The sequence below is a fragment of the Pongo abelii genome, chromosome 13 (assembly GCF_028885655.2).
Source record: "Pongo abelii isolate AG06213 chromosome 13, NHGRI_mPonAbe1-v2.0_pri, whole genome shotgun sequence".
Lineage (NCBI taxonomy): Eukaryota > Metazoa > Chordata > Mammalia > Primates > Hominidae > Pongo > Pongo abelii.
The window spans coordinates 98360381-98421432 of NC_071998.2; the positions used below are offsets into that span (position 1 = coordinate 98360381).

General features: G+C 39.3%; 1 protein-coding gene across 4 annotated transcripts; it reads left to right on the plus strand.

Annotated features, from left to right (window-relative positions):
- The first annotated feature begins 10823 nt into the window (after window positions 1-10823).
- RAD23B (RAD23 homolog B, nucleotide excision repair protein) lies at window positions 10824-60365 on the plus strand. 4 transcript variants are annotated; one of them, XM_024252109.3, is made up of 11 exons: window positions 10824-10966; window positions 11184-11352; window positions 27757-27838; window positions 29643-29722; window positions 33973-34241; window positions 39305-39360; window positions 46329-46456; window positions 49461-49596; window positions 51364-51491; window positions 52301-52471; window positions 58173-60365. In XM_024252109.3, exons 2-11 carry the CDS (start codon window positions 11287-11289, stop codon window positions 58284-58286), a joined length of 1230 nt encoding a protein of 409 aa, XP_024107877.1. In that variant the 5' UTR covers window positions 10824-10966; window positions 11184-11286; the 3' UTR covers window positions 58287-60365. The 4 variants fall into 4 exon arrangements, with proteins under 4 accessions (XP_024107877.1, XP_024107876.1, XP_063570415.1 ...); XM_024252108.3 differs by having other exon boundaries at window positions 10851-11352; XM_054520414.2 differs by lacking the exons at window positions 10824-10966; window positions 11184-11352 and adding an exon at window positions 12311-12574.
- Window positions 60366-61052: the final 687 nt, after the last annotated feature.

The window sequence follows — 61052 nt, forward strand, 5'->3', positions numbered from 1 at the left end:
CTCATTCTCTGCTTCACTTCTGTACTTCACTAAGTACACTTCCTGGTGCTTAAAGAATGTGACAAAGATCTCTGTCTTCTAACAGGGGAGGTGACACTACACAATAAATATAATAAATAAATGATATAGTGTGTTAGAAGATAAATTTAAAGGGAGGGAAAAGAAAAGCAGGCTAAGGGGCATTGGGGAAAGCTGCACTGGGAAGTGTTGGGCATTTTGTTGTATGAAATAAGGGCTCAGGGTAGGGTTCATTGAGAAGGTGGGATGTGAACAAAGATTAGGGCAAGTTAAGGAGAGGGCAGATAACTGCAGGGGGGTTTGCATGGTGCAAGTGGCATCCCCATGACAACTAGGGAAGTGAACTGCTCAGACTGCACTTCCGAAGAAACAAAAAAGCAAAACTTAGCTGTGAGAAACACAATTAACTGGCAGTTCTTTCAGGGCAGCCCCTAGCTACTGAGCATGGTGACAGCACCAGAATCTGGCAGTTTTGTCCACTGACTGCTGGGATGGGCAATGTTGACTCCAGAGCTGCCCATTAGGTTGGTTGAAACTGTCTGATCTACATCACAGTCTGACTCTCTCTCTCTGCCCAATTGTGCTTCCTTTCCACTTTCCTTTCACAGGAAATATTATCACCATTGTGGTCTAAAGGCTTTCCTTACCAAATCCTGCTTCCTCCCTTCTATTTTTCACAATTGATAACCATCAAAAAAAAAAAGACTAGTATTCCTAACTGTCTTGGTGTCTGCTTCCCAGGTACCTGACCTTACACAGTGACTGAACAACAAATAAGAGATTTACAAGGATGAGAAACTTGAGCTGTAAGCAGCAGGATGGAGGTTGAAGAAGCCCGAAGTCTAAGATAGAAGACAAAGATTATTATAATAATTATTATTATTTTGAGACAGGGTCTCATGCTGTCACCCAAGCTGGAGTGCAATGGTGCGATCACAGCTCACTGCAGCCTCAACCTCCCAGGCTCACGTGATATTTCCGCCTCAGCCTCCTGAGTAGCTGGGATCACAGGCATGTGCCACCACACCCAGCTAATTTTTTTTTTATTTTTTTGTAGAGGCGGAGTCTCCCTATGTTGCTCATGCTGGTCTCAAATTCCTGCTGGATCACTCAAGTGATCCTCCCACTTCAGCCTCCCAAAGTGTTGGGATTACAGGCATGAGACATGATGCACAGTCTGACAAAAGGTATTTTTAAAAGTTCAATTGTTGCAGGCTGAAACTGTTTTTAAGTGTTTAATTGTGGGATGCTGACGTGCTTTCAATAATGAACATTTTTGTTACAATAAGGCACTGTTGTTATACTTAACAAAATGTCACCATTCTACAAGCATCTGGAATTTGGAAAGAGGTTCTATGAGCATAAAATGTATGTCATAAATCACCGATCTACTTATTAACAATGGGAAAAGGAACAATAGCTCAATGACTAGGCATGTGCTGTGACTTCTATTGTTACGGTTTCTTTCTAATTTGGTCTGAAGCTCTCTCTCGACAATGGCCACAAGCCAAGATAGCCACTCTCTAGAAGAGCCCTGACTGGGGTGAAGTTAGCTTTGGTGTGTTGGTCAGGGGAGACACAATGAGAGAAGCCAAAATGCACAAAACAGAATAAATTTATTACTTACAGATCCCAGAGGTATTAGGGGTGCTGAGAAAGTCTGGAGGTGGCAGAGAGCTCAACCAGTGGGTGGAGAGAGAAAGAGACAGAGAGGGAAAACGGGAGAGCGGGAAAGGAGACAGAAGGAAGGAGAAGGAGTGGAGTGGGAGAAAGAAGAGAGGGGGAGAGGAAGGCAGGGAGAGAGAGGACCTGGGAGGCTATGCCTTTATTAAGGTCCATGATCATTATCCCTTAAGCTTTCGTGAAGAGGGCTGGGGATTGGCTAGTTTAAAGAAAACAAATGCAAAAGGGGAAACTACTTACTTGCCCCTGGTGTTGACCATTAGGTTTTACCATGGTCAGCATCTGTGGAATCTGCTGGGTTTGGGGTTAGCAAGATGGGGAGCAGAAAGGCTATATCTCAAACAACTACAAGGGGAAATTTTTGAGGTTTTGTTTTTGTTTGTTTGTTTTAGAGACAGGATCTCACTCTGTCACCCATGCTGGAGTGCAGTGACATGATCATAGATCACTGACATGATCATAGCCCTCCTGGGCTCAAGTAACCCTCCTGCCTCAGCCTCCTGAGTAGCTGCCACTACAGGCACACACCACCACACTTGGCTAATTTTTAAATTTTTTGTAGAGATGGGATCTTGCTCTGTTGTCCAAGACAGTCTCAAACTCGGGGCTTCAAGCAGTCTGCCCACCTCAGCCTCCCAAAGTGCTGGGATTACAGCCATGAGCCACAGCACCCGGCCAGGGGGGGAAGTTTTAATTAAGCCCAAGGTGATAGGGTACAACTGGGTTTCAAACAACTTATGTCAAGCCTAAAAATGGACGCCAAGACTGCAACTATATTAAATAAATGTATGCAGTGTGTGTTCTGCCTACAGAAGGGGTTAAGTGAAACACTTATTTTCCTTAATAGGATCCAGAATCAAACTTTGCCTATTATCATATTTCCGACACAATGCCTGGTACAGAATAGGTGCTCAGAGAATATTTGCTGGATAGATTGATGTCTGCAGAACACTGTGAGTCAGGGTAGACAGATGTGAGTGAGGAGGATCAGAAAATGCCTAGGAAGTTTCCTAACATGAACGTGCATTCCATGAGTCTCTTTCTCTCACATACCACATCAACTCCATCAGCAAAGCCTGTCAGCTCTAGTTTCAATAAATCCAGAACTCAACCGCTTCTTACCGCTTTTACGGCTTCCACCCTGATATGAGTCACCACTCTCTTCTGAATTATTGCAATAACCTCCTAACTGGCTTCTTTCCATCCATCCTTGCCTTCCTCCAGGGAATTCTCCATACAGTAATCAGAGCAATTCTTTCAAAACATAAGTCAGATCATGTCACTTCTCTGTCTTAAACCCTCCAATGACTTTCTATGTTACTCAGAACTAAAACCAAAGTCTTTACAATGGCTCTCAGCCCGCTGTCCCACCTCCTCTTGTCTCTCTCCTCCTTGCTTCCTTGGCTCCTTCACCTCACCTCCTTGCTATTCCTCCGATACGCCAAGGATGCTCCTATATCATGGCCTTGCATCTGCACGTAATAAGTGCTATATGAATATGAACATTTATGGCTATTATTGCTGTTCCCTTTATTCAGTTCTCTCTCTTTCCCTAGCATTGGCATGACTGGCTTCCTTGCTTCGCACTACTCCAGTATCACTCGATTGAGGAGATTTTTCTTCATTAACTGGTACATCAATCTGGGCCTTAGCAGAAAAACAGACATCACATTGCTATTTTTTGGGGGTGAATTGTATTCTCCCAAAGATATGGTGAGAAGCGGAACCCCAGCACCTCAGAATGTGACCTTATTTGGAAATGGGGTCATTACAGATACAACTAGTTAGACAAAGTCATACAGGAGTACAGGGGGACCCTTAATCCAATATGACTGGTGTCCTCATAAGAACAGACATAGGGATGTGGACACACAAGGGCAGATTATGATGGAAGCAGAAACCAAAGTGCTGAGACTGCAAGCCACAGAACGCCAAAGATTGTTGGAAAAGCACCAGAAGCTAGAAAGAGATGAGGAAGAATTCTCCCAAATCTCAGAGGGAATACAGTCCTATCAACACCTTGATTTTGAATTTCAAGCCACCAGAAATGTGAAAATGAGAAACAATATATATTTTTTTTTTTTTTTTTTTTGAGACGAAGTTTCGCTCTTGTTTCCCAGGCTGGAGTTCAATGGTGCGATCTTGGCTCACTGCTACCTCTACCTCCTGGGTTCAAGCGATTTATCTGCCTCAGCCTCCCGAGTAGCTGGGATTACAGGCATGTGCCACCACGCCTGGCTAATTTTGTATTTTTAGTAGAGATGGGGTTTCTCCATGTTAGTCAGGCTGGTCTCGAACTCCCGACCTCAGGTGATCTGCCTGCTTCAGCCTCCCAATGTGCTGGGATTACAGGTGTGAGCCACTGCACCTGGCCAAATTTTGATTATTTTAAGCCACCCAATTTGTGGTACTTTGTTATGGTAGCCCTAAGAAACTAATAATGGATATACTGAAAACATTCACGAAACAGACGCTTTGCAATGATGTGGGAGAGAGCACAGTGAAACTGCAGGGAGAGTACATTTCCCTGGAGTGAGAAATAAGGTCCCTCTAGGCTTGAGGGGGCAAAGTGAAGAGCAGTTACCAGAATCACCTGGGGAAAAGCCACCCTTCAGAGCAGTGACCTTGTATCGAGTGCACTGCCAACCTCAAAGAGGACTAAATTCCCTAACTTCACTCTCCTCCCTCAAACCTATCTCCTGCAGAGATGCCCCAGGAAGCCAATTGCGGTAGTCCTACAGATCAGCCTTCTTGGGGCTAATTTCTGGGTGAAGAAGGAGACAAAAATAATACTGGGGGTGGGGTGGGAATAAAACATAAATGGAACAATCTGTAAAGCAATATTCCTTTTCCAGAGCACTATTCATCCTCTTCATGCATTTTCTTAAAATGGTGCTTATCATGTGATGTATTTTTTTTTATTTTTAGTGTATTATCAGTTTATTATCGTACTAGAATATAAACTCCATGGGTGCAAGGACTTTGTTCTGTTTCCTACTGAATCCTTAAAAATTATTTGTTGGACAAATGAATTGTCTAGTCTGGCATTTTTACCCTGGATTTTTTAAGTCAGCAGCTGCTGTTATCTCTTCTTGCTCAGCCTCTTCCCTAAAACCATTTGATGGATTTCCAAAAATGCAAGCAATGCTTGTTATGAAGCATTTGGAATTTAATCTTGGCCCAATAGCTCTAGAAGGGAGGCTCAAGGCCTATCCTACAATGCCTTGCTGACAAGAGCTTCATCTTGGTGGTTTTTGTGTTTTGGAGTAGGGGTGGAGGTCTTATTATCTAGCAAGTCTAGTGTGCAGTTTTTCTAGAAATTCAAAACAAAATTTCATCTTAACATTGTACTTCAGAAAAATGATACTGTGCAAACATTTTAATTAATTGACATCTAAAATCTACTGTTACCACAACTACAGTCATGTGCCACATGACATTTTAGTCCATGCTGAACCATATTTATGCATGACATTTTGATGGAGCTGAAAAATTCCTATCACCTAGTGATATCTTGGGTGTCATAACGTCGAAGTGCTATGCATTACTCACATTTGTGGTGATGCTGGTGTAAACATACCTACTGCACTGCAAGTCACATAAAAGTCTAGCACATAAAATTATGTATTGTATGTAGTACCCGATGATAAATGATTGTTATTGGTTTATGCATTAACATACTATACTTTTAGAATTTTGAGACAAGGTCTCATTCTGTCTCCCAGGCTGGAGTGCAGTGGCACGATCACAGCTCACTGAAGCCTCGACCTCCTGGACTCTAGGGATCCTCCCACCTCAGCCTCCAGAGTAACTGGGACCACAGGCGTGCACCATCATGCCTGGCTAAAGAAAATTTTTTTTGTAGAGATGAAGTCTTCCTATGTTGCCCAGGCTGATCTTGAACTCCTGGGCTCAAGCTATCCTTCCATTTCAGCCTTCCAAAGTGTTGAAATTACAGTCGTGAGCCACAATGCCCAGCTTGTACTATACTTTTTTTTTGAGACAGGATCTTGCTCCATAGCCTAGGCTGGAGTGCAGTGGTGTAGTCTTGGCTCACTGCAACCTCTGCCTCCTGTCCTCAGGTGATCCTCCCGCCTCAGCCTCCCAAGTAGTAGAGACTATAGGTGCGTGCCACCACACTCAGCAATTTTTATTTTTTGTAGAGAAAGGGTCTTGCCATATTGCCCAGGCTGGTCTCAAACTCCTGGACTCGTAGTATATTTTTTATTGTTCTTTTAGAGTGTACTCCTTCCACCTATAATACTCCTTCCACCTGTAATACAGCCTCAGGTAGGTCCTTCAGGAGGTATTCCAGAAGAAGGCATTGTTATCATAGGACATGACAGCTCCATGGGTGTTACTGCCCTTGAGGCCCTTCAGTTTGACAAGATGTGGAAGTACAAGATGGTGATATTGACCACCCTAAAGGCTTAGGCTAATGTGTGTTTCTTAGTTCTTAACAACAACAAAAAGTTTAAAAAGTAAAAAAAACAAAAAAAAGAAAAAGAAAAAAAAATGGCCAGAGGCAATGGCTTGTGCTTGTAATCCTAGCATTTTGGGAGGCTAAAGTGGGAGGATCTCTTGAGGCCAGGAGTTCGAGACTGCAGTGAGCTATGATCATGCCACTGCCCTCCAGCCTACATGACAGAGCAAGATCCTGTCTCAAAAAAAAAAAAAAAAAAGCTTATAGAATAAGGATATAAAGAAAATATTTTTTATTTTTTATAGCTGTACAATGTTTGTATTATAAGCTGTTATTACCAGTCAAAAAGTTAAAAAAAATTAGAAGTTCATAAAGTTACAGCAAGCTAATTTATTATTGAAAAAAGAAACACTTTAAATTTAGTGTAGCCTAGGTGTGCAGTGTTTATAAAGTCTATAGTAGTGTACAGTAACACCCTAGACTTTCACATTCACACACCAGTCACTCACTGATTCACCCAGAGCATTTTCCAGTCCTGAAATCTCCATTCATGATAAGCACCCTATACAGGTGTGCCATTTTTAATCTTTTTATACCACTTTTTTAACCATACCTTTTCTATGTTTAGATACACAAGTACTTACCATTGTGTTACAATTATCTACAGTACTCAGTACAGTAACACGCTGTGCAGGTTTGTAGCCCAGGAGCAATACATTACACCATATATCCTAGGTGTGTAGTAGGCTATACCACCTAGGCTGTATATGTACATTCTCCGATGTTTGCACAACAACTGAATCGCCTAACGACACACTTCTCAGAACAAATTTCTTCATTAAGTGACGCATGACTGTATTTGCGGAAACATATTCTTTTTTTTTTTTTTTTTGAGACAGAGTCTCACTCTGTTGCCCAGTGCAGTGGCACTATCTCAGCTCACTGCAACCTCTGCCTCCCGGGTTCAAGCGATTCTTTGCCTCAGCCTCCCAAGTAGCTGGGACTACAGGCGCGCGCCACCACGCCCAGCTAACTTTTGTATTTGTACTAGAGATGGGGTTTCACCGTATTGCCCAGGCTGGTCTCGAACTCCTGAGCTCGTGATCCACCCATCTCGGCTTCCCAAAGTGCTCGGATTACAGGTGTGAGCCGCCACACCCAGCTGGGGAAATATATTCTTTTACATATCTAGAAAGTTTCTAAGAACTCAAAACAATGCTTACTTCTAGGGAGGTGGGAGGAGGACTTTTATTTTCAATCAGTCCCTCCCTTTCTACATGGGCTTTTTTTTTTCCTTTTGCCATGAGCAAAAAAAACTTTTTTTTTTTTTTTGGATGCACTAATATATGGAAAGGCATCTCTCTTCTTTTTTTTCTGCAAACAATAATAGTTGTAGAAGGAAGCTTTTAATATTACAACTGTACAGCATATTTTTAAATATTTTCACATTTTCTTACAACTGTGGTAAATTATAACTAAAATGACCTTACCATGTTTTCAAACAACATGTATAGAGTATCCACATTGTGCTAGCTCCTTCAGATAACAAGATGCACAGGACTGACTCAGCCCCTGTATCATGGAGTTTACAACTGAGTTAGGAGTCAGTCAGCATACACTATTGAGCACCTACTGTTTTCTAGGCACTGTTGTAGGTGAAAACAGTCATGAATACGAGAGTCAGTGTCTCTCCCTAAAAAGTAAGTGGCTTGCCTAGAAAAAAGGCTTAGGCCAGGCGCGGACGCTTACGCCTATAATCCCAGCACTTTGGGAGGCCAAGGCGGGCAGATCACAAGGTCAGTAGTTCCAGACCAGCCTGGCCAATATGGTGAAACCCCATCTCTACTGAAAATACAAAATTAGCCAGGCATGGTGGCGGGCGCCTGTAATCCCAGCTACTCGGGAGGCTGAGGCTGGAGAATCGCTTGAAACCAGGAGGCAGAGGTTGCAGTGAGCCGAGATTGCACCACTGCACTCCAACCTGGGTGACAGCAGAGCGATACTCCATCACAAAAAAAAAAAAGAAAAAAGGCTTAACACATGTTTAATATATATTATTAAATTTGTTGGAGAAGTCCTCTCTAAAAAAGTAAAATTTGAATTGGAACCTGAAGATGAAAAGGAGTTAGTCATTCAAAGATCTGGGAAGATAAGAGTTTCGAGCTGAAGGAACCTCAAGTGCAAAGGCCCTGAGGCTAGAACCAGCTTAACCTGTTTGAGGGCTGAAAGGGAAATGGATGACAGTGAATGAGTGGGTGAGAGAAGGAAAGAGATGAGGTCAGAGAAACTGGCAGGAGTCAGATCATGTGGGCTCTCCAAGGCCACATAAAGTTTGACTTTTATTCTAAAATGTAATTAGATACTAAGCATAGATACAACATGCTCTGATTTATGGGTTTAAAAGGCCACTCTGGCTGCTGGGGAGGCTGTTGGGGGTAAAGGGTGGAAGCGGAGCGACCAGGTGGGACACAGGTGAAGGATAATGATGGATTAGCTTAGGGCTGTAGTAAGTAGAAACGGTGAAAAAAGGCTGACTTGGGGATATACTTTGGAGAATAAGGTTGACAGGGCTTGATAATGAATTGCATGTGGTGGCTGGGAATGGGTGAGTGAGGGAAGAGAGTTATCAGGGATGAAGACCAGATTTTTGATCTGAGCACCTGGGTAGATTGAGGCCATAAACTAAGATGGGGGAAAACTGGGAGAGGAGCAGTTTGCATGGGTGAAGGAGGTCCAGAGAGAAATCAGTTGTTCTCTTTGGCCACATTAAGTTTCAGAGGCTTGTTACATATTCAGGTGAAGATATTGCTTAGGCAATTGGCTAACTCTACAGCTAAGGGCAAAGGTCCAGGCTGGAGGTATTTCAAAACAAGGGCCAAGATGAAACCACCTGGTGACTACGAGTAGCTACAGGAAGACAGAGGGCAGAAGATTGCATATTTAATTACTATGAAGGGAGTTATGTGTTGTGAAAGGAGAAATATCAGGTTAGTGGAGGGAGAAGCTGGTCAAGGAAAGTTTCTTGGAAACATTAAACCCAAGCTCCTTGAAGCCACTGAAAACCAAGCAGTGACATTGTATTAGTGAGGACGCTGTCCCAGAGAAGTAATTTGTAATTGGTCATAGAGCTAGTGGCCTGACTAGAACTGTGTTTTATACTTGAACCAAATCAAATGTGCCACAGGCACAGTATAAAACAGAGGCGAATAGCTGGGCGCGATGGCTCACATATAATCCCAGCACTTTGGGACTCCGAAGCAGGAGGATTACTTGAGCCCAGGAGTTCAAGACCAGCCCTGGCAACATAGGGAGAACATATCTGTACAAAAAAATAAAATATCAGCCGGGAAGCAGTGGTGTGTGTCTGTGGTCCCAGCTACTCAAGAGGCTGAGGTGGAAGGATCTCTTGAACTCGGGAGGTTGAGGCTGCAGTGAGCCGTGTTTGTGCTACTGCGCTCCAGCCTGGATGACAGAGTCAGACACTTTAAAAAAATAAGTAATTTTTAAAACAAAAAAGAGGGGAATAGTGGCACACCCTGGGACACAGACTCTGGAGTCATTCTGTCTGAGGTCACATTGTGGATTTGCCATTTATCACTGGCTGGGTGATTCCAGGTGCATTACTCAACATCTCTGTACTTCAGTTTTCTATCTGTAAACGGACTTTCTACTAATAGCTAACTGCTTACAGACTGTTTATCATGATTCTGGTACTAAGATTTTACATACAATATTCAACTTCCCCCTCCAATAATCAATGAGTGACATTATTGTTCTCATTCTACTGCTGAGGATCCGGAAGCACATTCACCCATTCCACAAATATTTACTGTGCACCTGCAATGTGCCAGGCATGTTCATGGGTGAACACAGCAAAATATTTGCCTCTGTGCAGCTTCAGTCTGGGGTTTACAGGAAAAGGATAAAGATGATAAACAAGAGATACGTACATTACACGGTAATTATAAGGGGATACCCACTATACAAGAAAACAGAGCAGGATAACAGAGATAGGAAGTTGGGATTTTAAGTAAGGCAGCCAGAGCAGACCTCACCAAGAAGGCAATATCTGAGCAACGATGTTAAGGGAGCCGGGGGCAACCTAGAATCCACCAGTGGGGAGAGTAAGGCGACTCGGAGAAAGGCGAGGGGCTAATGCATCCGTTCTAATAACTCTGACTTTAACTCGGGGCTAGATGGGGAAACACTGGATAGTTCTACCACGAGGTGTGACAGAACTTGACCTTCATTTTAAATTGGTCCATCTGTTTAGGCCCAAGGTCCCAAGGCTAGTGAGAAAAAACAATATTTGAACGCGGGCAGTTCGGCTCAGGAGTCTGTGCTGTCGGAATTAATCACTCGACACCCCCAGGGCTGAGCCCCGCAGCAAGCGCCCCGCGGGTGCTGGCCCCAGACTGCGGTTACCGCCATCCTTTCACTTAAACTCCGCCCCGATTACTTCCCCGCTCCAGGGCTCCGCATCCACTCTGCCGGGTCTCCACGTAGCGCTTCCCGGGCTACATATTGCGTAACTTCGGCAGCCTGGCGGAGCCGCGGCGGGCGGAGAGAACGCCCCAGCAATAGTCGCTAGGAAGAAGCCCCAAGAGCCCTTGCCGCCCACGGAACGCGCCTGCGTAATCCGGGTCCGGGCCGCCGACATTCCAGAGCCGCCTTCCGCCCCGCCCCCAATTCCGGGGCGGAGTCCTCGGCCGCGCCGGCGCAAAGCGTCGCCGCACCCCACGCCTGCGCGCTTCGCCCGCCTGGCCCCATCCCCCCAGGTTTTTCGCGTGGGGGAGGGGGCACGTCTCGGCGAGTCACGATGATGGCGGCCACCATCCTGTGGTGAGCTAGCGGATTCCCTGCTTGTTTCGCCGAGCCCCTCTCGCCTTCTGCAGACTCGGTGGCTGGCGCTCGGCGCGTGAGAAAGCACGGCGGCCCGAGTTCGCGGGGAAGGCCGCAGTCGCGGAGGCAGCGGCGCGGTCCGGGGCACGGGCTGGGGGAGAGGCCGCTCCGCTGGGCGAATGTGACAAGCCCCCACCCCCACCGCCTTCCTCCCCAGAGCGCGAGGAGCGCGGGCGACCCCGGGGCCCCGCCAGGCCACAGACCCCGCCCAGCGGCCAGCACCCGGCGCAGGCCCGGCAGCCGAGCTGCGCGGCGGCACCATGCAGGTCACCCTGAAGACCCTCCAGCAGCAGACCTTCAAGATAGACATTGACCCCGAGGAGACGGTATGCGCGCGGGCCGGGGGCAGGGGCAGCCGCGTGCGGGCCGCGGGGAGCGCCAGGAGCTCGTGGGGCCGGGCGGCGCTCCCAAGCGGGGGAAGCCCCGGAGGGCGCGATGAGGGCCCTGGGTCCTGGTGCCGGCCCTGGCCCTGGCGGCGTACAGCGGAGCCGATCCTCCTGTCTTGGCCGTGGGCTTTGTGGCAGGAGAATGGGGAAGCAGTGGCCGGACGCCGAAGGCCTGGTGGCAGATGGCGTGGAGCGCACGCCCGCGGGCCTGGGCCTAGGAGCTCGTGCTAGCGGGGCCGGAGGGGGATGGGGAGGTCCAGGCCGTCTCGGCCGTGGAGCCTGGCTTTCTGGTATGGGTGCACAGGTGGGGGAGGGAGACAGGCGTCGCCACTACTCCTGTGTGGACCTGGTTAGCCGCTTAGTTCCCAGAGTTGGTAACCCGAGAAGATGAGCCTTAAGAAAAAAAAAAAGTATCAGGTTCCTTTTGCCGCCGAGAGGTGAGTGGTGGTGAAAATGAATTTGCCCCTTTCGCCTCAGAATTGTTAACCCTTTTATTTGCAAATGAATCGTTCTGCTGCCTTCCTCCCGCCACCAAACCCACACCCTTGCGTAGATTGTACTTTGAGGCCTCTTTGGTGATGGTTTTAGCTGTTAGAGCTCTTCAAATCCATCCAGGCTCGAACTAAACTTCAGATTTAACGGGTTTTCTGTGTTCGAAATCTTGGAATTGTAGGAGTTGGAACCCTGCAGCCACCCTCCGCTGATCCCCCAAACAGTAGCGGTTCAAGGGGGAAAAAAGAAAAAAAAAAAGCAAAAAACAACTTTGAATCCTTTCTGCAGTTAAAGCCTTAAACATTTCAGAAGTCCACATTATACATTTTTCTGTATTTGTGACTGCATAAAGAGACACTGTTGAGGTCAGTACAACTTTATGCCAAGAATCTAAAAACGCTGTGAGTGTAAATTTACTGCTTGTGTTCGGAAATACACCGCTAAGATTGTCATAATACTAAGTTTAAACCAGCAGCTTTCTGCCCAACTCTATTTTTAAAAGTAGTTTATTCTATTTTGGGTGGAGATCAGGGGCTTTGGTGTTAAGTAGACCTGAGTTCCATTTGTGGTTTTGTAACTTATTTGCTATGACCTTGGGCAAATGACGCTTAGTTTCATCCTCTGTATAATAGGGATAATACCTGCCTTGCAGAGATGTGAAGATTAAATGGTATGTATTTACTTGGTGGTCAGTAAATGGAATCGATTATTTAAACAATGGATTCCTTTGAGTGGAGATACAGTGTTTACGTTTTACTTATCTCATTTAATCTTAAGTTTTGTACATCTTTAATTTTTTAAGAAACAGCCTTTTTGGGATTTTGGTACAAAATTATTTGATTTCAGAATATTTATATGTAGGTGTATGCTGTGTGATTAACTTCTTGAAAGTACAGGAGATCTCAGTTATACATGAGAAACTTTTCAGTGTCCTCAGAAGTAATTGACAACACCCTGTGGACTGACAGTACTAATAGAATCTAATTTCTCTTGAATATTTCTTTACTGCTTAATGTGCATTAATAAGTTGAAGGGTGAAAGTTAAAATGGAGTTTGATGATTTCAGACAAACTACATAAAATGCCTATTTGACTTTGGTTCTTTGTGGTAACAAATGTTGGTGCCACAGTAACTTAATCGGCTTATAATACTCAGTTAATTTCAGAATTATTGAAAGCTAAAGAAATATTGTGGCTTTTTGGTAAATATGTGTGGGTGTATTGAAGTTATGCAGTGACTTGACTCTTTCAGCAGCTCCACTGAAGTATTTATGTTCTGTAAGATTTGTTTAGCGTTTTAGGCACTTTACACATACAGTGTTAACTGAGAGTCAATGCTGTACCTGTGTTTGTATGAATTCTTAACTATTTTTGCTGTTTTCCAGTTTATTTCTAAGGAAAAGTAATATGTTATACGTCTGGAAGTATATTTTTGAAAAGCCCATTGTTAGGGAGCGGTTTCTACGGCTTTCGCTGCTATTTGTATACATATAATTTTGTTGCTGTTAGTATAAAAAAACTAATACTGTTAGTCTGGGGCAAGAAATTAAAGCATTTCCCCTGGGATATGTGGAACGTTTGCATTTAATGACTTGTCAGTTTTTATTTTAATGACTTTAGGAAATATTTTCATGACAACTGTTTCAATTCTATGTTTGTAGTGGGTTTTAATTAGTATTTGTTTTTGATACGACACCTTAGAATTCCAGTAAGAAAATAAACAATGAAAATTATGTTTTCTAGGGCAACGCTAAGTGTCCTGTTTCTAAGTTGTTGTGAGAACGAGGTAACCAAGGATATTAGAAATAGATCTAAAATAAAGACAAGATAGGATCTTATTGAGACCTGTTTTTGGTCTGGTCACAGATTTGTCCTTGTTTAATTTTTACCTAGAACGAACCAAGGAAATTAAGTAACTTACGTAGCCAGTATAGCAACTTTTGTGAGCTTGAGATGAGCATGAGCAAAAATGGAAGAAAGGACTGTGCGATAAGTGGAGTCATGAGAATGATTCATTTGTTGAACAAGTAAATGTTTAGTGAGCTTTGCTGGCAGAACTGGAGGAGTACAGGGACCTGTAGAACGTGGTCTGGGGCTTCTGGGAGCCTTATTGACTTAGTCAAAGCTCAGTGGCTATAGAGTAGGGGGATATACAAAATGGAAAAAGGAAGATAATTTGTTTTAAGGTGTTTTTATTTGCCCTAGTTTTAACAAAACTTTCTTAGATTTATTAGGCATTTTGTACCATTTACTTGACTATTAACCGTGATACATTACATGACCACTGCATGACCACTGCCTTTAGTGTTAATCTTTACAAAGATCTTTTTGTTTTTACAATCGTAATGCAAGCCTTCTTATACAATATTCAAACAATACAGAAACAAAATGAGAAGGTGGTTTGTGTGGGGTAGGGAGACCATTGCTAGGAGATTTTCTTCATTATGTGCTTTTTTTTTTTTTTAACTGTAAAAATTGTGGGAGACTTTTAAGTAGCCTACATATGAAAGCATTTTGAGATGTGTGATAGAGCACTGCTTCTCTGAAATTCTTAAAAATTCTGAAGTTTAGGCTGGGTGTGGTGGCTCATGCCTGTAATCCCAGCACTTTGGGAGGCCGAGGTGGGCGGATCACGAGGTCAGGAGATCAAGACCATCCTGGCTAACACAGTGAAACCCCGTCTCTACTAAAAAAATACAAAAAATTAGCCGGGCATGGTGGCATGCACCTGTAGTCCCAGCTACTCGGGAGGCTGAGGCAGGAGAATCGCTTGAACCCAGGAGGCAGAGGTTGCAGTGAGCTGAGATCACTCCATTGCACTCCAGCCTGGGCGACAAAGCAAGACTCCGTCTCAAAAAAAAAAAAAAAAAAAATTCTGAAGTTTAATGGTGTGATGGACATTTAGAGGGAAATGGAATACAGTTTTTAAGCTCAGTTTTATAGTCAGTTAGTGTTTTATATTACTGTTGCTTAAAGCCATTAAGGTAGATTTAAGAATAAACCTTTTGAGATTAAAAAAAATACAGTGCAGTATTTTATTGCATCACTGAAATGGTGACAAGAAAGAGTATGTGATATACAAATTAATCCTGCAGTCTAACTCTTGACACTGTTTGCCTTGAACAACTACAAACCAAACTCAGTAAATTTGAGATGAGACTTTAAATGTAAAAGCTGAAATGTGATTGGATTAGTGTGTAAGTGACATTAAAATTCTACATATACATTGGATGTTTTTGCTAAGAGAACTGCAAAGATATCAGTTTTAATATCTATAAATAGCATATTAGTGTGCTGTGAAGAATTACCTAATTTCGTGGTTTATCTCTATAATGTGATTGTTATAAAATACTGCTTTACCCAGCACTTTGGGAGTTCCGAGGTGGGTGGATCACCTGAGGTCAGGAGTTCGAGACCAGCCTGACCAACATGGTGAAACCTGGTCTCTACTAAAAATAGAAGATTAGCTGGGCATGGTGGTGCATGCCTGTAATCCCAGCCACTTAGGAGGCTGAGGCAGGAGATGCGCTTGAACCTGGGAGGAGGAGGTTGCAGTGAGCTGAGATCACACCGTTGCACTCCAGCCTGGGTAACGAGCGAAACTCCATCTCAAAAAACAAACAAACAAACAAAAAAACTGTGTGTGTATATTGCTTTAGTACTTGCTCTGTATTATACAGTATTTACTAGCCATCATTTATTAGTGAAGTATTCCTGTGGTGGTTTATTGTATTTTCATCATAGTCATGCTAGATACAATTTCATATTATAGAAGCTTCCTAGATTAAGGCAATGAGTAGTAAATGTATTAAAAATACTATATCACAGAGGTGAAATTAAGAGTTCTTGGCATATTGGTAGAACAAGATACAGGAAGAAACTGAGAAATCTGGTACATTTTTGCCAGACTTTTGCTGTTTTGATGCCGTGCACCCAGTAGGCATTTAGTAAAGATCTTTGAATGAACTGAATATATTCTTTTGGTGAACTGGCAAGGCAGTGATCCCCCAATGTAGTGTGTTTACATGTTGATTTATTTATTTAATAAATACTTGCTGTGTTCTTACTAGATGTCAGGCCCTGCTATGATGGTATGTGCATTCTAGTGGGATAAAACCATCAAAAAATAAATTTTAAAAACCAGGTAATGGTAAGTGCTATGCAGAAAGTTGAAATAGGATAAAGTATTTGATAATACTTCACTGGGTGGCTACTTTTTTTTGTTGTTTTGTTTTGTTTTTGAGACGGAGTCTTACTCTGTAGCCCAAGCTGGAGTGCAGTGGTGCCATCTGGGCTCACTGCAGTCTTCACCTCTGGGGCTCAAGTGATTCTCCTGCCTCAGCCTCCCAAGTAGCTGGGACTAGAGATGTGCCCCACCACACCTGGTTGATTTTTTTGTATTTTTAGTAGAGACAGGGTTTCATCATGTTGCCCTGGGTGGTCTTGAACTCCTGAGCTCAGGAGATCTGGGTGGCTACTTTTAAATTTACTAGTCACTGAAGGCCTTTCTGAATAAGGTGACATTTAAGCCGAGAGCTGAGTAAAAATGAGCACTCGAGAATGTTTTCTGTAGGGAACTGCTAGAGCAAAGACCTTTAAGAATGTGCTTTGGGAACTAAAAAAAAAGCCTGCATTGCTAAGGTGATGGGTAAGAGATAAGAGAGTGAGTTGGGTAAGAGATAAGAGAGTGAGTTAGGCTAGGGGTTTTCAGGGTAAAATTGGAAACACAAGCAGGACAGAAATCTTTGTTTCTTTGTCTCTGTCTCTCTTTTCTCTTTCTTTTTCCCTCCCTTCCTCCTTCCTCCCTTCCTCCCTTCCCTCTCCTTCCCTCCTTTCCTCCCTTCCTTCCCCGCTCCCTCCTTTCCCTCCCTTCCTTCCCTTGCTTTTTCGACGAGGTCTTGCTCTGTCACCCAGGATAGAGTACAGTGGCGTGATCATAGCTCACTGCAGCCCCAAACTCCTGGGCTCAAGTGATCCTCCACCCTAAGCCTCCCCAGTAGCTGGGACTATGGGGGCATGCCACCACGCCCAGCTAATTTTAGGTTTTTTTTGTAGAGATGGGGTCTTGATGTTTTATCCAGGCTTCCAACTTCTAGCCTCAAGTGATCCTTCTTCCTCAGCCTCCTAAAGTGCTGGAATGACAGGCATGAGCCAGCACACCTAGCCAAGAAATACTTCTTGTAGGATTTTTAAAGGTTACTTTGATGCTGTGGGGTGGGCAAGAGTGAAAAGCAGAGACATCAGTTAGGGGGCTTGTGCAGTAGTCTTAAGTAATTGCAGCTTGAATCAGGGCAGTAGGAGTGGAGATGTAGAGAAGTAGATGGAATTAGGATATGTTTTGAGAGGTACAGTTGGCTGTACCACTTGCTGTGTGACCTCAGGCAAGTTACTCAGTATGTGCTTTTTGGTCTTCTGCTGTAAAATGAGAATACTAGTATGAAAGTACTAACTTATTGGTATATGAGTTTTGAAATAATATTAACAGTGCTTGGCAATGTGGTTCCACTCTCCCTCCATTGTTCTTGCTTAGAAAGCCTCAAATGTGATTAAATTGAACTCAGTGTTTTTACTTGCACCTGAGCGGCCAGAGATGCACCTGTAGCCACATTGATTTGTCTCACTTAAATTTATGAACATTAAGGAACTTAAGTTCATGAGCATTAAGGAACATTAAGGCACACTAAGGAACCTTAATTGAGTCCGTAGTGTGCAGCACCTGACAGTCTTATAGTTTACTAGTCCAGTCACTCTTCCACTGCCACAGGATGCTTTCATATCATCTACCCTGTTTATTTTCACTTGATGACTGTAGTCTTTATTTGATTGAGAATTTGGAAATAATCGAGACAGAATGTCTACAAGGTCCTACCGTAGCTACCTACCTGCTAGCCTCCTCTTACTGTAGATAGTTCTGAATTGTGGGCGGTGCTATCTAAGGCAGGTCTTTCCACTTTTCCACTATACCTCATCCACTGTCATGTGTGAAGGACATCACTCCATCAGATCTTCTTTTCTCTTCATCACTGATTTTTCCCATTTCTAGGGTATACAAACATTTTTTCCCCATCTTAATGTTACACTCCCTTGTGTCCACATCCCTGTTTAGCTGCTGCCCTATTTCCCTGCTTCTCAAGAAAATTCAGGAGTATCTCTTAATTCTGTTTACTTTTTTCCACATCTTGCTCTTTTCAGATCCACCATACTGTTCCTAAAAGGGAGTCCTCACAACTTTGTACTTGTGCTTTGTCCTTAAGCACAATACTTTTAACAAAGTCTTTCTCCTCTTTATTAAAATGGGAGTAATAATAATTGAACTGCTTTCCTAACAGTTGTGAAAATCAGGTGAGATCATGGGCATGGAAATATTTAGTGAATTGTGAAATTAGAAATACATTTTGCAGTTTTTAAACAAATCCTGCTTTCATCAGTTTTTATTTCGATGATTTCACTATCCTTTCTTTAAAAGGTTTGTATGAATGCGATATTCTCATTTTCTTAGATTGACATAATCAGCAGTTTTGAACAGTGTGTAAAATCAATGAACAAGGTCCTGCCGCGATAGATGCCGTATAGGATTCCGGTTAATTTCTGAAAGAAATTTGCTAAATTTAACCCTACTGTGGCACAGCGAATCATACGAAGGACACTACACCATCTGTTCCCTATAAGTTTAGATAAATAAATGTTTTTTTATAGTGTCACAAAAGCTAATTTTAAACTGAATGAGCTTTATAAAACTTTTAAACATTATATAAACTTATTTCGAGGAGGTAGACCAGCTACAAATGACTGATAATACGTGAACAGATTCTAGAGGCTTAAATATTGAGATAAAATTGTTCTCACCCATTATTCCCCACACACTTCTGGTTGAATTAGGTAGGCACCTTGTTTTTGCTAGTGCACTGGAGGGATCCATTCTTTGCCTGTATAGAAACTTACAGGTATCTTGGGAATTCTGCTTACTCAGTTATCAAATTCCTGTGTTTCTTTTGGTCTTGTTGAAATCATACTGTTAGGAATATATTTTATAATAGATTAAATTGGCATGAATTGGTTGGCTTAATTTCTGTGGGACAAATGGGTTTTGGATTTCAAATCATATATTTAAAATAATAGCCTTTTGGATCATAACCCAAATTTGAGGCTTGCCTTTGTTATAGTGCCTGCCTCTTCTCACATAATTAATGTTATGCTATCAGTTATTGTTTCAATTGTAAAAATCTCCTGTACTAAATTATTTTATTCCTTGGGTCCAGTGAGGAGATTTTTCCTGTTTGTACTGAAGTCAGCTGACATTTTTAAAATCAAATTTGTATTTGTAGAATTATCAGGAACCTACCTTGGGACAGAAATTCCCCAGGAAATACTCTGGTGCCTGTACCAGTTTCTCAAGTGGAAGGAGAACAACCAAAGAACCAAAAAAGAAAAAGCATTGCCTGTAGTGTAAACATAAGAAATCCTTTAGTAAACATTTGGCTTTGGGAATCTCCTTTATTTTGCTAATTGTTGATTGCCAAAATTTAATTGCTATTATTATTTTTTAATTAGGCCGTGTAGTATTAGAACTGCCTTAGACCTTTTTCTTTTAAATGAAATCTCTTTTTTCTCTTTGAAAGTCCAGTTTTCCCTAAATTACTCAAATAATTCAGGCTCGTTATAGTAAATAAAGTATAGTAAAACGTGAACGGCTTTTGCCTTCGGTCTAAGGAACCACTGTAGACTCTGTATATCCCTCTAGTCTTTTTAAAAAATATATTTACACATAATACATGAACACAACTACACTATTTGCTTTAAAAAGTTAATTAGCAACTAGCTTTTTTTCCTCAAACATAGTTATAAATATTTCATTCATTTATATTGCATAGTGTTCAAATGAATGTATGTACGTTAATTTATTTTACTATTTCTCCTTTGTGGATGTTTAGGGTTGTTTTCAGTTTTTAGTATTGCAAAAAGCAATGTAGTGCACATACTTTGTACCTTTGTCTTTGAAGTAGTTACATGAGCAACTCTAGCATTGATTTCTAGATGTGGAATTATTTGGTCAAAGTGTGGCAGGTTGCCTTAAAAAATGCCTGGTCAGGCTGAGCGCGGTGGCTTAACGCCTGTAATCCCAGCACTTTGGGAGGCTGAGGTGGGCGGATCACGAGGTCAGGAGTTCGAGACCATCCTGGACAATGTGATAAAACCTCGTCTTTACTAAAAATACAAAAAATTAGCTGAGTGTGGTGGCGTGTACCTGTAGTTCCAGCTTCTTGGGAGGCTGAGGCAGGAGAATCGCTTGAACTCGGGAGGTGGAGGTTGCAGTGAGCCAAGATCACACCGCTACGTTCCAGCCTGGTGACAGAGCGAGACTCCATCAAAAAAAAAAAAAAGTCAGTGCTTAAAAACATTAACAATATTTCTTATTTACAAGTACCATCTCCCATATGAGTAGCCAGGATTCAAATTTAGGGACTCTGCCTCTAGAGCCTATATGTTTAACCTTTTTATTTCATCTGCCTTAGTGTCCCCATCAGAAAAAGAGGATAATAGTATCTACCTGTGTACTAGTTAACCTATTACTGCATAACAAATTACCCCAAAACTTAATTAAAACAGTAAACACTTACTGTTTCATAATTTCTGTGAGTCAGAAATTCAGGGATATTTTAGCTCTGTGGTTCTTACTCCGAGTCTCAGGAAGTTGCATTTCAGGACTTCATTCTATGCATTAAAGGCTTGACTGGCTGGAGGGTTCCCACTGAAAGTGACTTCCTCACATGGCTAACAACTTGGTGATGGTTATTGACTGGAGGCCTCAGATCCTCCCCATATGGGCCTCTCCCCAGGATGCCTGAGTGTCCTCATGACATTGTGGCTGGCTTCTCCCAGTGTTAGTGATCCAAGAGAGCAAAATAGAAACGATGGCTTTTATATATAAACCAGCCTCAGAAGTCACACTTTTACTTCAGCAGTATCTTACTGTTCTTGTGGACTAGCCATAATTCAGTATGTGAAGGGTATGTACCAAAGGCTTGAATACCAAGAGATGGGAGTCATTGGGGGCCATCTTGGATGATGGCTACTACAACCTCATAGAGATGTAGTACAGATTAAAAGAGTTAATTATTGTGAGGCGCTTAGTATACTGCCTGGCATATGGCAAGTACATAGCTTACATTAGCTTTTATTCAGATGTTATATTTCGGGGCTACCCATTAAAACTTTACACAATTATTTATACTGTATATAGTTACAACAGTAATAAGGAACAACATAGTTACAAAAGTAAGAAGGAAAAATAATACTGTAACAGTGAGCAAGCTGTTATATGGAATATGCAATTGCTGACCTAATTAACAAGCAGTAGCCTAGAAATCTTATGCAAAGTGCTGTGTAAGAAGATTGACATGGCAGCTCATTATACTATCATAGGAATATGATTTACAGGATATTATTTTGATGTCTTATGCATGACCTAAATTTGTCAAATGAAAATGACTGCTTTTTTAAAGAGACAGAGTCTTGCTCTGTTGCTCAGGCTGGAGTACACTGACAAGATTATAGCTCACTCCAACCTTGAACTCCTGGGCTCAGTCATTCCTTTCACGTCAGCCTCCTGAGGTAACTGGGACTACAAGCGGGCACCACAGCACCCGTCTAATTAAAAAAATTTTTTCTGGAGATCGTGGGTCACTGTGTTGACCAGGCTGACCTCAAACTGTTGGGATAACAGGGGAAATGACTACTTTTAATGGTTGTTGGCCTGAACTAGAATAGTGCCAGTGCCACAGAGATGCACGGGAGTGCTCACATTAGGGAATAATTAGATGGTAAGTTTAGCTTGTGGCTTTGTGGTGGCACTTTTAAATACACTATTATGATTGTCTTCCTTTGGAGGAAAAAAGAAAAACCATGCCCATCATGTTTAATATTATGTTGAGTACGTTTTTATTTTTAAATGCACGATTTTGTAAGAGAGAATTAAGTAGTTAGAAAAAATGTTTGATTTCTTCAGTGTTAACCATGTCTTTGTCTCTAGTGGAATTGATGATAAACCACCATTATTTATATAATGGGAAATGCAGCACAATGAAAGTTCTAGCCGTGGTTATGTACTGGGACTGTGGTGCTCAGGTTTATATTCACTCTGTTGAGATGGCTTACTGGAATGGGAGCGTTGGCGTGGGGCTCAGCGCAGTTAAAGTAGTCATAATTGCATCTATTGTGGGCCATATCCTTTCCAAGAGAAACCTTGTGCTGAGTTCATACCTCTTCCTTTGAAGCATCCAGAAAGAAGGCAGTCTTTCTTGCTCATCTGTTTTGAAGTATGCTCAATTAGGTTGGATTAGGGATGATTTAAACAAAGTAATTTAGATACAGTTCTTCTACAGATACATATGGTTTAAATGCCCGCGAAGGTGTTCAGTAGAGAGTTAAGTGTGCATAAATGAAGGTCAGGGAAAGAGAGCTGGGCTGGAAATACAGATGACATCTGCATGGTTATTGAAACTACGAGTAGACATGATGGATTATCCTGGAAGTCTAAGTAGCACTTAAAGGGCTGGCCAGGGAGGAGGATTTCGTGAAGCAGTGAATGGAGAGATAGGAAAACCAAAAGTATGGCATCCTGGAAGCCAAGGGATGGCAGTATGTAAAGGAGGGACAGGTCAGTACTGTCACACGTGACAAGAGGAAGATAGGAGAGGATTAAGAAGTGTCTTATTGTGGTGTTGCAGAATTCAGTGATGTTGGTAAAGAGCAGTGTTAATGGAATGGCCAGCGGTGGGTTGGGGGGGACTACCAGAGAAAATAAGCAGCAGAATGAGAATAAATTTCATGTTTTTGTTTATCAGCACAGTATTGCTCTCTTTTGAGTAGTTGGTTTGGGATTATGAATAAGTGAAGACAGTGGTGTGTATTTAAGTTTTTGAAGAATTAGATTGTTGGGGGAGAGAGTCTAGGAGGAGACGTGATTGTTAAGTGTTTGTTTTTAAAATGATAAAGAATTAGATCTAAGTGTGAATGAAAGTGAACTGAGTGAGAGAGAGGCTGAAAAAGCTGGGGGAGATAGGAAATATAATGAATTTAGTAAGATACTGAAAAATACTTGGAGGAGAACCAGGGGACAGGTGGAAAGAATTAGGTTTGAAAGAAAGGGATACTTTTTTCTTTTAATAGGTGAGAAGGAGATGTAGGTGGGTCTGGATGCAACAAAGTTAGACAAAGTTGAAAATAAGTTCCTCTGTCTTCTGTTTTTAATAAGGTAGAAAGTGGTCACCTGCAGAGAGTACGAGAGGATGCTGTGAATCAGATTTAGAGTAGAATGCGGATTTGAGATATTCTTTTGGAGGATGGAGAAGAGGCCTAACTAGGGGGAACAGAAGATTTAGTGTATCCTTTTCTCCACTAGCATTTAGAAAACGGTATAAATGTAGATAGGCAGTCTCTTAGGTAAAAGTTGAGATTTGTTAGCTAAGCAAGGTTAGGACAATGAGACACCACAGAGTGGTTGGAGTAAATTTTAGAGGTTGAGTACTGACAGAAATAAATGGTGTTGGTCCAAATACAGAATTTTGTGTGTCAGGAGCAGCAGAAAGACAAGGAAGTTTTTGATATTAGAAAGAAGGTGATAGGAGCAATGATAGTGAAGATTGAAATGAAAGTAGAGACTCTAGGGACCAAGTCTTAAGGAGATTCAAGAGCAAGTATAGTGAACAGTTATTAAGAGCTGGTAGGAACAGAAGATTGGTTACTTATAATTTTAAACATGGAGTGGTTTTTAGATGACAAAATTCAGCCTGTGTTCTGTAAGTATAGATTGGATTGTAAGTATAGATTGGATTGTAAGTAAAGATCATGGTTTTGTTCAAGGTAAGGAACAATGCCAGAATTTTAGACAGGTCAGTGAACCTGGTTCCAAAGTCTGGTTCAGATATTTTCTTTGAAGTGATAGTGTTGGGTCAAATCCCCGTGCCTTCCCCCACCACCTTAAAAATATTGAAGCATCTTGGCATGTTGCCCTCAAAAATTTTGATCATTTGATACTTTAATTCTTACTCTAAGAAAGTATTTCTTCACTTTCAATGCCAAGAATTATTCGAAACAATCTTTCCAGTGTGATAGTGTATTGGATTAATAACATGAGGCATCAAAATTTATGTCTTTGATTACTAATGAGGTTGAGTTTTTCTGTGCTATGACTGTGTAATTGTGAATTGCCTGCCCTATCATTTGTCCAATTTTTTTATTAGTGCAAAAACAGTTTTGTGCCTTGTCTGTCTCTTTTTTTTTTTTTTTTTTCTTTTTCTTGAGACAGTCTCATTCTGTCACCCAGGCTGGAGTGCAGTGGCGTGATCTTGACTCACTGCAGCCTCAGCCTCCCGAGTAGCTGGGATTACAGGCATGCGCCACCATGCCCAGTTAATTTTTGTATTTTTAGTAGAGATGGAGTTTTGCCATGTTGACCAGGCTGGTCTTGAGCTCCTGGCCTCAAATGATCCACCCACTTTGGCCTTCCAGAGTGTTGGGATTACAGGCATGAGCCATGGCACCCAGCTGCCTTTTCTCTTTTTTAATTGCTTTTTTTTTTTTTTTTTTGAGATGGAGTCTTGCTCTGTTGCCAGGCTGGAGTGCAGTGGCACAATTTCGGCTCACTGCAACCTCCGGCTCCCTGGTTCAATTGATTCCCCTGCCTCAGCCTCCCGAGTAGCTGGGACTACAAGTGTGTACCGCCATGCCCGGCTAATTTTTTTATTTTAGTAGAGACGGGGTTTCACCATGTTGGCCAGGATGATCTTGATCTCTTAACCTTGTGATCTGCCCACCTTGGCCTCCCAAAGTGCTGGGATTACAGGCATGAGCCACTGCACCCGGCCTCTTAATTTCTTTTATTTTTTTAAATTTTTATTTGTCCTTTTTTTCTGTTTGAGTTGCATGTTTAGCCTGTTAATTTTTCTTCTTTGTTGAATAAACATTTTTAGTGTTTAGTCTATGATTACTTCTTTAGCCAAATCATATAGGTATCTTGTATGGAGCTCCCATTGTTAGTTCTTAATAGTCTGTGTTTGTTTTGTTTTGTTTTTGAGACAGAATCTTGCTCTTGTCATCCAGGCTGGAGTGCAATGGTATGATCTTGGCTCACTGCAACCTCTGCCTCCTGGGATTCAAGCAATTCTCCTGCCTCAGCCTCCCAAGTAGCTGGGATTACAGGTGCCAGCCACCATGCCCGGCTAATTTTTGTATTTTTAGTAGAGATGGGGTTTCACCGTGTTGGCCAGGCTGGTCTCGAATCCAACCTTAGGTGATCCGTCTGCCTTGGCCTCCCAAAGTATGGGATTACAGGCATGAACCACTGTGCCCAGCCTTAATATTTTTTAATCAATTTTGATTTCTTTGAAGCAAAAGTTGTTTAGTAGTAAATTACTAAAGGGCCTTTTTTTTTTTTTTTTTTTTGGTCCAGCTTTTCTTAATTTATGGGGCTTTTTTTTCCTTCAGTCCTCCCTCATTTTTGATATAAAGCTAGATAGTCTCGTTATTTATTTAAGCGTTTTGAAATATGAAATATTTAAGTCTGTCTTACACTTCATTGTAACCTGTCAAGAATGAGATATTCCTGCATGTTTATTTTCTTTTATTTGTTGCTTCGTATGTGTCTTTTTTTTCTTCACATATGTCTATGCTTGGTTCATTTATTCATCCAGCACAGGATAATGGAGCACCCACTCCATGCCAAGCCACTATGTATTGTTCTGAGAACTGGGTTCATGCATAGAGATAACACTTGGTCTGTAATTTATTTGTAGTTTTCCTAAATAATCACACTTGCAAATATTGTATACTTTTGTCCTTCTATAAACAAAGTTTGAGAAGAAATTTACCATGCACCACTGAGTGCTCCACCCATGCTCTGCTCTGCCATCAGTTGGTTGACTTGGCAAGTCTCTTAGCATGTAGGATAGCAGTCCTCAAATGATTTGGTTTCAAGACTTGTTTACATTTAAATAAGTTATTGAGGGCTTCAAAATAACTTTTATCCATATGCTTACTTTTTATTTTATTTATTTATTTTTTAAGGCAGATTCTCACTCTTGTCACCCAGGCTGGAGTGCAGTGGTGTGATCTTGGCCCACTGCAACCTCAACTTCCAGGGTTCAAATGATTCTTGTACCTCGTCCTCCCAAGTAGCTGGGATTACAGGCATTTACCACCATGCTTGGCTAATTTTTTTTTTTTTTTGCATTTTTAGTAGAGACAGGGTTTTACCGTGTTAGCCAGGCTGATCTCGAACTCCTGGCCTCAGGTGATCCTCCCACCTCAGCCTCCCAAAGTGCTGGGATTACAGGCGTGAGCCACTGCGCCTAACCCAGTGTACTTACATTTATTAATGTTTACCACATTAGAAATTAAAACAAATTTTATTAATGTTCATTTAAAAATAAATATAAACTTATTATAATAAATATTATACTTATTTTTTTGCAAAAAATAGCTGTGTGCCAAAATAACAGTAACAACAAAGCACTGAAAAGACTGACACTGTTTTACTTTTTTTTGCAAATCTGATGTTTGGCTTTAAAAAAATTTTACTTGTGTTTTACCTTTGAAATGGGGAACAGTGGAAAATAGTGGATTGAGATTTTTGTGATGGATTTCTCCTTTGGGGAACATCAGAATAGCAGTGATGCTACTGACCCATTTCAGGAAGATCAGTGCAGCAAGGAAGGTTTATATGGTATTTGCAAAATACTCTGCTTGGAGTCATAAGGGATGGTAACCTCTTTATTTCCGTCTCCTCGTCTATAAAATTGAGTGGGTGACATTTCCTTTTGTCCCAGAGTTTTGAGGATTGCGTGAAATTGTATGTTAACATCTGAAGCTAAATAAGCTTTTTTTAATCTTTGAAGTACACACCATCACTTTTTAATTGTACAAAAGAAACCTTTATTTGTATCCCTTTCTGTCTAAAACTCAAGAGAACTGTCAACTTAGATAATTTTCAAGAAGTATTGAATTTTTCTCCTTGGTTTTTGTGCCTTTAATGAAAGTAGTTCTATAAAGGCAAGTGGGAAAGCCATCTCTGCCTTTTTTACTCCTGTACCTCCCTACTTAACAAGTTAAGAAGTCCATTAGACTCATTTTTGTAAATACTGTATAATGAGCCTAATTGTCACACAATTTTAGGAAATGAAGAGACTATAAAGGTCATGGATTCCACCTCCTCTTATAGATGAAACTGATGCTTAGAGAAGCTAAGCTGCTTGTTTAAGAGCATTGAAGTTGTCTGGTGGTTTTCAGCCTGGGCTGAACTTTGGAACCACCTGTAAAGCTTTTTAAAAATACTGATGTCAAGGTCCCACTCTCAGAGATTATGTTTTAATTGGTGTTTGTAAAGTCCCCCTGGTGATTGTAATGAAACATAACACTTAAAATGAATCATTTGCCTTTTAACATTCACAATTTAACCTTTAACATTGAAGTATTCTTATTGTTGATGAGACTATTTTATTTCTTAGACTTTTTAGGTGATTGAGCTTTACTTTCTTGCTCTGTGGGAAATAAACCCATAAACACTATATAAACCAAAACTTTGATGTTGAAAACTTTATTTTAAATTATCAGGTCAACTAGTAAATTTTTAAAAATCTATGTGTATCAGATGGTGTTAAAGTTTATGCCTATCATAACTAATAATATGAGTTAATGTTGAATCTTTTTTGATATAAATTGGAAAAACATAATATTTGAGGTTTTGGAAGCATTAATAATTATGTATATAATTTTTGTCTTCCATTATTTATTCAGATTCTGGATTGTCATTTTTTATTTAGACTTTTTCCAAAACAAATCTTTATTTTTCCTATAGGTGAAAGCACTGAAAGAGAAGATTGAATCTGAAAAGGGGAAAGATGCCTTTCCGGTAGCAGGTCAAAAATTAATTTATGCAGGTATGAATTAAATATTAAAATTAACATGCCATGTCTTGATATTCTTTTAGTTTTAGAAATGTTATCTTACATATTGTATATTCAAATTGTCAGAAAAATGATTGCACAAATAAAAGCAGTGAAAGAGCAATCATTTGAATCTAATATTAATATTCAATCTTCTCTTTATTCACATTTGCCCCATGTATTTTTCCATCAAATGGTATTAGTTTTGTTTTATCTTTTGTAAGCATCATGTAACTGGCTTTTGTGTTTTTAATCAAACTGAGCTTTTTTTTTAAATTGAATTGAAACCATTTATACTGATTGTGTTATTATTAGTATGTTTGGAATCATTCCTGTAAAATTATTTTAACCAAAACTGACTGAAGAGTACAGAAAAAACACATCACACAGACACCTACAGGAAGAAAAAAAATTAATATTCAGATTATGTAAAGAATTCTTAGAAATCAATAAGGAAAGGATGACCAATAAAGCAACAAAGGATAAGAGTAGGAATTATACATTTGACTAGTCTCACTAATAACCAGGAAAATGTATATTAAAAATACACTTGATATCCAAATTTAGTAGAGAAAATGCTTTCATCGTAGATGTTAGTAAGGTGGGTGTTTGCTCGCCCATGGATTCTTCTCTTTTTCTGAATAGTGTTTCCTAAAGTGAGACAGCCTGGAGGAAATGCTAACCTGGTAATTCAGTCCCATTATTTTTATAGGTGAGAATTCAGAAGCCTAAAGAAGCGGACATAAAATTCAAATTTCCAGTTTCTCGTTTTGGCCTGTTTTCTCATTCCTATCCCTGTTCCTTTCTGACTTAATGTTAGCAGCTTTTGATTCAATAGCTTTTTAAAGGTGGAAAACTAAATTCATGGAGCAGGAAACACCAGAGAGTCCTACCTACCTAATAGTGACCTTCAGCATGACCACAGTCTTGTGTACTTCGTGCATTTCTGAGTTCTGTAGCATCTTGCCCTTTATTGTGTATCATGTCGTTTTCTGAAGTACTTTTAGTATCTTGCTTTGATAGTGTTAGAACATTTCTATCAGATATCAGTATTTTGGGGAGCAGGAAATTTGTTTGTCTCCCCTTCTTCATATCATAAAAGAATATAGGTTATTTTCCAGAGGGACCCCTGTGCAATCGGAGTATTGAATTTTCTTTAACTTCATGATCTCCTTTTCAGGGCCTCTTTCATATTTCCTTGCCCAGTAAGTCTTTTATATAATCAATACATTTGTAAAAATTGATTGTCATTCTATATACACTATATAAGTTTGACATCTTTTAGTCAAATGCTTCTGCTTTTTAGTTTTATTTGTTTGAGAGAGGGTCTTGCTCTGTCACCCAGGCTGGAGTGCAGTGGTGTGATTATAGCTGGCTGTATCCTTAAACTCCTGAGCTCAGATGATCCTCCTGCCTCAGCCTCCCAAGTAGCTAGGACTATAGGCATGTGCCACAATGCCTGGCTAATTTTGAATTTTTTTTTTTTTTTTTCATAAACAGGGTCTTGCTATGTTGGCCACGCTGGTTTCAAACTCTTGGCCTCAAGCTATATTTCCTCCTCAACCTACCAAAGTGTTGGGATCACAGGTGTGAGCCACCATGCCCTGCTACTTAGGAGTTGTTTTATTTTTATCTTGATTGATTGGTTTTTCTTTGGGAAAAGTACTAACTGATAGAATTTATGTTGGTGATTCATATTTTAATATTTCTGAAATTTTCATATTTCGAGTAGAAAGTTGTTTTAAGTGTAAGAGAAAGATTATGCCTTAAATGATTTTTTTTTCTCTTAATGTATTAGGCAAAATCCTCAATGATGATACTGCTCTCAAAGAATATAAAATTGATGAGAAAAACTTTGTGGTGGTTATGGTGACCAAAGTAAGTTTCAACCTCGTTCTGTATATCTTTATGCATGTAGGTCTTTTTAAAAATGATGATCCCAAGTCCACACAATGGACACAGTTTATACACATCCATAGTGGTGTACACTTAACTACTATGAAAGGTTTTTAAGAATTTACCTTAAGTGAAACATAAAGTTATTAATGTTTTACATTAATTACACATTAAACTATAATGTAGTTTTAATAAAATTTTATGTAAATTAAAACAATTGAAATATAAAATGTCATGTTAAAATTATTTTTGCTACAGTAGTGAAATCATTTATTATATAATTCTTTTAAAATGCCTTTATAAGTGGAATAAATGTTTATTCTGTAGTTTTTGTAAGCTTGCCTTAAACAGACTTGCTAAATTACGTTCTAGTCCTAACAGATTCCTCAAGACAAAAGGCATGAAAGCTTATTATTATAGTGATAGTTCTTAGTGAAAGAATATGTTTTTAGAAACTAAAAAAAGGGAAAAGGTAACTAAAGAAATGATGGAATGATTTTTGTGAGGAAGTTTTTTTTTGTTTTTGTTTTTGTTTTTTTCTTTTGAGATGGAGTCTCACTCTGTTGCCCAGGCTGGAGCACAGTGACGCTATCTCGGCTCACTACAAGCTCTGTCTCCCGGGTTCATGCCATTCTCCTGCCTCAGCCTCCCTGGTAGCTGGGACTACAGGCGCATGCCACCACGCCCGGCTAATTTTTTTGTGTTTTTAGTAGAGACAGGGTTTCACTGTGTTAGCCAGGATGGTCTTGATCTCCTGACCTCGTGATCCTCCAGCCTCGGCCTCCCAAAGTGCTGGGATTACAGGCGTGAGCCACCGCGCCCAGCCTGGAAGTTTTAAACAGATACTTTTTTGTGATTTAGTAGGCTGGAATGTATTTGGAACAATTTATAAAAGTAAATTTTTTTTAAAGCAGAGAATGAACATGGATTTTTTAAAGTGGCTATTTATATACTTGTTTATTTAAAGATACATAATGCAGTGTAGAATTAAGAGACAAATGGAGAAGTGGTACTCATGACATTCATTTTTAGGATTGGATTGTCATAATCTGAGAAAGAACAGTGTTACTTGTAGCACTGAAAATGAGTTTAAATCACTAATTGAAACCACTTCATCAAAGGCCAAAGTGGATTAAATGTGGATTTTTTCTCAAAGTCACAAAATAGTTAATAGAATAGAAAATAGAGTTGAAGAAATAAATTTTAATTACCGCATGCTTTTGTACTGGGAAACAAGCAGCTAAATAGTTTACATGTGTTGAACTTGAACATTTTTTAATTCTTTAAGAACCATATTGATTTTGCTATACTTAAGAACTTAACTCATTATATGTTAAGCTTAAAAGCAGAGAAGCAGAATCGTGACGAAACCTTGTATCATCTAGGTTTTTTTATTCAACTGTGGTAAAATATAATAACAAACTTCCAGTTTAATCATTTTAAGTGTACAGTTCAATAACATTATAGTTACATTGTTTTGCAGCTATCGCCGTCATATAAGTGGAATCCTATGGTATTTGTCTCTTTGTGACTGGCTTATTTCACTTAGCATAGTGTCATCAAGGTTCATCTATCTATGTTATAGCTTGTGCCAGAATTTGCTGAACCTTTAAGACTGAATACTATCCTGTATTCCCATCTAGTTTTAGCATACATAGTACATAATGGGAAATGTGATAGCCACACATTTAAATATGTTTTGTTACTGGTCTTAGTTTCTTTTAATATTACAGTAATCCTGACTATTTAGAACACAAGAATTAAACAGAAAAAGTCTCAATAGGTGCGTGTGTTTGAGGAATAGATACTTGAAGCCTATCGTTATATTGCATACAATTCTTTTGTTTTTCCTTAAAATCTTTTACTCCTAATATTACATAGGATTCTAATGATATTTATGATTGTTTTATTTTGAAGTTAATAGTAGAGGACAACTATGAGAAGGGAGGGAATGCTGCTACAGTAAGGCATTATGGAAGCACTGAGAAATGACCTTATCAATACAAAGATGGGAAAGGAAAAAGCTATTAAGATCAAAAGCAAGAATAAAAACTAAAAAGCAGAGAAGGGCTTGGTGCTGTTTAGAATAAAGTATAAATAGCTGTTCTTGGCAGTAGGAACCTTGAAGGCAAGTTATATTGCAATATTATTTTGATAACAAGGAAAATATTAAATGAGTATACCACATTTAAAAATACATTTTTATCTAGATTGGTTATTATGAAGTTTTGGTGGTTAAGACTCTGAATTTTCACCTTTGTGAAGCTCCAGTTTATCCAGAATAACTGAAGATCCAGAATGATCTCAGAATTTCAGCTCATTTTAGTTTTAGAACATTAATAATCTGCAGAATATTATATTGGCTGTTAAGAAAGTTAAGCTAACTAGGAAAAGAAGGGAGTAATGCTACTACTAGTATGTTTTAAAAACCTATCACCTTTCACTAACCTTTTTCCTAGTGTCTTATTAGTCAAATCAAAAAGACATAAGGCAGCTCATTGGTTTTAGAGTTTGTTTATGCTTGTGGCAAATTATGTTGAATTTAAGCCTTGTCTTCCACTAAAACAGCTACCTTTTGTCCTTGGGAAAGTTGTGAACTAAACAGGTAGCGAGCATTGACAAGTCTTAGGAGAAGACTAAAAATCATGTAGTATGATTTTTACACATGTACAGTTGACCCTTGAACACCACTGAGCTTAGCAGTGCCAGCCTCTCCCCTACAGTCAGAAATGTGCATATACCTTTTGACTTGCCCAAAACTTACCTACTAATAGCCTACTCTTGACCGGAAGCCTTACTGATAACGTAAATTGTGGATTAATACATGTTTTATATGTTACATGTATGATATACTGTATTAAAGTAAGCTAGAGAAACTATTAAGAAAATCATGGCCAGGTATGGTGGCTGATGCCTGTAATCCCATCGCCTTGGGAGGCCAAGGTGGGTGGGTCACTTGAGCTCAGGTGTTGGAGACCTGTCTGGGTAACATGGCGAAACCTTGTCTCTACAAAAAAAAAAAATACAAAAATTTAGTGGGGAGTGGTAGTGTGAGCCTGTAGTCCCAGCTACCTGGTGGTGGGAGCGGGGGCAGTGGCTGAGGCAGGAGCCTTGGGAGGTTGAGGCTGCAGTGAGCTGTGATCATACCACTGCACTCCAGTCTGGGTGATAGAGTGAGACCCTCTCTCAAAACAAAACAAAAGAATATTTTTAGTGTTCATTAAGTGTAAATGGATCATCATGAAGGTCTTCATCCTTGTCTTCACACTGAATAGGCTGAGAAAGAGAAAGGGTTGGTATTGCGGTCTCAAGGTGGCAGAGATGGAGAAGGTAGAAGGAGAGGCAGGCACACTCAGTGTAACTTATATTGAAAAAAATTATCATATAAGTGGACCCAGTGCAGTTCAAACCCTTGTTGTTCAAGGGTCAACTAATTATTTTTTGCTCTGTGGGAAGCTTTATGGCTCTATTTCCTGTTCAGAAAGTCCTGAACGTGTGGAGGTAACTTAATTTGGCCTTTATTTTTCTGCTTAACTACATATATGTCTGAAAGTATTGTGAACCTTTTTGTACTTGGATCTGTTGATCTGTAGTCAATTTTGGGATTTCCCTCCCTCTTCTAAAATACAGTACGACAGAATATTTGACATGTTTATAAATAAACATTTATACTGCCATTTCAAGAACATTATTTTGGGCTGGGCGTAGAAGTTTATGCCTGTAATCCTAGCGCTTTGGGAGGCCGTGGTGGGAGGATTGCTTCAGGCCGGGAGTTCAAGACCAGCCTGGGCAAGGTAGCAAGACCCTGTCTTTAAAATTAAAAAAAATTATTTTGTTAATGCTTTTAAGTGGTATTAGGTACTTTAAAGTTACAACTCAGGTACATAAAGTTTTTTTGGGAAAATGATACGGTTTTTTTTTTTTTATGTATATATACTCTATATTTCAAATTTTTTACTTTATATTAACTTGATATGAAGACGAAAATTGTTGGGTAAAATTAATTGTGGTTGATAGTTAAGATTAACATATGCTGACATGAGCTTTGAAAGAGTAACCATGAGTCAGATTGTTAATATTGATCATTTATTGTGTCATTTTACAAAATTATTTTCAAGTTATAGGTTGTTATTGGTGCTACATTTGTGGCATCCTGTAACGGTACAGTCTAATTAGAGATCAGGCAGTATGTAGTATTTTATCGTAATTATTTTGTCTTTTAATGTGTTTAGCCCAAAGCAGTGTCCACACCAGCACCAGCTACAACTCAGCAGTCAGCTCCTGCCAGCACTACAGCAGTTACTTCCTCCACCACCACAACTGTGGCTCAGGCTCCAACCCCTGTCCCTGCCTTGGCTCCCACTTCCACACCTGCATCCATCACTCCAGCATCAGCGACAGCATCTTCTGAACCTGCATCTGCTAGTGCAGCTAAACAAGAGAAACCTGCAGAAAAGCCAGCAGAGACACCGGTGGCTACTAGCCCAACAGCAACTGACAGGTAGGAACTGGATTCTAGGAAATTCTATCTCAAAATCCGTGTTGAACAGGAACTTCATGCATTTATTTTGATTATTGTTTTGAAACTGACTGTATCTACTATGTTAAGCTTTTTTTTAAAGTTTGACTTAAACATATGCTGCGTCTGTTTTGATAGCTTACTAAGGAGAATATAAGAACAAATTTTCATAATCAGATTTCTGTACTCTGTTGATTTGGGCAGGGTGGGGGGCAGTGGGAAGGAGAAAGCAGGTGAAAGTCTTTTTTTTTTTTTTTTTTTTTTTTTTGAGTAGAAACGTTAGGAAATACAAATAACCAAAATGAATAAGGATTATATCATGACATTGCCACCCTGATCATCATTTGTACTTGATCTGTATTCTTTGTGGTCATAGTCATATATATCATAAGTATCCTTCTATGTTAGTAAATCTTTCCCGTAGTTATATAGCATTGTGTTTGGTTCTGACATTTGTTAGCTCTTGTAACCTGAACCTGTGGATTATTTCAGTTTTTCACTGTTGTATCCATATCTTTGTGAACTTGTGAGAAATTCAAGCTTCTGCCTGTGTTGATTAGGGGAAAAAAAAAAGGAAAAGAGTGTTGAGATATTTGAGGAGGAAGAAATAATTTCTTGTGGGAAGTTGACAGCAGGGACACCTCAACTAAGTGGCTACTTAGGCAGTTAGGATTATTGAGCAGTTTAAGACAAGATTTTTTTTTTTTCTCCCCAGATGATCAGGTAAAATAACCAAAGCAAATGCTTAAGTCAGAGTTCTCTTGGTTGGAAATCATACAGCACAATTCCTTGATCTAAAAGCATGAGTTATATTATGAGCAGCCTTCACTGGCACTACAGCTGTTTGTATTTTGTGACTTAGTGCAACTCAGGACCTCAGAGGCAGTAGTTACATGATCTTTGGAGTCAGAATCAGACACAGTGGAAAACTATGCAGTGACTGGAAGGATTTACAGACATGGAAAGGGGTTAAGATACATATGACAATGATCAAAAAGATATAGTTGTGATCCTTCATTTTAGTGTTCTGCCTTTGAGTGTGATTTCTGTGTCTGACTTAGTCAACCATGTTTGGAGGAGTCTCAGCCACCTGGTTCATTGCTTACTCGGGGGTCTTTTTCTAAATAATTGATTCCCTAAGAAGACAACATGGGTTTAGGCAATAGAATATTTGCCTTGTTACTTTCCTAGAACACTGCTTTAAGCATTCTATTACACCATTGCCTAACTTGATCCATCTTTCCCATGTACAACTAGAAATGCATTCAACCATCTTATCCTGGTGGATACCACCTAGAGTCAGGTTAAGCTGTTACATCAAAGGGCTGTTGATCAGGTCTGTATATGAGAGGGAACTTACAAATTTAAAAAATTGGTTTACCAAAGCACTTAAATATTACAAACTTATTATGTCTTAAGTCAGTCAGCACAGTACATCTTATTCTCTTAATTGCTTTAAGCTCTTTTAAAAAAAAAAAGCTTACAGTGTGAGAATTTTAGAGTCGATCAATACATTTTTAATGTGCTAATGCCATCAATTTAAATTTGTTTCTTCATTAACTCCGCTTTTTTTTTTTGGGAGACAGAGTCTCGCTCTGCCACTCAGGCTGGAGTGCAGTGGCGTGACCTCGGCTCACTACAACCTCCACTTCCTGGGTTCAAGCGATTCTACTGTCTCAGCCTCCTGAGTAGCTGGGATTACAGGCGCATGGCACCATGGTCAGCTAATTTTTGTATTTTTAGTAGAGAAGGGGTTTCACCGTGTTAGCCAGGCTGGTCTCGAACTCCCGACCTCAGATGATCTGCCCACCTCGGCCTCCCAAAGTTCTGGGATTACAGGCATGAGCCACCATGCCCAGCCCATTAACTCTAGTTTTATTTTCTTCCTGGAGTTGCAGTTTTACTTACCTATCCTAAAAAGAGCCAGGATTATCTTTTCAGACTTACAGAAGTTGCATAAGTAACTTGATGGTCAGTGATCCAGGAAAGCAGACACTAGAGTTTCTTACTTAGTTGGACTTTGTACACCAACTGCTTACTCTTATTTCTCAAAATTTTACCTCAGAAATATAACACAGGAAGAGAGGAATGAGAGAAACTCAGAAAACAAGCTGCTTAAATGTGTCTTAGTTCCTTTATCTTTGCTGGAAAATATCTAGTGTCTTGTGAAGCACAAAACCTAGTGAATAATTATCAGGAGATAAGCTGATAAGAGTTTGTGGAGTGTCGGGAAGTCTGTTTACGACCACTGACCTGACTGTTTTGTTATTAGGGATTTGTTTCTTTAGGTCAATTTTGTTCTTTTAAAAATTGTCTATTACAGTGCAGATTCCACTTGATATCTGCCTGAGAGAAACTGAGAGAAACTGCACTTGTGCACATGACTGTATTGTTTGAAATAAAGGACAAATTGGAATCCTAAATTGACCTGTGGTTTATTCGTAGTAGAGAACAGGACTACTCAAAGTGTAGTAGTCAATAGGCTGCATCAGCATCACTGGGAGTGTGTTTGACATGAATTCTTGGGCCACCCTGGACCTGTAAATCAGAATTATCTGGGAGTGGATCCCAGAAATCAACAAGTCCTCCTGGTGAATACTTGGGATTCTTGGACTTTGTAAAATTTGAGAAACCCTGATATCTGATACTACAAGACAGTTAAAGTATGTACTGTATAAGCATGTTAAATGAGTGTGGTTTTGAGGCTTTGTTATTGAGTGAAAAAAGCAGGTTGCAAAAGAGTATAGGCGATAACCATAAACCAGACAAAACCCATAAACAACATTGTACATTTTCTGTGGGTATGCATGTTAATGTGTAGAAGAAAAGAAGGCAAGCGTTGACATATAACTAATGAGTGGTTTCCTCTGTGGTTGGAGAGGGGAGAAGTAGTGAGACAGAATCAAGATTAAAGAATAGTGGTTAAAGTATATGTACATCCAGTCTTATCTATGGTGTTTAAAGAGAACTTTTTAAAAACAATGTGTGGGCCGGGTGCGGTGGCTCACGCCTGTAATACCAGCACTTTGGGAGGCAGAGGCAGGCGGATCACAAGGTCAGGAGATCGAGACCATCCTGGCTAACACGGTGAAACCCTGTCTCTACTAAAAATACAAAAAATTAGCTGGGCGTGGTGGCGGGCGCCTGTAGTCCCGGCTACTTAGGAGGCTGAGGAAGGAGAATGGCGTGAACCCAGGTGGTGGAGCTTGCAGTGAGCCGAGATTGCGCCACTGCACTCCAGCCTGGGCAACAGAGTGAGACTCCATCCCCCCAAAAAAAAAACAATGTGTGATAATAGTGTAAATTATTCTAAGGGAGATGTGTCTTACCGGTTTTTACAATGTATTATACAGTAATGATTAAAACAGTTTGGAATGGCTCATATTAGAAAGATTGGTCAGCGAAATCAACAATAGCTTCAAAGTAGACTCAAATAGATACAGGAACTTAATATAAAGGTACAGTTTCAGAACAATGTGGGGAAAATGCTATTGAGATCTCACCATCTGGAATGAAAAAAGAATGATCCTTCATACTGTACACCTGCAAAAATAAATTATAGATGGATACGGATGTAATGTAAAAGCAAAGCCATAAGCTAATGGAGAACAAGGGAACAAAAGAGAATAGTCTTCACTTTGAGAAGTCATTCCTAAGCAAGACAACCAAAAAAAAAAAAAATTATAACAGGAAAGATTGATAAATTTGACTATAGAAAGAATTTAAATGCAGGAAACCAAACTACACATTCCTTAATAAGAGCTTGATTTGGTCTTTTAAATGGAATACTGTGCACCTTTGGGAAGAAATTGAAGTAGATTTGATTGTGCCGACATAGAATGATTGTTAAGTTAAAAAACACAAAAGCTAAAAAAAAAAAACAAAAAAAACACCAAAGCAAGACACAAGTTGTTATTCTTTTAAATAGAAATTGGTGTCATAGTGGTTGTCTCTGGGTTAGGGGTAGGAAAAATTTAGTTTTTATATATTGTGCTTTTTGAAATTTTATTTTCTCTATGTTAGTTTTACAGTATATTTAATGAAGAACTTAAAAAATTATACCAAAGGATTATATTAATATTCATATTGGGTGTTACGATGCCAGACACTTTGCTAAGCACTGTACTAGTGTAGCCCTACCCACAACACTTTGGAGTATATGATACTGTCATTGACATTGTGGTGAAGAAACAGGCTTAGAAAGGTTAAGTAATTTATGAATCCAAACTTGAGTTTTCTGCTCTTATTATATACTACCAAGGGCTTTCTCAGAACTGAAATATAATGTGTGTGTTGTTTTTAATTGAGACACAGGTCTAAGTGTGTATGTGTGTCTGCTTTAATTTAAACTTCTAACTACTACCTTTACCACTGTTGTAAACTTAAGTTTATTTTTCTTTGGCCTGCTCTTAGTCTTTCATAATTTTCTGTCTTTTATTGCAGACTTCTCTGTAGTTTCCCAACAGAAACTTAATCTCTTTAAACTGATTTTCATTACATTCAAACTTGGATTTAACCCATATCTACCTTTTTTGCATATGCTATATTTCTTTATTTGAATGTCTTCTTTCAGTGTCCTCATTCAGAACTTACCTATAAGACCTCATTATGTAAAGACTTTATAGCCTAATTTGGTTTCTCCATGTGTTATTTTGTATACTGCTTTTGATATTTCTTCTGGTGTGACTTGATTTATAAATTATTTAACTTCTCATGTAAATTATTTCAGGTAAATAGTTGTGCATTATCTTTTTTGTATTCAATAGATAGCTATCTAACAGGATATTATTTTATATATTTTGACATTTAAAGTGATGGAGTCTCAGAATAGAAAGAGTACCAAGATTGAAAATTTTTCCCAAACCACAAATGTTGTAGATAAAGCTTTTGGATTTAATCTAGAAGAGACAGTTTAAATACTGTAGTCAGACTTTTATATTTAATTAAAATCAAAGAATCTGTTTACCAATTGGATAGTTACTAAACTAATGTAAATTAAATTTTACATACTTTTAAAATGTGATTTTTCTAAAATCCTTTTATAGTACATCGGGTGATTCTTCTCGGTCAAACCTTTTTGAAGATGCAACGAGTGCACTTGGTAAGTATCTACTTTTCCTTGTAAATAACCTATAAAGAGATAGGAAAGAGGTTTCACTTTTCTAGATCATGATAAAAGTAAGTGTTAATAATTTGCATGGTTATTTATAAGCTGTAAGATGATTGATTTAGGTAATTATTCAATTAATAGTGTTACTGAAGACTTTTAATATTTATGTATTGAATTCTTTAAAACTTGCTCTGAGTTGAGCATACTCGGTTAAAGCAAATAAGTTTCTATTTTCCAGATGTGAATTTTAAATGTGATCCTAACATGGTTGATCCGTGTATGGATTTATTACAAAGGGTCTTTGAAATGAGTATGAAATTTTTCTAGATCTGCCTCACACTTCATGTGTATTCACCATCAGACTTAATTCCAACTTGATGGCACTATACATTCCCATCTACATCTTGTTGCTTGCAATGGCTTGCAGCAAAAATGCCTTTTTATCCCAACTTTTAATTTTACCTACTGAATAATGCCTTTCCATCTCCCATCACCCCAATCTGTCAAAATGAAGCAGCTTTTTTTTTCTCCCCTTGTAGCATCTCTGATACAGTTCCTGCTAATTACTTGTTTATTGGCTGGCAACTCCATTCCTAGTTTGTTACTCTTAAATGGCAGGGAGGGAGAAAGCGAGGAATAGGTAGAAACAGCAGCTTTGGTGCAGTACAGGCTTCTGGATTCCTGCTTAACTTCTACAGCAGCAGGGTTCCAGCAGCAGTACCACCTCCTAGCATCTGAGTTGGTTCTCTGAGCTAGTTGGGCTGGAGCTCCGTGATACCCTCGTTGCTGTGGAAAATGGCATGTACATTTAGTGGCAAAACAGTAGTTTAAATTATCTAAGATTGCCTGGGTGTGACAACCCCAGATTTTCATCTTTGAGGAACAGTGTCCTAAAACCACTCTGCTATCAAATACAGTGTGAGTTAGTCTCTAGCCAGGAAAACAGAAACCAGTCTATTTCAAAGAGGGAAAGGCTTAATCTTAGGAAATTGTTAGGAATTGGAAGGGCTGGAAAATAGGATTACCCAGAGAGGCAGTAAACTGTCTGTGGCCTCGGGGCTGGAGCCAGCTGGCACTTGCCCCTGATGGTGCTGAAGGCTCTGGCTGTGGTCACTGCTGCTGCAGCTGGAATGCGTTGATGCTCCTGAGTGGGAGCCTGGGAGGCCATGCTGTAGCTGCTGCTACTCAAGCCTCTGTGACGATGTCTTCCCATTCTCAGCTTTATGGTCTCGGGATCACTCTACATTTTCATCTTTAATTTACCCAAGTCTCTATGTTGATTCCCTGCTTTTTAATTTAATTTTATTTTTCTGATTTATCTTGCTTCTTTAAACTTTCCTTCTTTGGCTTCTGTGACACCACTCTTCCTGATCCATACCTCAGGCTCTTCCTTCTCAAGCTTTCTAGTTAATTCTTTTCTTTCTTCCTTTCTTTTCGTTTCTCTTTTCTTTCTTCCTTTCCTTTTCCTTTTCCTTTTGTAGTCTTACTCTGTCGCCCAGGCTGGAGTGCAGTGGCGTGATCTCGGCTTACTGCAACCTCCACCTCCCAGGTTTAAGCGATTCTCCCGCCTCAGCCTCCTGAGTAGCTGGGATTACAGGCACGTGCCACCACGCCTGACTAATTTTGTGTATTTTTAGTAGAGATGGGGTTTCACCCTGTTAGCCAGGATGGTCTCAATCTCCTGACCTTGTGATCTGCCCGCCTCGGCCTCCAAAGTACTGGGATTACAGGCGTGAGCCACAGTGCCCGGCCAGTTAATTGGTTTTATTTTACCTGACTATTAAATGTATGAGTTTTCTATGGTTCCATTCTAGGTCATAGTTCAAAGTTTAAATTATGGGAATGACCAATACCATCCATATACTATATAGATTCCCCAAATTATAACTGCAATACCGATCTCCCTCTGAACTCCCAAACTCGTATCTTGACACTGTCAACTAGAAAACTTTAGAACCTCCATGACTTTAGGTTTCAAACTGACTCATTTTTTATTCCCCAGTCTGATTCTTTTCTTGTTCACTTCTTACTTGTACCATCATTCATTCATCCACCCTCTGCCTCTTTTGGCCCAGTGAGTCTGTTTCTTTTCTTTTCCTTTCTCCTCTCTCCTCTGTCCTCTCTCCTTTCTCCTTTCCTTTCTCCTTCCTTCCTCCTTCCCTTTCTTCCCCTCATTCCACAGTTACTAATGACTGTTTCTTAAAGTCTCTGGAATATTTGTTTTCACTGTCATTTAGTTGCCTTAGTTCAGGTCTTTTATTTCACTTGTCCTCTTGCATTATCCTTATCTACCTGGTCTACCTCTTCCTTACCAGAGTGGAAAGCAACTCTAATGGGGTCTTTGTTAATTCCTTTAATAGTTCCTCATGACCTAGAAGATAAGTCCAAAGCTTATTCTTTTTAATTTTTAAAATTTGTATATAGGGAGTACAAGTGCAGATTTCTTACATGCATATATTATGTGGTGGTGAAGTTTGGGCTTTTATTGTAGCCATCACCTGAATAATGAACATTGTACCAAACAGGAAATTTTTGAACCCACAGTCCACTGCCCACCTTTTGTAGTTTCCAGTGTCTATTATTCCACTCTATATGATGTGTGCCTGTTGTTCAGCCCCCACTTGTGAGGACATGGGGTATTTGACTGTTACTGAGTTATTTCATTTAGGGTAGTGGCCTCCATAGTTCTATCCATGTTGCTGTAAAAAAGACATGGTTTTATTCTTTTTGATGGGTGAGTATTATTACACACACACACACCACGTTTTCTTTATCTCATCCTCCATTGAAGATTCCATATCTTTACTATTGTGAATAATGTTGTGATCAACATACAAGTGCGGGTATCTTTTTGATATAATGATTTGTTTCCCTTTGGGTATATATACATAGTAGTGGGATTTCTGGATTAAATGATAGTTCTGTGTTTAAGTTCTTTGAGAAATTTCTGTACTGTTTTCCATAAAGGATGTACTAATGGACATTTCTGCCAGTAGTATATAAGCATTCTATTTTCTCCGCATCCTTGCCCAACATCTGGTGTAAGATGGGGCATCTCATTGTGGTTTTAATTTGCATTTCTCTGATGATTGGTGATGTTGAGCATTTTTTTCATGTTTGTTGGCCACTTGTATGTCTTCTTTTGAAGAATGTCCAGTCATATTTTTGCACACTTTTTAATGGGGTTATTTGGTTTTTTCTTGATGTTTAAGTTCTGGATAATAGCACTTTGTTAGATTGCCTAAGCCAGTGTCCAGAAGAGTTTTTCTAGGTTTTCTTCTAGGTTTTTTTGTAGTTTCAGGTCTTAATATTTAGGCTTTAATCTGTCTTGAGTTAACTTTTGTGTTTGATGAGAAGTCTGGGTCTAGTTTCATTCTTCAAAATATGGCTATCCAGTTTCTCAGCACCATTTGTTGAATAGGGTGTCCTTTCCCCGGTGTATGTTTTTGTTGACTTTGTTGAAGATCATTTTGGTTGTAGGTATGCAGCTTTATTTCTGGGTTCTCTATTCTGTTCCATTGATTGATGTGTCTGTTTTTATACCAGTACCATGCTATTTTGGTTACAGTAGCCTGGTAGTATTATTTGAAGTCAGGCAATATGATCAAAGCGTATTCTGAATGACATATATAAGGTTCTTCATCACCACCTCTTTTGCCTCATTACTCTGTTTCGTGTCCAATCTCTTTCGTTTTTTTTGTTTGTTTGTTTTTTTGTTTTGTTTTGCTTTGTTTTTGAGACTCACTGTCTCTCTTTGTCACCCAGGCTGGAGTGCAGTGGCGCAGTCTCAGCTCACTGCAACCTCTGCCTCTTGGGTTCAAGAAATTCTCCTGCCTCAGCCTTCCAAGTAGCTGGGATTACAGGCGCCTGCCACCATGCCCAGATAATTTTTGTATTTTTAGTAGGTACAGGGTTTCACCACGTTGGCCAGGCTGGTCTCGAATTCCTGATCTTAGGTGATCCACCCACCTCAGCCTCCCAGAGTGCCGGGATTACAGGTGTGAGCCACTGTGTTGGCCTCTCTAGTTCTTTTTACAAGTCATTTGCCTTTGGACTTTTAAGATCTAAAAAGTATCACACTGCTTATGGGTATTTTTTTGAGATTGTATAATTTAACTAGGAAACATGATCTTAGGAGTCATAGTGTAATGATTAGGTGTGGAGACTCGACTGTCAGCCTGTGTTTGTATCTCTGCACCATGACTTAATACTTTCACGATTTTTTTTGTTTGTTTGTTTGAGACAGTCTTGCTCTGTCACCAGGCTGGAGTGCAGTGGCGTGATCTTGGCTCACTGCAGTCTCCACCTCCGGGGTTCAAGCAATTCTCCTGCCTCAGCCTCCTGAGTAGGTGGGACTACAGCCGCGTGCCACCATGCCCAGCTAATTTTTTTTGTATTTTTAGTAGAGACGGGGTTTCACCATGTTGGCCAGGATGGTCTCGATCTCCTGATCTCGTGATCTGCCCGCCTCGGCCTCCCAAGTGCTGGGATTACAAGCGTGAGCCACCATACCTAGTCTTTACCAAATTATTAATCTCTCCAAGCTGTACCCTCCTCATCTTTTAAAGGAGTTGAAATTAAACCTTTCTTATGAGGTAGTGAGAGAGAACTAAATGAGAAACACCATGTTAAAATAGTGCAGTTCTGATTTTCTGTGGCTCGTAATTTCGTTTGTATTGATACTGATTTCTGTATCTGGGAATTAGGCTACTGAAAGTGTATTGCTACTTTAGTTGCTTTGTGCTCGAATTATATCAGTAGATAAGAAAATAATTAAAATTTATTGTTTTATGGGATGGGAAAAGGAAAGTCATTATTTTAAGCAAGATATCAAATGCTTAATCTGTTTGTGATATTTAGGGGGTTTTTAGCTATTAAACACCTTTATTTTTGAAAATTCTGCAGAAAAAAATTATTTATTCAACAGATACTCGGTGTCAGCTGTGTATCAGGGAAACATGCAAAATGACATGGTTTCCTGCACAGTCAAACTTGCATTCAGTTGGGGCAAGAAAAAAATAATGAAACATTAAAAAAAAAAAGATAAATGATATTAAGAACACAAAGGGCTTCCCTAAAGAAGAAACAGAAGGCTACCTAGGATGGCTAGGCAATGCCTTTTAAATACGGAACTGAAGCACGTTGAAGGAACTGGCCATCTAAGATGGCCGGTGTTGTGTAAAGGCCCTGGGGCAGGAGAAGGTGTGGCCTGCTGAAGTAACACCGGGAAGATGAGTATGGTGGGTGGAGAATTGTTGAGGGCTGGGAGCCAGAAATGAAATGAGAGGTTTTGCGTGCGCGCGCACATGTGTTTAATTGACTTTTGCAACTGGCTGAAGAATAGATTGTAGATATGGAGACAAGAGTTGGAAACAGGGTGTAATCCCATCTAGAGACTGTTGTGGGCTTGTCTTCAGTGATGACAGTAGAGAATGAAGAGATGGGTTTGGGGTGTAATTTAGAGATGGAAGCTACCAGGTATGCTGGTAAGTGAGGTGTGGAAGGAAGAGGAAAAGGAACTGAAATAACCAGGGTTTTTGTTCAAGCGCTTAGGTAAATAGAGGTGCCATTTGTTTAAAGAGAGCAGACAGACTATGGTGGGACACATTTGAGAGGGAAATCTGAATTGCAGTTAGTTGAGGAATGGGTGGAATGTGAGAAAGTGGACACATGTTCAATAGCTATGGCTGTGATGAGAAGACAGCAGATGGTTCCTCAAAGATGAATTAGGATGAAGTCAAAGGTGGGAGGTGTGTTTTTGTTTTAGAGTGAAATATAGGACATAGTTAACTACTGACCCAGGATAATTACACAGAGGGGGAAAGATGTTGGTGGAGAAGAGGGAGGATAACCAAATCCAGTTTGGTTTGAGTGTGAGGCAACAATAAAGGTAATGGTCCCCAGAACACAAGCGGAAGAAAGGATAGTTTTAAGTGAGGTAAGTTTATGAGGAAAATAGCTTTCATTTATTCAGAGTGTTGTCTGTGCTGAGAGGAGGGAGCATAGGAGTCTGTAAGAAGTGACTTGTTGGAATATTAGCACTTTGGGCATTTTACCAACTTTGTGTAGTGTACAAGATTTTAACTTTCTAGCTCCTAACCTCTCTTTCCCCCCTGTTTCAGTTATATAAGGTATCAAAAGGAAACTGTGAACTTGTTGCATCAGAGTTGATGGTTCGAAATACCATCCCTTCCCCAGCATGTTTTCAGAATTCAGTCTCTTCTTACCAGTTGCCTTCTCTGACCTCCTGCTAATTCTCCCTTACCTTCGTACCTCATTTTTCTACTGTACTCTGAAACATATTATATGAGTTTCCTGTTGCTGCTGTAGTAAGTTACCACAAACTTAGTGGTGTAGAACACAGATTAACTGTCTTCTAGTACTGTAGGTTAGAAATGTGACACAGGGCTCACTGTACTAAAATCAGGGAGCCAGCATTCCTTTTTGGAGACTCCGGGGAAGAATTTTTTTCCTGATCCTGTCCAGCTTCTAGAGACTGCTCACATACCTTGGCTGGTAGCCCCTTTCTCCATCTTCAAAGGCAACAGCGTAACATCTCTCATCCTGGTTTTGTCTCCTCCTCCTCACACCTGTTTCTCTGACCCTCTCATCTGCCTCCTCCGACTACTGTTAAGGATTCATGTCATTACACTGGACCCACCTGGATAATCCAGAATGAGGTCTCTGTCTTAAAGTCAGCTGATTAGCAACCTTAATTTTATCTATAACCGCAATTTCCCTTTGCCGTGTAACCTATTTATAGGTTCCAGGGATCAAACTGGAGGGCATCTTTGGGGGACCATTACTTACTACATATATGTTGTAATTTATACTGTTACTCATCTTTGTATTGCTAGCATAGTAGTGCCTGAAATGTTGTATATGTGAATCAATAAATGTATAGAGAATGCTTATTTATTAAATGTTCCTTTTCTTTCCCCTCCACCCTCCCTTTTTAGTGACAGGTCAGTCTTACGAGAATATGGTAACTGAGATCATGTCAATGGGCTATGAACGAGAGCAAGTGATTGCAGCCCTGAGAGCCAGTTTCAACAACCCTGACAGAGCAGTGGAGTATCTTTTAATGGTGAGAAATGTTTGTTTTACTTTACTCCATTCTGTTGTTTAAGATCAAAATCTCAAAGAAACAGATTTTAAAGGACCAGTTCAGTTGTCACGGATATATGCTAGATGATATACATAATGCTTTTTTTTTCTAGTATGTTTGTATTTTGTGTTAATAAAATGTAACCTTTTTTAATCTCATGGTCCAACATTGTAGTAGCTTTTTAGGTGCCACTATGGGTGAATTATTCAGAACAAAAAATTTTTTTTTTTTTGAGACGGAGTCTCGCTCTGTCGCCCAGACTGGAGTGCAGTGGCACGATCTCTGCTCACCGCAAGCTCCACCTCCCAGGTTCACGCCTTTCTCCTGCCTCAGCCTTCCAAGTAGCTGGGACCACAGGCGCCTGCCACCATGCCCGGCTAATTTTTTTGTATTTTTAGTAGAGATGGGATTTCACCATGTTAGCCAGGATGGTCTTGATCTCCTGACCTCGTGAGCCACCGTGCCTGGCCAAAATTTCAAGCTTGAGAATCCGGGCCAAATTCTTTTGCTTATACTGTGTATATTTCTGTAATAAGTTGCCAGCTTTTTAAAAACTGGGAAATTTCACATAAAAGTACAGATTTCTGGTTTATCTGGACAACATTGATCCCAGATTTTTACAAGGGATTAAGGAAAATATTTTAGATCGTGGAATCTAATTCATTATCCTCTGATTCACTCTGTTACCAATGTAACATCATGCATTTAATGAATGGTGTCACTTACCTGGTCCCATTGGCATTTGAATTTGTTTTTGTAGTCGGAGTTGAGGGACTTTTTGAATAAAGTCTTCTTTTTTTCCTGGTAATGGGAGTTTTTGAGAAATAGGTTGTTGTGGACATTAACTGAAACCCTTGGTATTAAGATGAAAGTATGCTAGTTTTACAGATGTGACACAGGCTGAAGTAATTGAATTAACTTTTTAAAAATCTTAGACTTCTATAATTATCTTTGGTGTTTTGGAGTATTATCAAAGTCTGAATTGCCCTAAATATCATCTTAAAAGTTGCCTGATTCTAACCCTTTTGGGAATTACATCCACAGTTTAACCCATTCCTTTGTGTCTAGGTTGTACTTCTGTTAAAAACTCCTTTCAGGTAGCTAGCTAATTTCAGAAGAGTCAGTTATAAGACTCATAACTGTACTCTGCCTCCACCATTTATTTGCCCATGCATTTGCATGTGAAGTTCACAAAACCTTTTTCTTAGCATATTATTTTATCTTTTTAAATTCACTTTTTCATTGTCTTCTTGAGTAGTGTCTTTAAATGCTGGCAGTTTATCCAGTTTGTTTGGAATTGTGGAATTAATAATTGTTGTGAATTTGTTTGGTGAGGAGTGCATACCCTAAACAGATTGTATAAAAGTATTAGCTTTTATGGAGTGGCTTTCATTTACACCTGATTTAGAATTCTGCATAAGTTCAACAGTATCAGTTATTTTGATCTAATGGATGTGGAGTTTTGAGGTATAAAAAAAACAGAATCATTGTTACCAAATGCTAAAACTGCTGTAGAGCATCAAATGCAAATAAATAGATGAGACATGAATTCATCAAAAACAATTTATAACTAAAATGCTTTTTATATATTTGCTCTTTGTTTCATAGACTGGAGGGGAAAAGTTGCCTTTAATGGTTACTAGTTAAGAGATAGGTTAAGGTGAATGGATGGAAAGAAGAAATGTTGAGCATTTATATAAGAGGCTATGTAATGTGTGAGAATAGAGGTCGATCTATAGCAATGAAGATTAACTTTTTAGTTTAATAAAACAGAATTTGATGGACGCTCTGGATCCTAAATTTGTATGTAGTTTGTTAGCACTTAAATAACTGCTCATCTGAGTTAAGGGTTTGAATTGGTGAACTCATTCAAAAACATTGGTTTTAATGCCTGGAGTGACACCTAATGCATGCAGCCATTTTCCTGCTGTGTTACTCTTCATGCTTTATATGTTGTTGCTTTTGGCTTCTGGTTTATTAGGGAATGGAAGGATTTATCATCTTATTCAATTATAATACTTGGTTCTTTATTCTCTTCTTTCCAGAATCTATAAGAACTTGATAAAGACTTTTTAAAAATTTTAAATGACAAGTCTATCAATCATGTGCATCAAAATAGGTGTCCCAAAAGATTTTAGTGCATGCAGTTTTAAGCTCTTAATAACTTTAAAAGATAAGTACTATAAACTTACAAAAGGCATCACCTAAAAACTAAATGGTTTCAATTTCTTTTATATCGATTTTATGAATTTTGAAAAATTAAATTTTTTGAGATACTTTAAATATCTCATTTATGAGATACTTTGATACTTTAAGAAACACTTCACTCAAAAGTATCTCAAATTTATGAGATACTTTCTGAGTGACACTTTCTCAGTACCATGGATCAGTAGGGGAGATCCTCCTGCCTGGCCACTGTGTACCTGGTCTGTATCCATTAGATATTTTTTTCCCCAGGAGTCATTTCAGAACTGTCAAGTGTGCATCAAAACCTCTTTTTTTGGATTATCTTAAGCTAGAGTTGCAAACTCAATCCTTTTTATCACTGAGTAACAGCTGATGAAGATTTCTAAAAAGTTAAAAAGTCAACTGAACTAATAGGTAGCACAAAAACCTTTGGTTATGTTCAGTTTTAAGAAGGTACATGTATCAATATTTTTCAAATTTGATGCTAATTACATGTGCCTGGTAGGCATCTTATTGAACAACACAGAGAATATTTCCATCATCATGGTAAGTTCTGTTGGACAGTGCTGCTTTGCATTATTATAGCAATGTGGGTTTTTCTATAATGTACCCAGGTCATTTCTAATCTAATTTGAATCCATGCAGCTTAATAATCCTGTACTTTTAATTGAAGCAGACATCTGTTTGATGCTTTTGAAAATCAGACAAGATGTTAAATAGACTATAAATCTTTTACTCTGTATAATATTTAGTTTTGCATGATGGGATATCTTAAAGCTTGGAAATTCTATTATAGGGAATCCCTGGAGATAGAGAAAGTCAGGCTGTGGTTGACCCCCCTCAAGCAGCTAGTACTGGGGCTCCTCAGTCTTCAGCAGTGGCTGCAGCTGCAGCAACTACGACAGCAACAACTACAACAACAAGTTCTGGAGGTAAAGTGGAATCTTTTGGATGGGGAGGGAATGGCCCTGAATTTTTAGTGTAAAATAATTTAATCTGAAATACTTCAGAAATGACGTTCATTCCCAGAGCAGTCGAATAATTCGTTAAGTTCTCTCTTCACTAATGTTTGAGAAAAGCCCAAAAGAAACTTTCCCAAGTGGATGTAAAAGGTATCCTTGCTGATATTAAACATCAGTGTTGCAGTTTTGCCGAAGGGCATATTCTGTTTTATTTGTTTTAAGGAAAAGATGCTTTCCAGTTTGTATTTAGTGTTACTTTCTGATGCCATTCAGAATGGTTTGCTCACTTTGTCTCTTACTCTCTCCATATATGTTACAAAGTGTATGTAATTTCAAAGCCAGCAGGATGTTAGTAATTATACAACCAAGGAAATGAAACCGTGAGAGGTTTAAAACCTTGTATCTAGAGGAGAAAGCAAAGCTTGAATTGAAGTCTCCTTACTGGGGTGCTGACCATACCCCACACATTGCTATAGGTCTGACTACAGAGCAAAGCCTGGAACCTGCGGTCAGCTTAGGAATTACGCAGTGTTCTCCTTCGTTCGTTCTTCTGTATATTAATAAAGTAATTTAAACTGTTAATCTTGAAAAGGCCATTCTTCCATGCATTTCCTAGCTCTGATAATGATAGTCACCTCTGGTTGACAAAGGTCTCTCAGTGCTTTGTGTACAGTCTCCCAAGGACAGGCCCTTTGTTGTGATTCAGCATATGGGAGTGGAAAGAGATGACCACAGCTCTGCTTTGGATTTGGGGTCCTGTTCTTTTCAGCACTTATTAGGTGACACAGTCTCTAAGTCTCACTGCCTTCACCTGTAAAGCTAGTATTATATATGGAAGAACAAAAAACCCATGTGCTGTGGTCATTTTGATTGGAATGATTGTCTTCCTGAATAGGAAATTACAACATACATCTAGAAATTCTCTTTTATTCATTAGTAACCTCAAAAAAATTCCTGTATGTATGATTTTTGGTTTCCTATAGCATAACCAGACAAGTACCAGCACCCTGAAAAAGCCAGAAGTTCTGTATTTTATATTTTATTTGGCATTATTAACATTTATTATTGTGAATGGATTTTAGACCGAAGAGTTTAGATATATTAGTACTAGATTGCCATACAGCTTATTTATCCGAGTTTTTGTAGTTCAAAATGTTTGAAATTTAATGGTAATAACGGGAAGTCTTCCTTAATGTAAGTTTGGATTAAAGTTTCTCCTGATTTGCAAAACCTGACCTCAGACTTTAATTATCTTTTTCTTCTTTGGTTTAGCATTTCCTAGGAATTCAAGCTCAGATTGTGTTCTTTTAGGGGTTTTCATTGTTTATAAAGTAAGTGAGTTTTTGTTTTTGTTAGTTGTGGTGTATATTTTTCTTAGGAATTTTAAGCAACAGGAACAACTTTTAGTACTTTTTATTTTGATAGAACACACACGGGAGACAAGTTTCTAGTATTATTTTATAACGTTGAGTGCCAAGGGCAATTATAAGAAAGTTTGGTTCATATTACAGTCAGCGTTCTGCACTCCCTGCCTTTACTAATAGGAGTAATTTTTGCTGTATAAAACTTGCAAGTTGGTACAGTTGGAAGATTTCATCATTATTTACTTCATTTTATTACATCTGAGAACTCAAATCATTTTTTCCTTGATAGTGTTTGCTGTCTAAATGTATTGTTTAACCACTCTTTGTATATGTATTTACTGCTTTTGTTTAAAAATGTTTATGTGTATTTTAGGACATCCCCTTGAATTTTTACGGAATCAGCCTCAGTTTCAACAGATGAGACAAATTATTCAACAGAATCCTTCCCTGCTTCCAGCGTTACTACAGCAGATAGGTCGAGAGAATCCTCAGTTACTTCAGGTGACTAATCAGTGTCAGTTTCACAAGTGATTTAGAGTGTGTCACAATTTGAAAAAGTCCGTGAACGGTCCTTCCCCTCCTCAAATACAACTCTGTATTTGAGAATGGTGAATGTATTCTTCCAAGCTACACTTAGATATTGTAATCTAGATAGGTGTACTAAAAAAACAGTTGGGATATGGAGGTTGGGTTAAATTAAGTTGACCAAATAGTAATAAGTTTGGGAAACATTTTATATTTCCTTTTTGGAGATTCCCACTACACATTAATATGTTAAAGAATTTGGGAAGCTGTTTACAAAGAAACTGCCTAACTTTAAATCACTTTTCACAAGCTTATTACTCAGTTCCTTTTTCTTAGGAACTTTTAAGCAACAGGAACAACTTACTCTTAGAAAAAATAGCTGTGGGGCTTCTTTAATGCTCAGATCACCAAGTATTTGAATTTTATACAGCATTTTAGTGCCCACTGGTGTGGAAGGTAAAAAATATATGCAAGTATTAAGAATAAGTTCTATTCTTATAGTCCCACAGTAGTTTGTTTTGTTTTGTTTTGTTTTATTAAGCACAGGAGGCTTAGAGCACTTAAGAATTTAAATTTCTTCACTGTTTACTTTGCCCAAAACTACTGAATTTCTTTACTAATGTACAAGAAATCACATCCTTCCAAAGACTGAATAATCCAGAATCACTAAATTACTACGTTTGCAAAAGTGTAGCCTTTTCTCTTAGTAATATTTAGAATTTCTCTGTTCCTGCAGATACTTAATATCAGTGTATTATTTTTCTCTGTCCTTCGTATCACCACAGCAAATTAGCCAACACCAGGAGCATTTTATTCAGATGTTAAATGAACCAGTTCAAGAAGCTGGTGGTCAAGGAGGAGGAGGTGGAGGTGGCAGTGGAGGAATTGCAGAAGCTGGAAGTGGTCATATGAACTACATTCAAGTAACGCCTCAGGAAAAAGAAGCTATAGAAAGGGTGAGTTTAAGTAAAACTTAAAAAAAATTAGTTCTTGGCTGGGCTCATGCCTGTAATTCCAGCACTTTGGGAGGCCAAGGCAGGTGGATCACCTGAGGTCAGGAGTTCAAGACCAGCCTGGCCAACGTGGTGAAACCCCATCTCTACTAAAAATACAAAAATTAGCTGGCGTGGTGGCACATACCTGTAATCTCAGCTACTTGGGAGGCTGAGGCAGGAGAATTGCTTGGACCTGGGAGGTGGAGGTTGCAGTGAGCCGAGATTGTGCCACTGCACTCCAGCCTAGGCAACAGAGTGAGACTGTCTCAAAAAAAAAAAAAAAAAATTCCTTAGTCACACTAGCCCCATTTCAAATGCTCAGAAGTCACATATTAATAATAAGGTTTTTCTATAATTTCTTTCAATAGTGTCCTGTAGTTTTCAGGGTAGAAGTTGTGTGATACTTATGTTAAAATTATTCCTAAGTATTTTTACTCTTTTTGATGCTGTTATAAATGGATTTTTCTCTTAATTTCATTTTTAGACTGTTCATTGCTAACTATATAAAAATACAATTTAATTGTGTATATTGATCGTTTATCTTAAAACCTTCTTGAACTCTTATTTATTCATTAAGTAGTTTGTGCATGTGTTCATTAGGATTTTCCATATACAAGGTCATGTCATCTGCATATGGAGACAGTTTTACTTCTTTTCCAATATGGATACTTTTTATTTCTTTGTCTTATCTAATTGCCCTATCTGGAGCCTGCAGTATATTATTAGACTAGCAAGAACCAACAACATCCTTGTCTGGTTCTTGATCTTAAGGGAAAGCATTCAGTCTTTCATCACTAAGTATGATGTTATCTATGGGTTTTTTGTGGATGCCCTTTATCAGATTGAAGAAATTCTCTTCTGTTCCTAGTTTGTTCATCACAAAAAGGTGTTGGATTTTGTCAAATGTTTTTTTCTTGTATTAAGATGATCATGTAATTTTTGTCCTTTAGTATGCTTTATTACATTGATTGGTTTTTGTATGTTGAAACAACCTTGCATTTCTGAGATAAATTTTACTGGTTACAGCATATGATCTTTTTTATACGTTGCTGGATTTAGTCTGCTTGTATTTTGTTGAGGATTTTTGCATCTGTGCATAAGTCATATTGGTCTGTAGTTTTTTGTGTGTTTTTTTTTTTGTTTTTTTTTTTCTTGAGACTCAATCCATTTAGAAGTTTATTTTGCCAAGGTTAAGGACACATGCCTGGGAGACGGGGAGACAAGTCTGTGCCTTTCTCCAAAGATGATTTTGAGGGCTTCAATATATATATATATTTTTAATTAAGTATTTATTGATCATTCTTGGGTGTTTCTCGGAGAGGGGGATATGGCAGGGTCATAGGATAATAGTGGAGAGAAGGTCAGGAGATAAACACATGAACAAAGGTCTCTGGTTTTCCTAGGCAGAGGTCCCTGTGGCCTTCTGCAGTGTTTGTGTCCCTGGGTACTTGAGATTAGGGAGTGGTGATGACTCTTAAAGAGCATGTTGCCTTCAAGCATCTGTTTAACAAAGCACATCTTGCACTGCCCTTAATCCATTTAACCCTGAGTTCACACAGCACATGTTTCAGAGAGCACGGGGCTGGGGGAAAGGCCATAGATCAACAGCATCCCAAGGCAGAAGAATTTCTCCTAGTCAGAACAAAATGGAGTCTCCCATGCCCACCTCTTTCTACACAGACACAGCAACAATCTGATCTCTCCTTCCTTTCCCCACACTTCCCCCCCTTCTTTTCAACAAAACCGTCATCGTCCTCATGGCCCCCTCCCGATGGTCGCTGTGTCTTCGGAGCTGTTGGGTACACCTCCCAGACAGGGCGGCTGGGCAGAGGCGCTCCTCACTTCCTCCCAGACGGGGTGGTGGCCAGGCAGAGGTGCTCCTCACCTCCCAGACAGGGTGGCTGGGCAGAGGTGCTCCTCACTTCCTCCCAGACGGGATGGCGGACGGGCAGAGGCACTCCTCACCTCCCAGACGGGGCGACTGGGCAGAGGCGTTCCTCACTTCCCAGACGGGGCGGCCCGGCAGAGGCGCTCCTCACATCCCAGGCAATGGGCGGCCAGGCAGAGACGCTCCTCACTTCCTATACGGGGTGGCGGCGGGGCAGAGGCTGTAATCTTAGCACTTTAGGAGGCCAAGGCAGGCGGCTGGGAGGTGGAGGTTGTAGCGAGCCAAGATCACGCCACTGCACTCCAGCCTGAGCAACGTTGAGCACTGAGTGAGGGAGACTCCGTCTGCAATCCCAGCACCTCGGGAGGCCAAGGCGGGCAGATCACTCGAGGCTAGGAGCTGGAGACCAGCCTGGTCAACACGGCGAAACCCGGTCACCACCAAAAATAACAAAAACCATTCAGGTGTGGCACGCGCCTGCAATCCCAGGCACTCGGCAGGCTGAGGCAGGAGAATCACAGGAGCCCGAGGCAGGGAGGTTGCAGCGAGCCAAGATCACGGCAGTACAGTCCAGCTTCGGCAACAGAGGGAGATCGAAAAAAGAAGGAGAGGGAGACTGAAGAAAGGGGAGAGGGAGAGGGAGAGGGAAAGGGAAAGGGAGAGGGAGAGGGACTTTTGTGATGTTTTTGTCTGAATTTGATGTCTAGGTAATACTGGCCTCTTAGAGTAAGTTGGGAATTACTCTCTCCTGTTATCTGAAAGTATTTATTAAGAATTGGTGTGAATTCTTTGAACAGTTGATAGAATTCACCAGTAGTCTGGGCCTGGGCTTTTGTGTTTTTGGGAAGTTTTGTGATTACTGATTCAGTCTCTTGTTACTTGTCTATTCAACTTTTCTATTTCTTTTTTTTTTTTTTTTTTTGTGAGACGGAGTCTCACTCTGTTGCCCAGGCTGGATTGCAGTGGCGTGATCTCCGTTCATTGCAAGCTCCACCTCCTGGGTTCACACCATTCTCCTGCCTCAGCCTCCCGAGTAGCTGGGACCACAGGCACCCGCCACCATGCCCGGCTAATTTTGTTTTGTATTTTTTTTAGTAGAGACGGGGTTTCACCATGTTAGCCAGGATGGTCTCGATCTCCTGACCTTGTGATCTGCCCGCCTCGGCCTCCTAAAGTGCTGGGATTACAGGCGTGAGCCACTGCACCTGGCCAACTTTTCTATTTCTTTTAGAGTCAATTTTGGTGGTTTTTGACTTGGAATTTGTCTATTTTATCTAAGCTGTCTAATTTGTTGGCATGCAGTTGTACATATTTCCTTATAATCATTGTATTTCTTCTTTTGATAAAGTAATAATGTTCCTGCATTTATTCCTGATTTCAGTCATTTGAGTCCTAAGATATTTTTGTTTTTTCCCTTCAGTTTAGCTAAAGGCTTTAATTTTGTTCATTTTGTTGTTGTTGTTAATGACAAAAATAACTTTGGGTTTTGTTGATTCTCCCTATTTTTCTAGTCTTTGTGTTTGTTTGTTTTGTTTTTTAAGTCTCTCTAATGTTTATTTCCCTCTTGCTTGCTTCTAGTTTGTTCTTCCTTTTTTAGGTTAGGTTTAGTTTAGTTCTTTGTTTAGTTTTAGTTTAAGATTAAATTATTATCTATCTTTGTTAGCATAGATGTTTATAGCTATAATATTCCTTCTGTGTTTATGCTATAGCAGCATCCCATAAGTTTTAGTATGTTGTATTTTTGCTTTCTTTCATCTCAAAATGTTTTTTAATTTCCCATTTGGTTTCTAATTTAATTCATTCGTTATTTAGGATTGTGTTAATTTCCACAAGTTTATGAATTTCCCGCATTTTCTCCTTTCGATTTCTAAATTCATTCCATTATAATCAGAGAATATACTTACAATACTTTTCAACTTATTGAGGTTCGTTTTGTGGCCTAACATGGTGTTTCTGAAGAATGTTCTATGTATACTGAAGAAGAATATAATGTAGTTCTTATTAAGTGGTCTATAAACATCTGATAGATCTCGTTTGTAGTCAAGTCTTCTTCCTTAGCTGTTTTATCTATTACTGAAGGTGGAGCTATAGATGTCTCTGTTATTGTTAATTGCCAATTTCTACCTTTAATTCTCAGTTTTTATTTTATGTATTTTGTGGCTCTGTTATATATATTTATATTTGTTGTGTCTTCCTGATCCTTTTTTATCATAAAATGCCTTTTGTCTGTAGTAACAATTTTTATCTTAAATCTGTTTCCTCTGATATAGCCATTCTAGCTCTTTTTTGGTTACCATTTGCATGGTATATACCTTTTTCTATCATTTTACTTTCAACCTACTTGTGTCTTTGAATCTAAATTGTGTGTTTTGTAGAAGCAGGCAGTTGGATTGTACCCTTTACTTCACGTATCCTAGCCTTAATCTGGATAAAACCCAGATAACAAACTGATTTTTTAGTTTCTTCTGCTTTCATAGATGAATAGTTATTCGTGATGAATTGGGATTTTTGCCCAACTTTTAAGGGTTATTTCTGAATATAATCTGACACAGCAGTCTTCAACCTTTTTGGCACCAGGGACCAGCTTCGTAGAAGACCTTTTCTTCTACCAACAGAGGTGGGCTGGGCGCGGTGGTTTTGGGATGAAACTGTTCCACCTCCGATCATCAGGCATTAGTTAGGTTAGGAAGTGGGGTGGGGCAGTGCTTTTGGGATGAAACTGTTGCACCTCACATCATCAGGCATTTGTTAGGCTATCATACGGAGTACAGACCCTAGATCCCTCTCATTCACAGTAGGGTTCATGCTCATATGAGAATCTAATGCCACTGCTGATACAACAGGAGATGGAGCTCAGGTGGTAATTCGAGGGATGGGGAGCGGCTGTAAATACAGATGAAGCTTCACTTGCTCGCCCACTGCTCACCTCCTCCCGTGCGGCCCAGTTCCTAACAGGCCAATGGCTGGTGCCAGTTCACGGTCTGGGGGTTTGGGACCCGTGATCTAACTCAAGGTGATTGAGACAATTGAGGAGGGTGACATTTGGCTGAATTTTTAAAGGCTTTTAAAAGGAGTGAGTATTGTCACAAGTGATTTTTAATATAATAGACTAGAAAAATGAAATTAAGTAGCTGGTATTACCATTTAAAATGCTGTAACTTAAGCAGATAAAAATAGAACACTATCTTCAAAATGTACCATGTATTACTAATAATTGGTCACCTGTTTTTCTAGTATGGAGTGTTGAATAAAGCAAGGAGATTGAGAGTGATGTTTGATCCAAATGAAAGACATGAGTTGGCATTAATAAATACAACATAATTTGTTTTAATTTACAAATAATTAGGTGAGGTGGTTAAACTATACTGCAGGTACTCTCATCCTTATCTTCACTCTTAATATACTAAAAGCCATTTGATTTACACACTTCTGTAGAGTCATTTATTTTTAAACCATAGCAGTTAGCAACTAATTTTTAATAAGGCCAAAGAGTATTTGCATAGTATCTATTAAGCTTTAACTAGAAACAAAGACTTTTTTTAGGTGATTAGTAAAGGAAAGGGTCTAGATTCCATCTAATCCCTTGAGTTGGGCAGTAAATCCATATTGATAGAGATGAATTCATGTAAAATTCTCAAGAGCTTTTTTGGGTTGCAGTATGTTTTTGAGTAATGATCTGTCTTTAGTGCTATGCTGGAATCTATAGTATGTAAATAAAATTAAATGTGCCGTAATTGGTGTGTTGGATTTATATTTTTTTCCTTTTTCTTCCAGTTAAAGGCATTAGGATTTCCTGAAGGACTTGTGATACAAGCATATTTTGCTTGTGAGAAGAATGAGAATTTGGCTGCCAATTTTCTTCTACAGCAGAACTTTGATGAAGATTGAAAGGGACTTTTTTATATCTCACACTTCACACCAGTGCATTACACTAACTTGTTCACTGGATTGTCTGGGATGACTTGGGCTCATATCCACAATACTTGGTATAAGGTAGTAGATTGTTGGGGGTGGGGAGGGAGGGATCTAGGATACAGGGCAGGGATAAATACAGTGCATGTCTGCTTCAATTAGCAGATGCCGCAACTCCACACAGTGTGTAAAATATATACAACCAAAAATCAGCTTTTGCAGATCTTTATTTCTTCTGTAAAACAGTAGGTAACTTTTCCTAGGTTTCACTCTTTTTAGTGTACTAGATCCAGAAACTTAGTGTAATGCCCTGCTTTATATTTCTTTGACTTAACATTGGTTTCAGAAAGAATCTTAGCTACCTAGAATTTACAGTCTCTGTTTCATGGCAACACTGGATAATGACTTTGTGAAATTTAAAAAATTTTTGTAGCGACTGTAAACAGAAATGCCAAATTGATGGTTAATTGTTGCTGCTTCAAAAATAAGTATAAAATTAATGTGTAAGGAAGCCCATTCTTTCATGTTAAATATTTGGGGTGGGAGGGGAGAAAGGGAACCTTTTCTTAAAATGAAAATAATTACTGCTATTTTAAAATTTCTTGATCATTGAATGTGAGACCCTTCTAACATGATTTGAGAAGCTGTACAAGTATAGGCAGAGTTATTTTCCTGTTTACATTTTTTTTTTGTTTTGGGGAAAAAATTGGTAGGTGTCTAATTACTGTTTACTTCATTGTTACATTGCAGTAAAAGTTTTAAAACAACCATTGCATGTTTGCTTTTGATGTATCCCTTTGTGAAATTAGCACTTTTGGGGCCAATGGAGAAATGCAGCATTCACTCTCCCTGTCTTTTCCCCTTCCCTCAGCAGAAACGTGTTTATCAGCAAGTCGTGAGTCAAACTGCTGCCTTTTTAAAAACCCACAAAATGCTGATTCAGTTCAAAATTAATGCAAATGTTTCAAAACTGGGTTTCTGATATTTGTAAATGTGTTTCTTTATTAGATAAGAGTGTATTACCATTAAAGTCATTAGTATAATATTGCTTTCAAAAAGAGATGGTAGACAAAACTATAATCCAGCATCTTTTATTGCATTGGAAAGACTGGCAAAGTCTTTTGGAAGGATTGGGAGATGTGGCTGGAAAGTACTTTGGAAAATATACAATCAAGATATCTCATGGCATATTAAAAGAAAAATCTTAATAGCAGTGTTGGCTTTTATTTGGATTTTTTCATCTCAGTTTTTTCTTTGGAATCTCCTTCATTGGCATTGTTATTTAATCATAAACGGGGCAGATGTCTACTTGTTCAGTTTTTCAAATCTGTTTTCCTGAGTATAAATAAGAGTATTTAAAGAAATAATTTGGGTTGCTTTTGTTTTTTGTTTCCTTTTTTTTTTTTTTTTTAACCATCTGATACTAAGAAGATGAATTTGCACAGATTTCTCTGCATAATTTCGCAATATCTTTAGCACAGTATGGTGATGACTTTTAAGCATTTACATCACGTACTCATAACCTATTTCTTATGAAAATAAATGAAACTGGCTGGGTATGGTGGCTCACGCCTATAATCCCAGCACTTTGGGAGGCCGAGGTGGGCAGATCACTTGAGGCCAGGAGATTGAGACCAGCCTGACCATCATGGCGAAATCCCGTCTATACTAAAAATACAAAAAATAGCCAGGCATGGTGGCGCACGCCTGTGGTCCCAGCTACTTGGGAGGCTGAGGCATGAGAATTGCTTGAACCCGGGAAGTGAAGGTTGCGGTGAGCCGAGATCACACCACTGCCATATAAACATGACAGGCTTTTGGACTTTGTATTACCTGTATGTTTTATGATGGATCATGCATAATTTCTCAGGAGAATAAAATGAGAATTCATATATACGTTCATCTTTCAAGTCAGAGCAATGAGTTGAGAAAAGAGGTGGCATTTCTGATCGGATAATGGAATACTCTGATTTATTTTATGGCATTCTCTGTCTACTCAGATGATAGTGAAAACTGGAAACAAAAAAAAAAAAACAGCAGCCTCTTCCTTGGAAAGTGACAGCAGAAAGTGGCATGGAGCTTTTGTCCTTGGACAACAGATCTGGATATACTAGGATTAATAATTATCAGAAGACAGCTCAGGCCAAGTTTTGATCGTTCCTTACAGTACCTTGTTTATCTGCTTCTTAAAGAATCAGCCGAGACACCATAAAAGAAATAGGCTTTTTGTGCCTTTTGCTGTTATTGTTTAATTTACAAACTGTTTTGATAAATCTCTTAATGTAAGTAGCTATTTGACTTTGGAATTTTGCATTTGAGGTATACTGTCATTTCTTGAAATCTTTTTCTCGTTTAGTTGCTCTGTGGGAAATGTGAGGAAGCCTAAGTTTGTATTTGTAAATTTCTTATGCCATCCTCTAGTCAAATTTTTTTTCATTGTTTAAAAATACTGAAGTGTTCCAATATAATTTTTTCCTGTACTATGTACTGGATGGCTAGGATTCTAGAGAATTGATTATAAAATATTTTCAATACATCCAACATTGCACTTCTCATTTTTTAAATGATTCTGTCACATAGAATCAGATTGAAAGTTGACAATGCTTCTGTCACTGATATTTCTTTTTACTTCAGTAATTGGTGAGTGTATCATATAGGAGGCCCAGGCACTAGATTGACTTTATTGGGTCTCCTGGTTCTTTTCTCAACACAGAGATGGGATACTTGCTGGGATGTTAAGGT

Bases quoted from the DNA above. Each gene is read 5' to 3' on its own strand.
- RAD23B (XM_024252109.3), top strand. From the start codon at position 11,287: ATGCAGGTCACCCTGAAGACCCTCCAGCAGCAGACCTTCAAGATAGAC. The intron at 39,361-46,328 runs GTAAGTATCTAC...CTCCCTTTTTAG, and splicing joins AGATGCAACGAGTGCACTTG to TGACAGGTCAGTCTTACGAG. The intron at 46,457-49,460 runs GTGAGAAATGTT...ATTCTATTATAG, and splicing joins CAGTGGAGTATCTTTTAATG to GGAATCCCTGGAGATAGAGA.